At 43.9% G+C, this 72,089-nt stretch overlaps 2 protein-coding genes across 3 annotated transcripts; both read right to left on the bottom strand.

Annotated features, from left to right (window-relative positions):
* Positions 1-17,158: 17,158 nt before the first annotated feature.
* Positions 17,159-24,222, bottom strand: LOC309521632 (urotensin-2 receptor-like). 2 transcript variants are annotated; one of them, XM_082204354.1, is made up of 2 exons: positions 23,813-24,222; positions 17,159-19,212 (listed from the first exon to the last, which is right to left on the bottom strand). In XM_082204354.1, the coding sequence occupies exon 2, from the start codon at positions 19,042-19,044 to the stop codon at positions 17,932-17,934; it is 1,113 nt and encodes a 370-aa protein (XP_082060480.1). In that variant the 5' UTR covers positions 19,045-19,212; positions 23,813-24,222; the 3' UTR covers positions 17,159-17,931. The 2 variants fall into 2 exon arrangements, with proteins under 2 accessions (XP_082060480.1, XP_082060481.1); XM_082204355.1 differs by having other exon boundaries at positions 23,998-24,222.
* Positions 24,223-29,499: 5,277 nt separating this feature from the next.
* Positions 29,500-45,436, bottom strand: LOC309521467 (sulfhydryl oxidase 1-like). Its single transcript, XM_082204001.1, has 12 exons — positions 45,098-45,436; positions 43,415-43,515; positions 42,074-42,122; positions 40,955-41,060; positions 40,385-40,466; positions 39,322-39,467; positions 38,279-38,413; positions 37,369-37,498; positions 34,700-34,822; positions 33,278-33,422; positions 32,293-32,448; positions 29,500-30,908 (listed from the first exon to the last, which is right to left on the bottom strand). Exons 1-12 carry the CDS (start codon positions 45,360-45,362, stop codon positions 30,751-30,753), a joined length of 1,596 nt encoding a protein of 531 aa, XP_082060127.1. The 5' UTR covers positions 45,363-45,436; the 3' UTR covers positions 29,500-30,750.
* Between the last annotated feature and the right edge of the window lie 26,653 nt (positions 45,437-72,089).

Here is a 72,089-nt window from a genome sequence, read left to right as displayed (position 1 = left end):
TTTTTTGTCATCTTCACAATTTGTACTCCAGATTTCTGGGAGGCGGGTATCGTATTTCTTATGGAATGCTGAAAAATTCTCCTCAGGGTAGCAAGTATTTCAGCCAGTAATGTTCCAAGAAGGAATTTCCAAGTGGCTTCTAACCCATTATTTACTGTTCTGAGGTGGAGCTAAAAATGATACACTTGGTTGTCCAAGAAGAATGGTACTCATTTCTCCCCTTATTAAATTTAAGTGTGTATCTTCTTTAAACGACTCTTTGCCAGACCCAAAATCATTTGACACAAAACCTTATGGAGAGCCTTACTCATCAATGATAATTGATTTGGTGATGGTAATGTCTCCAGACTTCTTCTTTATAATCTACAGTTTAGTATTTGAACACCAAGGAGTCAGAGCTGGATCTTTTTTGATTGTTTGTTTCCAGACAAGTATCTGTTTATGTTTTTCACTTGCCTCTAAATTAACTTCTAGGTAGGTTATTTCATAGTAAAGTAGGGAAGTCATCTCTCTATCAGGAGATTATGCTCACTAGGTTACATTTTTTCATAAAATATGTGCAATTTCAAAACTTGTGAAGTGAAGGAACTACTTTCCTTTTGAAAATCTTGATAATGAATTCATGCAACAGAAACTATTACAATGAGATTGAAATCCTAAATACTGATAATTTAAATAAATGTGGTTTTTCTGAGAATAAATTGTTATTGAGGGTTTGTTTTTTAAAGCTTATACAGAGGCAACCCAACAGTCAAGGGCCAAATATATCCCTGTATTATTTCTCTTCAATAGACTGCAGGACCTCTTAAGAATGAAAGTGCCATGGTGTAATGTTTTGTTTTTATCATAGTTATCTTTTATGCAAGTGCCAAATCACTCTTTATTTGTAGGAACTTCTATACCGCTTGACATATAAGACACCAGAGCAGTGGACTTTTTAAGATGTGTAAGTGTATGCAAAATAAAATATAGAAAAATAGTGAAGCATCTTCAGTAGTATGGACAACATGGCTGGGTCACACTGCAGGGAAGGCCTAGGTGAATAAGATAGCATTAAGCATTTTTTGGTGTCTGAGCCTTGATGGCAACTACCCTCATGTTCAACAGTTGTCTCCTCCACAGACAAGATGGTCAATGTGATTCTCTGCTGCACTGGCAGGTGGTTAATTATCTGTAGGACAGTCTAGGAGAAGATCCAACTGGTGTAAAATAAGAGCAAATCCACAAGTAGATTTTGAAGGTGGGCAGTGAAGAGTTAACTGAATCTTCAGATCCTGGAGGCTAAGGATCTGGTCAAGAAAACATTGTTTCAAATGAGAGCTGGTTTAATTAACTCTTTTAATGAGCAACCAATTATTTAACTTCACCTTTACCTGAACAGCCTGAATATCAAGGTACTGATAAGATCACATTGTGAAAGAAGAGTTTCTAAAGAACGGCAAATAATGGCTTTATTTGATAGCAGTGCAGCTGCTTCTCTACAGAGGATTCAATTCCTCCTCCTTCCTCCACTGAATTTCTATCTTTAGCCAGGAACAGCTCATTCCAAGCATCTCGCAGTTCTCCTAGTTATAGACCTTCATTAGATGGTAAAATTTAAAAACGGGTCACAAGATCAATTTCCTCTAAATGCCAAGTTCTCTTCCAGAAAATGGCACACTTGTTTCATTTGTATTTTCAAGAATGCTAAATCAGTACCACAATAATTTAGCACGGATATATTCCTATGAAAGCATCGGTGGGCCTTGGCAGTTATCTCAGAGAGGCTCAGGAGTTTCTTCCTGGTTCCAGGGCATTTTTTTCCTAGGTCAGGACAACACGAAAATCTATTCTAAAAGTTCTCTTTTCTCCTAGGTCATTCTGACAAATCTCAAGAATTGTTACATGATGGATGAAATGGAAGATAATTTTGAGATAATAGTTTTCAGTGTTTTCCCCCTTCGTGAAGCTACTGTAGAAATGTATTCAGAGGCAATGTGTTGACAACATTTACCTTTCCCCACTTCTTGAGACTGATTCTTTGTTTTTAGTCTGGGCATATGCTCCATGCTCCTGCAAGTTGCTGGCAGGTCCGGAGGGGTGGTGGTGATCGCTCTGCTTGCCTGTGATGACCTTTCTTCTCCTCTTCCAGCTGATTCCTCCTGTTTAACTTTTCTGGCCTTTTTACCTGCCGACCCTCAAGCTATTCCTCATCCAGCCACACAAGTAAAAGGTTGCACTACAGAGCCTTTGACTGCCTTGCAAACGCAGCAGTTGCCTACAATAGCTCTGCTTCCTGCAGAGGGTTTCCAAATGTTTTCCTGGGGCAGTGCATAATCTGAGAAGGAGTGCCAAGAATTTGAGATGCCAATGAGGGAACACATAGATGTAGGGGAGCACATTTGCGCTCAGTGAAATTTCTTTGGGCTGGAGGCCGTTGTATTTGTCAGCTGTTCACTTTTCTGGTTGTCCAAGTACAGTGGTACCTCAGGTTAAGTACTTAATTTGTTCTGGAGGTCCGTTCTTAACCTGAAACTGTTCTTAACCTGAGGTACCACTTTAGCTAATGGGGCCTCCTGCTGCTACCACGCCATTGGAGCACAATTTCTGTTCTCATCCCGAAGCAAAGTTCTTAACCTGAAGCACTATTTCTGGGTTAGCGGAGTCTGTAGCCTGAAGCGTCTGTAACCTGAGGTACCACTGCATCTGCAAAGATTGAATTGTGGGAGTGAGCAAAAGACATCAATTTCAGCACTCTTTTAGGAGGTGTGTGTGTGTGTGGGGGGGAATTCACAATACCCACCATTATATAAACCAGTTGTATCTGCATCTTAAACTGCATGTATCTCTCCTTCCCAGTCCTGCAAAAAAGAAAAGAAAAGAAAAAGGGGGGCAGGAATTAGCTGAAGCCCACACCAGGCCATATCCAAGGGTACATGTGCTGCATTGAAGCAGCAAATGGACTATGTATCTACTAACTCTATCTGCCCAACAAAACCATTGAACAGCTAGAGTGCCTGGCAAATAGCAAATGCTAGAGCCTGTGGTGAAGTGGTTCCTTTCCCCAAGCTGCTTTCTCATATGCACTAAATTTGTTAAGGGGGTTGGGGGCTGTGCTTGCTAACCCCACCCCCAATATCTATGAGATTAGCATTTGGAAAGGGGAGCATATCCAGCTGTATATGTTGGCTCCCCATTGGGGGCAGGCCATCTGACATGATGTCACAAGCAAAGCCATAATAATGTATGGTCCTGCACTCCCCATATTTACCGTATGTGTAGAGGCAGATTATGGAAAGGATTGTAGAAGCAATTTATATGTCAATAATTTGGGGGGAAAGTTACTAGGGTACAAATACTTAACTGTATTAAGGCACTTAGTAAGCTGAGCAGAAGGATTCACTGTTTGTTCAGCTGAGGGTGCTTCAGGAAGATTCGCTCCTCACAAGATTCATTGCTGGAATAACAGGAATGCATTCAGAAAGTCCAAGAATGAATGACGTGAATATGCATAACTATTTGTTAAAACAGGCCCCATATCAATAAATCAAATGGTTTCTAAAGGCCACAGCTTTCCATGTTCTTGACTGGGCATTGTAGGGCATTACTGGGGATGAGGGAAGTGTATCAGCTGTGCAGCCTAGACCACCTGACCTAGACCAAGCTGGAAAGCTCAGTTGGTTAGAGCATGGTGCTGATGATAATGCCAAGGTTGCAGGTTTGATCCCCGAATGGGACAGCTGCATATTCCTGCACTGCAGGGGATTGGACTAGATGATCCTCAGGGTCCCTTCCAACTCTACAGTTCTATGATTCTCTCTCTGCCTCATCATTTCATGTAGGAGAAGAAGCCATAACACTTTCTGCTTTACTAAAAAGGGAGAAAGACACACAAATATGTTACCAAACCATTCAGAGACAAAAAATAATCAGTCTTCCAGATATAGTTGCAGAAAGAACTTTATTCTTACAAATACGTTTCTAAGAAAAAGTTTGGCTAAGTGCCTCTAGCTGTGAAAGAGATGGGATTAATGAGCACGACTTGGCTTCCCCATGCATCTCTAACGTTCCAGCTCCACATACAACCCTGTTATCTGGTAATTAGTTAATGGGAGCTTATGCTAAATGTCTTTGCCCATGCAGACAGACTTTCCCACCCACCATCAGTGGTATTTTATGTACTTTCTCCCCCAATAAGAAATGCACGGAAGACAACAAGAGCAATAAACTCTTTCTTTGCCATCTCCAATTCACTTTGGTCACATCCACACCATACATTTCAAGGACATGGCTACCCTCAAGGAATCCTGGGAACTGTAGTATACTTCTCACAGAGCTACAGTTCCCAAGATTCTTTGAGAGAAGTTACCATATTTTTCGCTCTATAACACGCACCTGACCATAACACGCACGTAGTTTTTAGAGGAGGAAAACAAGAAAAAAAATATTCTAAACAAAATAGTGGATATATGATTTTTGTGGTTCATGCTGTGGCCACAGACATGTGATCTGACAGTGAGTTTGGAGTAGCCCAATGCAAAAATCCTGAGGATCCATGTGGATCCATGCTTTGTAACCACGGAGGAGGGATGGAAGGGGAACCATGGATCCTCTGCTCACGACTGCAGCAGATCCCCCCGCCACCCGCAGGCATTCGCTCCATAACACGCATAGACATTTCCCCTTACTTTCTAGGAGGAAAAAAGTGAGTGTTATGGTGCAAAAAATACGGTATGTGCTTTAAGTGGATTGTTTGGTTGTGGCCTTTGTTTCTACATTGTCTGGTGTGGGCAGCTCTTAATTTTTCAGCTGAGGCTGCCTATACACCATACCTTTGAGGCTGCCTATACACCATACCACCCCCTGGGCACTGTAGTTTACCGTGTGACATCATGTACATGGTGCAGTGAGATGCCACACCACAGGAGGCCTGACAGGGCTTCCTGCAGCTGTGGGAAAGCCCAGCAAGGCCCACCACTGCAGCAGGTAGATCCATTGGTGCCCATCGTAGCCATGGGAAGGCCCAGCAGGTGCCACTACAGGCTTGCAATATTGGGGGCCCAGTCCCCTCCTTGAAAATTTGGGGGTCTCAGCCTCCCACCCCACAGGTGGGTGCCTCTGGTGTGAGCCTGAGTTGGCAGGTGTCATTTGTGTTTCACTTATGTCACACAGAACATAGGGAAAGACTTAGGCTGCAGTTTACACACCACTTCACACCTGAGTACCTGGATCAAAACTGATGTAATTCCTTGATGTCAAGGGACTACTGCACTGAATTTTGCATTACAAATTTGCTTGGAAGTAAATCCATTTTAAATCACTGGGGCTTAGTGCCAGGTAAATGTGTATAGGATTGGTGCATAAATCTCAAATCCAAGCATTCTAGACTGTGGGTAGTGTACGTACTATGTAAAAAACCATATTGGAGCAATGCTTGCTAGATACACAGAGGGAAGCGACGAGAAGAATGGGCAACTGTATTCAGCTGGGCTTTCTGCTTGAGTGCCAGTCTCCTCTCACTCTCACAGACAGGTATTTCAGCTTTGCTCTTGCTGGAGGCATAAGCCAAAGGGCACAAGGCTCTCAGTTGGAGGCCACCCAGGGAAAGATGATCTTCCTTTGCATTCCGGATGAGAGGTGGATGACGAGGATCATCTGAAGTGCTAAGGAGAAGTGTAGAACCATTGGCATGCTACAAGGACTGAACTCATGGTCATGGTGATATTGATGCTTGTTTTGTGTCTTCTGCCCTATCTGTGTGTTTTGTGGTTCCCCTACTGGTGTTGTTTATTTGACATGAGGTAGGGCTGCTCCGTACTATGTGTGGTATGATCCTGTGTACACAATAGTTGAGCTCTACCCAACAGTAAGTGCATACTCTTTCACACGAACACTTGTACCTATGTAGAGACAGCTTGTGCCTGCGTTCAGTGTAGTATGTGAAAAAGCCTGCTGGCATTCCTATATTGGTAATGTGACTCCATAATAATGGGATTTACTTCTAGGGTTCAACTACTTTCTTCTGCTTTCCATCTTTTAAAAGTTCAGCTATCTTCATCAGCTAATGGCAATGATGGCAACGTCCCAGAACAATCTAATGAGCACCTCACTTCATCTACTCCCAAAGCGGCAGAAAGTGGAAGAACCTGCGTTTACAAAAAAGGTTTGGAGTCCATCAAAGAGCACAAAGCATTTGGCCATCGTAATTTGCCTTCCCAAAATCTTCACTCTCCCTATAATGGATTTCTATGGTCACTGCTTCCTTGTAAATTAAAAACAGAGAACGATGTTTCAAATGCAGTCTTGCAGAAACGTTGCAGTGGCCAGCTCAGCAAGTGCAGAGAATAAAGACCTTTTAAATGCTTTCCAAATTCAGAGATTAATGGGTTGAGCAAATAGAACTGAGAAGCTTTCAGATCAGCTCCAGATCAGAAATTCAGGCTATTATATATAGTAAACATAAATGTGAGAGACAAGACTTACTTAATTCAGAGTCAATCTGCCAGCTTCAGCCTGGGCTTTGCTAAGGCTATAGCCAGCCTCATTGTGTGGTAGTTTGGCTAGCAGAGCTAGAGGAAGGAAGTACGGTAGTTGCTTTAATAATATGGTTTCACTCTTGATTTCGTTGGTTTATAAAATAAATAGTGACTGAGATGCAGCACACATGGACTTTGGGCCTAGAAAAGCACATTTCACACAGTTGTTTCTGAGAATGACTATTGCTTTTAAGTTGTTCAATGTAGGCTCTGCTTTCTCTGACCCTTAGTGAGACGGACACTGCTCTTACCGGTACATTAAATGGGGCTTCTCTCAAAAGCTGCAGAGGAGACACAGAATGCACAATGATCTACCTCTAATCAGCTTAAGGTTTCAGGACTGGAAACTGTCTTGGTCTGGTGCAGTCGGAAACATTGTTTTGCATTATCCTATGTACATAAGCATGGAATGTTGCAACATCTATTCTAGAGTTGTCAGCTGAAACCACAAAAACCATAGATGCAGGAAGAAAGAACTTGCCAAGAATTAATCACATCTCGCGAAGTCCTGTTCTGTGTTCTCCACTTCACTTCAGAAAAAGGAAGTAGCTGTCAAGTAACTTAGCCTGTGTGTATTTTTCTTTCACTGAAAAGAGCACGCTTATAAATATCCCTTCGGCACCTGAGAGTGATGCCAAAGATAACTGCATGCTCCTTTGCGCCTGACGCATGCAAGTGGAGTGTGCACCTCATCCATCTCTTATCGTCACAGCAACACAAGAGGCTGTTCCATATTCACAGAGTAATGAACATAATAAAACTTTTCAGGCCTTTGAGGCATTTTCTAGCATGCCATGGAGATGATGGAAAGGGACCAGGGATTTCCTTAATATAATAACATTCTTCAGCAAATGCCATCACTATAATGACCTTTGTGGTATCTCCTGGTCTGTGCTAGCCAGCTAAGTGTTACTTTCCTGAGTGAGGTCCATATACAATCCACATAAGCTGGAAAAAAAATCTTAGTCTTTAGCCCCAAACCCTTGCTGACTCTTGGACATCATTTCCTAGTCATTTGCTGTGTACAAATGCAAACTCTTAAAAATGCCCCCCAAAATCTTGTGTCTGCAGCACACATTCACACACATGCACACATGCAGCTCCTATTCATTTCAGTGGAGTTCCCTGGTGGAGTCTGACTCGCATTCATGGCAGAGATCAGGGTGGTTGGGATTCCATTTGGATGTTCTACTGTGGGTATCAAAATTACCCAAGCGAACCTTGTTTATGACTTGACCCCCTGTCGCTTGAAGATGGATGCTGGTAGAACCAGTTTCCAGGATGTTGGAGTGGTTATTGTAGCTGAAGGTAGGGATGGTGTCAGTGGGGCCCACAATGATGCATGCAAAGTCAGACTGGGTGAATGGCTTTTTCAGCATTCTGTCATTACAAAGCATGTAAATTCTGTTCCTGATCATATGGTGACAGTCCGTCCCATCAGTAGAAAATTTGGCATGGGAAAATTACTTTTCCGCTGGAGAAGCAACGGTTTCTCTGGAGACTTCTCATTTTGCTGTTGTGTTATTTTAAGATGCCAAAGAGCTCCAATGGGAAATGCCAGCAAATTGATCTCTGCTCCGTTTTGTTATTTGTTAATTTTAGTTCCAGGCAGGCTGTGTCCCTGATCCAAGCACTGGAGCATTAATCTAGCCTTATTAAGGTTTATTGTTGACCCTTGGGATCCTGCTCAGACCACACCTACTTTCTCCAGGCCACACCTCTTGTTGGCTTTGCATTGCAGCCTCTGTTAAGTGCTTTTTCCTGGCTGGAACTCTAGCTTCTCTGGACAGACAATAGAGAGGGGTATGTGGAATGGCAGTCCCTTCCAAATCTATACAGTAGCTCTTTGATTCTATGAAATTGTTGTGGAGCTCAGTGGTGACAAGTTCCTCCCCCCTCCCTATTATAGAGAAAAGAAAACTATCTACATTTGTTTTTGCAGATGACATTTTTTTGTATTCCCTTATACTCAGGTGGGTTTATGTAGTAGGCTGCTAGCAACTCTGTTTTGCAAAAAGAATTCACTGTATACTAATTATTCTAAAACTGAGGTGAGTGCTTTTGAATGCAACGAAGGAGGATTTTAATCATTCAGTGTTTTGGGAATAAATAAAAAATCACTGATATGATTTTACTCATCTAGTGTTTTGGGAATAAATATTCCCAAAACACTAGATGCATAAAATCATGTCAGAATCTTATTTGCCAGCTCAGGGAATTGTAAAAATTATTGCAGTGCTGCTAAACAGAAGGTTCAGTTGTCTGTATAGCATCCAGTCTGAGGTTCTGGAGCATCAGTGGATTGAAATATAAACTTAAATAAGATCTAAACTTTAACAATTTTTCACAAAATCTGAAAACAACATTAGGCACATCAGAACTCTGTTTCTAGAAATGATAATCCAATTAAACTTTTTAACGACTTGACTAAGAGCACAATCCAAAGCATATTTACTCAGGAGTAAGTTCCATTTTTCTCAAGAGAACATGACTCACTGATAAGGGTGCTTAGAACTGCAGCCTGCATTAACACCCCAGGTACCAGAAATATTGACTTAACAGAGCAATTTATTTTTCCAATAATGTTACTGTTAAACAATATTGTGGGGATATTGTTTTCATTTGTTACTATGCTATGTATTTTTGTGTTTTTATATTGTAAACCTTCCTGTGATCCTTGGATGAAGGGCGGTATAGAAATTTAATAAATAATAATAACATTTGCCCCCAGCAAAAACTAGAACATGGTGTCCCACACAGTACAGAAATAGCATTAAATGGAAACTTACAAACTCAACTAAATTCAACCCTGACTTACAGTGTGAAAACCCATGCAACATAACAGAGCAATGCTTGCAAGGGGTCAGGCCAATCCAAGCAGCAAAGCCATTGCTGCATCCAGAGCCCTGCCTGCTTCTGTTTGTCAGGGTGCAAGGTTGGGGTGTGGCTTTTTTGCTGTGCAAGCTCCTGGCTGGTGCAGCAGAAGGGCCTCAGATGGGTCCATCCTGGAACAGCTTTGGATCCAGCATGCCTAATTCCAACCACTATGCAGTAGTTGGTCAAAGGTATGCCTTCGTTTGCTAATATGAAGGAGTACAATACAAAAGGGAGCCAATTCTTTGCATTTTTGCAAGACATGTGAATTTCCTCCCACACTCTACAGCACTTACTGCTGTGAAAACTGTACACAGTACACAGAACAAATACAGTTGTGCCTCTCAGGTTGCCCTTTAGTTTTGTCACCGGCACTTATTTATTAGTGTTACTGTTTGGTAACCAGCTCATCATTCTATTTTAAAAAGATAGCTTTTAAATGAGCTCATGTTGAGGCATGGTAGATGGATGAGTATTTTACAAATAAGCATTTTAACTATTAACTGAAGTGCTAAAGGGTCGAGGGTTGCTGGCATAGAGAAGTGCAGCTGCTGCGACCTCTGCTGTAGCAGAAGCCCCAGCTCTGTCCACAGCAGCTATTAGAAAGCCCACCCCCACATAAGGCATTTAAAGGTTTTTTTTACACTGTTTTTAATATTGTGCAAAATTGCATTTTTATATTACTGTTGTGTTTTAATTGTTGTAACCTGCCGTGGGACATTAGGGTGAAGGGTGGCTATTATTACAGTTGTACCTTGGTTATTGAACACCTTGGTATTCAAACGCCGCAAACCCCAAAGTAAGTGCTCTGGTTTGTGAACGTTTTTTGGAAGCCGAACGTCCAACGTGGCTTCCGCTTGACTGCAAGAAGCTCCTGCAGCCAATCAGAAGCTGCACTTTGGTTTTCAAATGGTTTCAGGAGTCGAACGGACTTCCGAAATGGATTAAGTTCGAGAACCAAGGTATCACTGTATTATTATTATTATTAGGCAGAATGGGACACCTAGAGATTTACAATCCTAAGTCCCATGGTTCCCTGGAGGGGGCCAATCATCAGGAATCTGGGGTAATGAAAAGATCCCCAGAAGCCAGCAGAACTTCAGAGATAGGCGAGGAGAAAGTGGGCAGTGCGTGGTCAGCTGCTCTCGTAACGTTTACAGTATTTCTTCTAGTCTATGGACCTACTTTTACTTGGATGGTTCTTCTCTCCTTGTTGGCAGTGGGATAATTCGGAAATGCATTGTTCCAAATTCAACTAAGCGAAGCACTTGGTGAAAATACCTATTGACCAGTTTTAAGACTGAACGATTCTTCATTTGTTATCGTCTCTTGCCTGCAATCGCTGTAAGGGCTTAGACATCCTTTGCATTGCTATCTGTAGTTCTAATCATGGAGCAAAACAAATCCCTTACTCAAGAACAGAGTACCAGTGACTCAAAAGAAATCCTAGATGCAGCAATTAGGTTTGGAAAATACTGCCTGCTCTTGATTTATTGGTCTCAACAACTCTTTGGCACAGGAAGCTGTACAAAAAATATTTGAGGGCATAACAGTGTATTTTGGCATAAACAAAGCTCAGAAAATATGGGCTGAGATCACTTGAAGCTAAACTGTGGAAGTAATGTGATCAAGCCAGATGGCTGTCCACCCTTTTGGTCATTTTGAAGCCTGCACTCTCAGTGTATAAATGAGATAGGTGAGCTCCCCAGCCTGATTGAGACTACGCATTCTGTGCCTAGAAGTTGCTCCTTCTGTTAATTCCAAGTGTGTGGGTTCTGGTAGGGTTTATTATTATTATTATTATTATTATTATTATTATTATTATTATTATTATATTATTATTATTATTATTATTATTATACCCTTCTCATCTGGCTGGGTTTCCCCAGCTAATCTGGGCGGCTTCCAGCAAAACATTTAAAATGCATTACATCAGTCATTAAAAACTTCCCTAAACAGGGCTGCCTTCAGATGTCTTCTAAATGTCATATAGTTGTTTTAATAATAATAATAATAATAATAATAATAATAATAATAATAATAATAATAATTTTATTTATATCCTGCCCTCCCCAGCCGAAGCCGGGCTCAGGGCGGCTAACAACACTAAAATAGTACAACATTCTAAAAACATTATAAAAATTAATTAAAATCAAAATTGATGGCAACCATAAACTAAAGTTCTGTAAAGATTGCCAAAGGAGGGAGTCAGGCTGCGCCATGACCAAAGGTCTGGTGGAACAGCTCTGTCTTGCAGGCCCTGCGGAAAGATGTCAAGTCCTGCAGGGCCCTTGTCTCTTGTGACAGAGCGTTCCACCAGGTTGGAGCCGCAGCCGAAAAGGCCCTGGCTCTACTTGAGGCCAGCCTAACCTCTCTGTGGCCTGGGACCTTCAAGATGTTTTTATTTGAAGACCGTAAGTTCCTCTGTGGGGCATACCAGGAGAGGCGGTCCCGTAGGTACGAGGGTCCTAGGCCGTATAAGGCTTTGAAGGTTAAAACCAGCACCTTAAACCTGATCCTGTACTCCACCGGGAGCCAGTGCAGCTGGTATAGCACCGGATGAATGTGATCTCGCAGTGAAGACCCCGTAAGGAGTCTCGCCGTGGCATTCTGCACCCGCTGGAGTTTCTGGGTCAGTCTCAAGGGCAGCCCCACGTAGAGCGAGTTACAATAATCCAGTCTGGAGGTGACTGTTGCGTGGATCACAGTGGCTAGGTCAGGGCGAGAGAGGTAAGGAGCCAACTGCTTAGCTTGGCGGAGATGAAAAAATGCCGCCTTTGTTATAGCTGCAATCTGCGCCTCCATAGAGAGGGAGGTATCGAAGATTACACCCAAACTCTTAACGGATGGCGCTGGCACTAATTGCACCCCCGCAAGAGATGGGAGTTGCCCCCTCAATCCCATATCGTCCCGTCCCAGCCAGAGGACCTCTGACTTCGAAGGATTTAACTTCAACCGGCTCCCACGTAACCATCCAGCCACAGCTTCCAAGCATCTGATCAGTGTGTCTGGGGCCGAGTCAGGATGGCCATCCATCAACAGATAGAGTTGGGTGTCATCAGCATACTGATGGCAGCCCAGCCCAAAACTCCGGACAAGCTGGGTGACGGGGCGCATAAAGATGTTAAAAAGCATTGGGGAGAGTATCGCACCCTGGGGCACTCCACACACCAAGGAGTGGCACGATGACAATTCCCCCCGAAGCGCCACCCTCTGTCCCCGACCAGAGAGAAACGAGCGCAGCCATTGAAGGACTGTGCCCTGGATCCCCACGTCGGCAAGGCGGTGGTCCAGGAGTTCGTGATCGACCATGTCGAAGGCTGCTGACAGGTCTAGAAGAATCAGCAGCCCTGACCCGCCTCGATCCAGCTGCCTGCGGAGATCATCTGTTAGGGCGACCAGAGCCGTCTCGGTCCCATGACCAGCTCGGAAGCCGGACTGGAATGGATACAGAGCCATTGTTTCACCCAGAAACCTACCAAGCTGTTCAGCAACCGCTCTCAATCACCTTACCCAGGAATGGAAGATTCGAAACCGGGCGGTAATTGGATAGATCTAAGGGATCTAATGATGTTTTCTTTAAGAGCGGGCGCACCACTGCCTCCTTAAGTTCCCCTGGGAATGTCCTGGTGCCAAGGGACAAATTGATAATATCCCCCAGGGGGGCCCGCACCTCGTCTGGACACGCTCTAATCAGCCAAGACGGGCACGGGTCGAGAGGACAAGTGGTGGGCTTTCCAGCTCGGAGGAGTCTGTCCACATCGGTTGGGGATATCTGGTCAAAGTGGTCCAATATTGGACCCGAGGACAGTGGAGGGGCCTCCAGTTCCTTTATTGTATCCAAATTGGCAGGGAGGTCATGGCGGAGAAACAGGACCTTCTCCGCAAAAAAGCTCGCAAATGCCTCACAGCTGTGTGTCAAATTGTTTTTTTAAATTTGGCTGTCCTTCAAGGGACGTTAAAGACCGAATTATACTAAATAACTGTGCTGGGCGAGAGCTAGCGGATGCAATGGAGGCCGAGAAGTAGGACCTCTTAGCGGCCTTCACTGCCATCTCGTAGGTTTTCATAAAAACCCTATAAGATGTTCTTGAAGCTCCGTCACGGGCACCCCGCCATACTCGCTCTAGCCGTCTGAGGTCCCGCTTCATTTTCCGGAGCTCCTCGGTAAACCAGGGAGCCCGGTTTCTGCGGGGTCGCAGAGGGCGCTTAGGTGCGATCTCATTGATGGCTGCCAGGAGCTGGGTATTCCAGCCTTTAACAAGCTCAGTCAATGAGTCGCCAGGGGGAGAAAGGTCCCGCAAGGCTTGACGGAATCTATCAGGGTCCATCAGCCTCTGCGGGCGAGCCCAAATTGGCTCGCCACCTAAGCAGGGTGGAGGTGGAACGTCAATCCTGGCTTTCAGAGCGTAGTGATCAGACCATGGCACCTTCATCGAAGGAAACATGATCACATCTATACCGACGCCAAAGATCAAATCCAGCATGTGGCCTGCTTGATGTGTGGGGCCCGAAACAAACTGGGAGAGCCCTAGTGTCGCCATGGAAGACACCAGGTCCAGAGCCTGTGAGGAGGGAGTGGCATCAGCATGGATGTTGAAGTCCCCCAATACCAATAGGTTAGGGAACTCCAAGGCCCAGCCGGCCACCGCCTCCAGCAGGCCTGACAGGGTGGCTGCTGGTGTGCCAGGTGGCCGGTACACCAGCCAGACAGCCAAGCTCACCTTGGAGCCCCACACTAGGCCAACACATTCAATGCCGGGGATCGATGGTGATGGTAGAGCCCTGAAAGAACAATCTTCCCGGATTAATAATGCCACCCCTCCCCCCCGGCCCACAGTCCGCAACTGGTGGAGGATGGAGAAACCCGGGGGCGCCATCTCTCGTAAGGTAACAGTTTCCCCTTCGCGCACCCAGGTCTCCATCACACAAGCCAGGTCGACCCCCTGCGAGGTGAAGAAATCTTGCAGGGTGGCAGGTTTGTTGCCTATAGACCTGGCATTGCACAACACCAGTGACGGAGGTGAGTAATCCTTGCACACCCTACCCTTGTCTCTCGGGATGGGGCGCAGATTGGAAGGGGTACAAGCATATCCGTATCTCGATCCCCTTCGCCTATGACATCTGCCCCCACCGCCATACCTCCCTCGCCCCTCCACGGTAGGAATATCCTTGACATCTGATGGGAGGGCATTCCACGGGGGGGGGGAGCCACTACTGAGAAGGCCCCCTTCCTGGTTCTCTGTAACTTCGCTTCTCGCAGTGAGGGAACCGCCAGAAGGCCCTCGGTCCTGGACCTCAGTGTCCAGGTTAAACGATGGTGGAGACGCTCCTTCAGGTATACTGGGCTGAGATCGTTTAGGGCTTCAAGGTCAGCACCAACACTTCGAATTGTGCTCAGAAACATACTGGGAACCAATATAGGTCTTTCAAGACCGGTGTTATGTGGTCTTGGCGGGAAACGTAACCTGTGGGAAACATATTCTTTGAATACTTAAGGAGAGTTTCTTATTGTTTCAATATTCAAGGCCTAAAACATAGAGCTTCAGCTTAGTAAACCCAGTACTATGGGGTTTGCAATGTTAAGCAATATGCATCGAGGAACTCATGCTATGCTGTTAAAGAGCATGTAGCATCTAGACATATTGTTTGAAAATTCTTTTGGATCTCTTTTCTCATTTACTTAAAAAAAGACCCTACACTGTAAGAAGTGCAGTCCTTCATTCTTGGTATTCTTAACTTGACCTTCAATTCTGTTCCTTGGCATTCCTCCACAGGACTATGGACAAGGATGTGAGAATCAAGTGTCTGATCACAGAGGAAAGAGGTGTGCATTGAAACCAGTGTGACAGTGGCTCCCAAACCTTTTACCCCATGAGCCACTTGAAAATTGCTGAGGGTCTTGGCAGACAACTTAATGACCTTTCTGCCCGTTTCAGGATTTGTAGCGCAGTGTGTTAGATGCTACATGAATAGTATCTCCACTGCTTCTTCCCCCTGCCCCCTCCTTGGATTGCATTTTATGGTATTGCAATCTGAATTCCTCAGAATTGGCCCTTCTGAATGAAGCTCATGGACCCCATTTTTTAATCCTCTGTTATAAGGAGTTATTGTAATAGGGAGGTTGTGATGCTTCTCCAAGTTAGTGTTTTCACTAAAACCTTGCTGCATTTGTTGACTTTGAAACATGCTGGGAATGTTCCCCCTGCGGCTCATCATCCAAAGCAGTCTTATTCATGGGGGGGGGGGGGCGGCGGGCGGGTATCTTTTGCAAGAGATAATTTGTGTGGAGAGGAAGTCAAGAAGGAAATGGTGAACGACACTGCAATTCTGCACCTAAGGGGCCACTCAGAAGAAGTAAGCCCTATTGAGTTTGGTGGGACTTATCCCAAGGAAGTGTATATAGGGTTGCTGTCTAACACTCTTATTCCTGGTTAGACACACATAGACACACATACATTCACCTGCACACACTGTGTGAATACAACGGAGCACCCTTCTTCCTGTCCCGCAAAGAACTGAAAAGCAGAGGTGACATGCTGACATTCCTGCCTTTTATATTCTGGGGGGAAGCATGAGAAGGTAAAGGCACAGTCTTAGATGTTTGAATGTAGATTCATTTTACCAGAAATAACCAACTGATAAGGTGCAATAATTATTTTGCAATGCCTTTATCCAAGCTATTCATCTCCGCAGCCAAGGAGGCAGCCATCTCTTTTGTCAGGCTCCAGTGACTGTGCAGTGAACATTTCACCGACTGGGGCTGCAGTTCATATTTTCAGTTCTTTAAAGTGAGTTATGGTGAAGAAACCATTTTCAGCTCATACATTCTCCACCCCCCTGAGCTAAAAGAGAAATACCAGGAGTGTGGGGGGCAGGGAGGCAGTGGCAGCAGTGTAGTTTGTGACTGACAGCTGTAGCTTCAGGCCAGAAAATTATTTTACCAGGTTTCTGCCATTCTTTAACTTCAAGTATGGCTTTGTGTGACTGATTAACCATGTTTACATGGATACTTAGTGCTGACAGCTTCTACTCAGCTGATCTTGAGATACAGAGAGGAATGATCTGGTGTAACTCTTAAATAATCTGTTCTGACCAATAAACATCTGTATCAAGCATATCATAGAATCACAGAATTGTAGAGTTGGAAGGTACCCCAAGGGTCATCTAGTTCAACCCACTGCAATGCATGTGGTCCCCCATCCAGTTTGAAACCCTACCCAACCCTGCTTAGCTTTGCAAATTTGCTAGCAAAGCTGCACCTGAATTGTTGCCCCTGCCTCAACAAAACTGCATTTGTTTGGCATGTTTTGGTTTGACCCTGGGTAGCTCTAAGTCATGCCTCTCATAATGTCATCATGTCATGTTAGATTTGATATGATAAGAGAGATGTGGTTGGTTGAAAAAGGCTTTAATGAGGAAGAATTGTGCCAGCCAGCTATTTATTTACTTGAATTTCTTTCCCGCCTTTCTCCCATCATGGAATTCAAGGCAGTGTATGTGTGGTTTTTCGGCAATTTCCCATCCAGGCATTGGGCAGACTTAGACGTGCCTAGCTTCAGCAAGCTGCTGTCCTCGTGTGCCTAGCTACGGAAGCTGAGGAACCTCCTTGGGTGTCTGGGTGAGGTAGTAGCAGGGCAGCTAAACAGAGTAAGAAAAGTATCATGCACCCAAACCTGAAACTAGCCTCAATGTACTCAATACCATTTTCCCCAAACTCAACTGCTATATTGGTTCTCAACCGCAACAAGACACACATGATCACAAACTGAAGTCTTAGTTCTTTATTGATTTCACTTATTTCCCCAAACAACTGCTTGGGTGATATACTTCAAAACAACAGTAATAATAAAAAAAAACTTTTGACAAACATTGGTTCAATAATTTAAGTTGAAACATCATGGGATAGTTGGGGTGTATTATATGTTTTTTGTGATTGAGTGAGTTCACCCAAAGTTACATCTAAGGCAAAAAGCAGTGGATTGGGAACTCTAGGAGACACAAGAGGTAACTCCTAGGGGCTAAGGTCCCATAGGCTCCTCCAATAAAATATTTGAGCCCCTCCCCCAAGTTGATGGGCATTGCCATTCAAATGGTGCACACACACTGTGTCTTGTGATTGATTGTGAGGGGCAGGGCTTACCTGGGCCCCTCCAATATTTTTTTGAAGTTGGCACCCCTGCTAGAAGATCATACTCTTAAGTCAGGACATGTCTATTTTATGATACCCATTTGATACTTTGCATTGCATCCAACGGAGCACTAAGTGAATCTTCTGTCAGCACAAGGATTTTTGTGAGTGTTTTCCTCCTCCCCATGCACACCCCCTAGATCTGTTCTAGGGTTTCCACCAAGCCTCTGGGGGAGGAGAGGGGGGAAAGACCTACTGTGCAAGCAGTGATGCTTGTGCTGATGGAACATTTTAGTTGAATGCCACCTTTGGTGGTTCCCTGCTTCTCTGCTTTTGCCATTTGACAACACAGCAGCCTCTCAGTCCAGGCTCCCATGAGGCTAGCCAGTGCTTGGAGGTGTCCCCCCCCCTTCAGGGACTGCTGTTTCCCCCAGGAATGGGAGGGAGCACAAAGGTCTCTGTGTAGTGCTGGCTGCTTGTGGACCACGATCTCCCAGAGATCCTCTGGAACCTGCTTCTCCTCTGGAAGTAGCCGCCGCTGCTGCTGTTAAAGGATCGCTGCCTGTTCCTCAAGTACTCTTTGTAGTTTTTGGTCAGCAAGGTGTAGAGGAAAGGGTTGATGCAGCTGTTGCTGTAAGTCAGGCACGTGGTCAGGTAGTTGATGTTCCTGGTGGCGTTATGAGACACTGGGAGGGGGTCGATGTATTGGGAGAGGAGGTGCCATATCCAGAAAGGCAGGAAGCAGGCCCAGAAGACCAGCACGATAGTGAAGATCAAGTACAGCACTTTTTGGTTGGGCAGCCTCTTGGTCTCTTTCAGAGAAGTCGTTTGGGACACCCAGTAAGTCCTTGCCAGCCGGATGTAAAGGTACCCGATAACAACCCCGGGACCCACAATGCTGGTACAGAAGAGGATGGTGATGTAGATCTTGTAGGACAATTTGCTCCAGGTAGGGAGGCAGATGTTCTTGTCCTCTCTTACAAGCTGGATCATGATGAGCATCGGGAGGGTGAGGAGCAGAGACACAACCCAGATGATGACGGCAATGGCTTTCCGGTAGCTCTTGGACCTTTTCACAGTGTCCAGGGGCTTCAGCACTGCCAGGTATCTCTCTGTGCTCATCACCATCAAGGTGAAAATGCTGGTGTGCATGGTGAGGAAATCCAAGCTGAAAAGGATCCGGCACCCAGCTTCTCCAAAGTACCATCCCCTGGTGAAATATGTCCCGACAATGAAAGGGATGGTGAGAAGGTAGAGTAGGTCTGCTAGGGCAAGGTTGATGATGTAGATGTACATAGAGGCAGAGTATCTCAGATAGTGGCACATCACCACCAAGGTGTAGATGTTGCCTGTCACTCCAATAACGCACATGATGGAGAGGATAGTCCCGATGGTGCAGGTGGCTATGAAGTCCTCTGTGGAGGCCCCATCCCAGGTTGTATTGTAGGAAATGTTGGGGTTGCTTCTGAGTAGGTTGCCCTTATCTGTGCCCACCCTCACTGTTGAGGAGACTGTGTCTTCCATCCTCTTAAATGATCTAACTCAGCAGCCCATGAACAGTGGAAAGTGAGTTCTTCTCAACTGGGTATTCCGGACACCATAAGGAGGGCAGAGCAGGCTTCATTTTTCAGCTGTTATCGCTTGTGCCGAAGGAGAGGCAGCTTCCCCAAAGTTTACACCAAGTGGTTTATTCTAAAGAAAGGACATGAAGAAACAGTGTTAGGGTAGGCAGAATCACAGAACGGGAGGGCTGCAAAGGTGGAAGTTTCAACTACAGTCTAGATTGTGAGTCTGGATAAGCGACAGGGTTGCAAACTGGCAGGCAACCTGAGTTTCATTAGCTAGTTAGGAATTTGGCCTCTTCTCATTCTGATTTTCTGAACAGCTAGTCCAACTCTCTGCATTCGCAGAATGAGAGATTTGCTACCTTAAATACCTTAGATGCCTTAGGTGCCACCACCAGATTACAGACATGTGCACTGTCCAAGGTGCCAAAGGTGCCCTATAGCAGGGGTGGCTCCCCCTGAGCAAATTTTTTGGTCCTCCAAGACCCAAGCAACTTTTATGGTGATGGCAAGAGGGAAAACATTATAATAAACATGGCTCACTGTTCTCTCCTGGAGCACCCTCTGCTCATCAGACCCTCATCAATTGTATTTATATGTTGTGATCTTTGGATGAAGAGTAGTATACAAATTTTAATAATAATAGTAATGCTATTACTAATAATGGGACGCGGGTGGTGCTGTGGTCTAAACCACAGAGCCTGGGGCTTGCCGATCAAAAGGTTGGCGGTTCGAATCCCTGCGACGGGGTGAGCTCTCATTGCTCGGTCCCTGCTCCTGCCCACCTAGCAGTTCGGAAGCATGTCAAAGTGCAAGTAGATAAATAGGTACCGCTCTGGCGGGAAGGTAAACTGCGTTTCCGTGCACTGCTCTGGTTCGCCATAAGCAGCTTAGTCATGCTGGCCACATGACCCAGAAGCGGTACTGCCTCAGCCAGTAAAGCGAGATGAGCGCCACAACCCCAGAGTTGTCCACGACTGGACTTAATGGTCAGGGGTCCGTTTACCTTTACCTTACTACTAATAATGTCCCCATCAGCTGAGAGGAGGGGGCTTATTGTCTTCTTCCCAGACGACAAATGATTGATCTGATGAGCTGGTAGGGGATGATTTGCCTCCCCATTAGAGTGCTGTGCTAGACAGAGAGATTTAAATCTCTCCACTCACCCCAGGATTATTATTATTTTTTCCTCCTTAGCCCAGCACTGCAATGGGGATGGAAACCAACCCACTGGTCATCAGGCCAGTCATTTGATGAGGTGGGTGAGAACCCTTTCTTCTGTTAATCTGCACAGATCAGCTGAGGAGGGGGAACGTGTGTGTGTGTGTGTCTTTTGTCAAATGGGTATACATGTGCACATGCAAGAATGTGGGATAGTCACACCTACTGCTGGCATTCAGACTCCAGAGTGTTGGCCAAGGATGAATGCAACTCTTGCAAAAAACCAGCAACAACATAAGGCAACCACCCTGGCTCTATAGATGAAGAATACATTTTACTAAATTGAACCCCAACAGCCTTTGGTAAACTGTTCACATTCTTTAATAATGAACCACCAGTAATGAATTGTATTTCTATGTGGCTAAAGAAATGGCCACAGGATTCAGCCTCCATTTTCAATGAGCCCAGGCTGACTTCCAGGCTTGTCATCAGTTTGGGATGAGGTGGCAATTGCAGGCATGCTGCTACTCAGTAGTTCGTCTTGGCATAACATTCTCATGTTGAACCATCATTTTTAAGACAGACACATTTTCGAAACCTATGTGTACTGATTTGTTTTCTATCTTTTTTTAAAAAAATAGGAGACATTGGTTGGGACCCAGTCAAGAGTTTCTGATGCTTTGGCTGGTAATGGCGCACTGGCAGAAGTGTGCAACTGGGGTTCTCACTGCCAGTTTCCTACAACTCAACCTCCACAGTCTTCTCTTAAAGCCCTCTCAGCAAGAGTCCCTCATCTCACCTTGTGGCAAAGAATTTCACCAATTTGTTGCACACTGTATGAAGTTGATTTGTGGGATTGGCTACTGCCACAAAGTTGGGTGATGGTTTCAGAAGGGTGTCAAAGTGACAAACACTAGAAAAAGAGGTCTTGTCAGCCTCAAGAATCAGACGGGCTGCTCAGAAGAACAGCAGGGGAGGGCGATTGCCATGTGGCCATCAGGTTTGGCATGGTGGGGAGCAGGATGTTAGATGAGAATATACCAGTGATCTTGTCCAGTGAAAGTGATTTCCATGTTCACCCCGAACAGCAGGGGTCTTCTGTGGGCACATTTGGAATTTTGAGATGGTGTAAGGTGGACTCACAAAATGAATGCTGCAGGACATGGTATAGCACAAAAATGGATGCCATGTGGGGCAGGATGCAACATCAGATGGCTGCTGTGGGTGGCATTAATGGCTGTCACACCTGAAAGAGCAGGAAAATAAAAAATGCCATTGGCATGCCCTCCCTCATCACCTGCCCCCTATCTATAGGCAGCACGGAAAGGCACCTATACCATCTGCCACCACTCACAGAGAGAAGCTCTTTGCACCTTGCTTCTTTTCAGAAGAGATGAGCTGTTTGGTGCCCAACCCTGGCAACCTATGAAATGTGAGCGTGTTTAAGGGTGGAGGGCTGTTTGATGTAGGAGATGCTCAGCCAGTGCAAACAGGCAATGAGCAGGAAGAGGAAAGAGGCTGCTATGCATTGTGGATTTCTGAAGGCATATTTATTGAGCCCTTTCACATAGGAATTACCAGAAGAAACATACCATGTACAATTGACACCAAGTCATTTCTGCAACTGCATAGTTGGATTTTTGTGGGGAGCCACTGCGACCACAGCAATTTAGCACAGAGAGAACACGTCACCAGTGCAAACCATGTTTCCCACCATGATCTTGTACATCGGGGGGGGGGGAACCTGTGGCCCACCAGATGTTGTTCGATTCCAACTCCCATGATCCCTGACCACTGGCCATCAGTGGAGTCCAACCACATCTGGAGAGACACAGGTTCCCCATCCTGGTTGTACATAAAGGGGACAAGGTTGCTTGGAGAAAGAAAGGATTTTAAAATTGTGTGACCTCACCTTAAGTTCACATTTAGGTCCAGTTCACATAAATGTAGGCAATAATAAGTGATTTTTTAAATGGTCTGTAGTGCCCGATGTTTGTTTTTGCATTTCTTAACAATGTTTCCTGAGAAGGCTGAAAGCGGGTCACAAAAATATAGACTAATGCATGAAGTTTTGACAGACCTCCAAGACAAATTCACTCCTCCCCACACTCTCTACTGATTTGCGGCGGGGGGGGCACCATTAATATATTTTGTTAATATTTCTGAGGAACAAATGATAACAAAGTCCTTTCAGGCTTTTGCCATGAAGGAAAATATCTGTGCTGGAGACAGCAGATGTTGAAAGTGTCACCAGCCTGGCTTGAGCACAGATCTGCTGCCCAGCACCCAGCACAATTCCTTATGTTACAAAGCCATGTCACACAGCAGGGGGCATTTTTGTCCAGACTCGGTAAAGGGTAACATTTTAAACTGAGGCTTGGTTCTTAACAGATGTGGAAGGAGGGATTCAAATTATCTTGGGACCACACACTCCTAAAGTTCCTCTAGCCTTAAGACAAGCAGTTCAGTCTTCATCAAAGAACAGGTCTGTGAGGCACTTCAGGCAAATTAGATCAATGCATTCATAGACAAAAAGACTGAGACGGCCCGTTTGCTTTTATGCATATAGTGCTACTCCAAGGATTCAGGCAGCCTAGTCCTATGCCTTTTACCTGTAATATAGCCCCACTTTGTATTCAACTTGCAGCTTTGACAAAATGCAAATAGCATTGGTTGGTGAGCTATTATCAGTATCATAGCAGGTATGGAAGGGGGATGTAACTGTTTCCTCCCCTGCTGCAGTACTGAGGAAAATCCTTCTTCTGAAACTGGTATTTGTTTTGATGGTGAAATATCCCATTGGAGTCAAATTCCGCTTACACACACACACACACACACACACACACACACACGCTGCACATTCAATAATAACACTTCTAATTTGACCCAAGATATCAGCCCTAGTTTAGAAGTGGCACAAAGATGCTACTTCTAAAGTACCGTATTTTTTGCTCTATAAGACTCACTTTTTCCCTCCTAAAAAGTAAGGGGAAATGTGTGTGCGTCTTATGGAGCGAATGCAGGCTGTGCAGCTATCCCAGAAGCCAGAACAGCAAGAGGGATTGCTGTTTCCCCTGCACAGCGATCCCTCTTGCTGTTTTGGCTTCTGAGATTCAGAATATTTTTTTCCCTTGTTTTCCTCCTCCAAAAACTAGGTGCATCTTGTGGTCTGGTGCATCTCATAGAGCGAAAAATACGGTACATCTTGATGTGTGCTCAGTTTGGAAACAGGCTAAAAACACCCAGATGACAACGTACCTTCCTAACAATGAGAAAACACAAAAGATGCTCCTGAGCTGAGGGTAAGAAGAAGAAAAAAAGACACAATTTTCATCAGCATGTCAAAAATGAGGTGCAGGCACACACAAGCACATACATACCATGTTTGCATTTTGATATCAACTGCCAATGCATAATGCAGCCGTCGGAGGCATTAAGAAATAAGAACTATCCTTCCTGACCTTCAGCTACATCTTACATCTCAGGTGACCAGCACACACATTTCAAGGAGTTGCCCCAGAAAGATACATAAATCCCATCCAGAAATGGAAATTCCAGATCCAAACCTGACTTCTGTGAAATTCCAGCTGATGAAGTTTCTTCTTGCGTGAGTGGAGTAAATAAATAATGGGTAGCTTGGTGAAAATGTCTCCAGAGGATCTTCCTAGACACGAGGAAACGGTGCAAAGCCCAGTGCTCAGAGCATCTGGGATGACTGTGTGAAAGAGAGCGAGAGAGCGAGAAACCTCACTAAGTATGTTTGAAATGTGTGCCCTCCCAATCCTTGCATTCACTTATGCCTGCTATTTATGCTGCTACCCGTGACGCTCAACATTGTTGGACTGCAACTGCAGCAGGCGAGCTAGCCGGAATCCTCTCTCATTTTTTTTTTTTAAAGAAGCAGCATTTCAAAAACCAAAGCTGGTTGCTAGCCCAAGAGACAGCAAGCCATGCATTGCACATCAGGACTGTTTCTTCCTGACTGAAAGGGCTACTTATATACTCCTTGAAACATTCTTAGCCTTTCCCCAAACAGATCTCTGTGTAGGGAGGGGAGGGGAGGGGATCCAATATTCTTTGCAGAAGCTTGGGAATAAAAAAACACAGGTCTGGAGTTTGTGTAAGAAAGGGTTAAATCCTTCTGGGGAAGGTGCCAGCGGGAGACTTGGCATTGAGATTTAATTCCAAAAGGGAGCTGTGAATTTGTTTGGGTTGGAGGATTTATTGACAGCTGATCTACTACTCGGGTATCATAAGTGACACCTTTAAGACATGCTGTCCTGATGATAATAAACAGCTGTCCAACTTGTTTAGGGCTCTCTGCTAATTTCTCTTTCGACTTGGGATGACTGTGGCAAACTAAAGGGAAAAAGATGAGCGGACTGATTTGAAAACGAAAACTTTTTAGGACTGGGAGAAGCTGCTTAATGAAGATGAAAGAAAAAGGAGCTGAACGCAGGTAGGGGCTTTAGATGCCGGGCCAAATCACTTGTTCCCATTCCTCTCCTTCAAGAAGCATTTATTGTTGACAAAATCATTCTCTGTTGGACCCTTTCCTGGAAGGTGGAAGGTGGAACCTCTCCTTATACTGCCTTATTTTAAATTATTAAGCTTTGGAGCCTCTCAGAGTGCAGAGCCCAAATTTTCACAATAGTGCACTTTTCTGTAAAACTTATTTTTTGGACTGATTAATAATGATCATGTTCAGATGTGGAGGTGTGTTATACTGGTGTGAGGATACACATGGCATGACATAACAGTGACCGATATAAGAATAAATAAAAAAATTCCTTCCTGTAGCACCTTAAAGACCAACTAAGTTAGTTCTTGGTATAAGCTTTCGTGTGCATGCACACTTCTTCAGATACACAGTGTGCATGCACACGAAAGCTTATACCAAGAACTAACTTAGTTGGTCTTTAAGGTGCTACAGGAAGGAATTTTTTTATTTGGACTATGGCAGACCAACACGGCTACCCATCTGTAACCGATATAAGAATGGTGCTCTTTTTTCACAAAGCATCAAATTTATACTATATTATTGACTAATGCAAAATGATAATTTTCAAATATTGCGGAATGTGTGGTATTGCAAATCTGTACATACAGATATGCAGCCAATTTAAATAATTCTTTTCTTTGAGAATGGTATAGCAAACAGTGAGTAATATACAACACAAGATATGAAGGCAATTCATAAAACCCTTCGGAACACCAGGATAGCTGTGAAAAACCCTACAGTTGTACTTTATAGAAATGTTCAACAATATACACATCTGCACAAATATTTGAAATTGTATGTCTCTTAGCTACATTTAATATTTCACACGTTTGTAGAAATGAAGTGGCACTTTGGGCACATGTTAAAAAGCTACAAGGGAGCAGTTCATGGCAAGTGTGGGGAGCATCTGCGAGGGTTGTTGACAGGGGCTTGTATAGTCCATCATCTTTCTGAATCCAGCCCCAGCTTGCTCTGAAAGAAAGGGCAGGCTTGGACTCCATAGCTCTTGGGCAAAGTCAGTTGGTTCGGCTAAGAAATTGGTTGATTTGTGGGTTAGCACAACAAACTGTTGAGCCAGTCTCTTGGTTGCATCCATTGTTGCCTCACTTCAGTCTTATTGTTAACACATCTTCATAATCCAGGGCTGCCATATTTCAAACAGTGAAAATCTGGACAGAATAGTTGTTGAGCTTTTTGGGCAAAATCGCTAAAAAAAGAATGCTGTTTTTGAGCTATTTTTATGGAAAAACGGCAAAAGTGACATTGCCGACACTGCCAAGTCATAATCTAAATTATCAACCTATGTGCGTCAGTATTAATACAGTGTGGTGTGAAACAGAGTGGTAACTTAATGCTTTGTGCTTTATATTGTATATAGTAAATAAGCCCTGTTAAAGTGCAACTTGGTATTTCCTTTATTGCCCACCTGAGTCCCCAAAAGAGCCCCATGGCAAGACCATCCCTGAAATTGGAGTTGCCTCAATGAGCCCTGACTCTTTCTTCCATGTTCTGCTCAGTTCCTAGGTTCTCTTTTTCCTTTTCATCTCACTGCCTCCAATTGGGAACACTGCACAGGTCTTCTACTCACTCATTTTGATCTGGTCTGTTGGTCTTCAGTGCTTAAGGCCTTTTCATTTTAACTTACCCTTGAATCTGTTGGGTACATTAATTAGAGAACTATATGTGAGCGGGGGTGGGGGGGATTTAAACTTCAGCACAGCCATTAATTTATAGAGCAGCCTGAAGACATCTGTAAGAGGGAGTGTTAGCACTGGCTTATGACTATTGATGTGCCACAAGCATTTAGTTCTTAGGAGAAGTACTGAATATTATTATGCAAGTGTTATAATTTGTGGCAGGGGGAGGAAAGCTGACAGAAAGTACATTTAAAAGCACCAGGCATCACCAGCAGAGGCTGATCTTTTCAAATATATACATACCTTTTAAAGCCAAATAGCGTTAACTGCATTCTGAGTGGGTAACTGAGATGTAATAAGAATACGGGCTTAAACTGGTGGGAGGAAGAGCTAGTTTAAATATGGGAAATAGTTTGCTAACAAATCTGGACTAGAAGAAGTATTTTATGGTTTATTTTGTGTGGCTTTCTAACATTTGTTACAGGCAGCAAAGCCAAAAAATAAAACATTAATTAGCAACAAAATATCAGTAGTAGAGGCACTTTCACCAGTATAGCCATCCAACAGGGATAGCTTTGGGATAGATAGCCTTGAATTTGTGCAATGGTCATAGACTGGCCTTTTAATCTCCCTCATCCCTCTTGCTACAGCATCATCATTTTGCCTTGGCCATGTCATTCTGCTTCCTCAACACCCTTTTCCTTCCTGTACATGCTTGGATCTTGATTAACACTGGGCACGGTTGTCATGATGGTGCAAGAGCTGCTCGCTCATTAATGTGTGAGATTTACCTGGAAAGAGATATAATCCCTTGCCTGCTTAGCTCTGATCCGAAGCTTAAGCCAGCATTTGCAAACCACTCATAGATTGTTTCACTGTGCTTCAGTAGAACCAAATTATGCCATGCTAATAAGTCTTTTCATCAAAGCTCTCCTGTAGTCTTTGCAGCAGAAGCAAACTTGTCATTGCTGCTGTTGGCATTTGGAAGATGGTTGTAGACAGATTTTCTCAGGGACAGATTTTCTCAGGGATTTTCTCAGGGACCAGGTGGCTTCTGGTGTCAGTCAAACTAAATTAGGACTCTGCATTGTTTTCCTCATTCACATGCCAAGGGGAAGGGGGAAGGTATGCGATAACATGATTGCTACACTGCCCTCTTTTGAGCTGAAGGCATCTCACCTGCTCGTATGTTTTGTATGTAATAAACTGTGGAGTGTTGCCAAAAAGACCTAAAAAGACCTCCAAGCACCTTCCTTGCCTAACCACTACAAACCATTCTCAGACCTGTTAGGATTTCTGAGTCCTTAGCACATAGCAGAGATTTTTTTTTTTAGTATTAGGAGGGGTAAAAAGTGTTTCTGTGTCCACATGTGTGTTTCAAACTACACTGGTACCTCTGGTTAAGTACTTAATTCATTCCAGAGGTCCATTCTTAACCTGAAACTGTTCTTAACCTGAAGCACTACTTTAGCTAATGGGGCCTCTTGCTGCTGCCACACCGCCAGAGCCCGATTTCTGTTCTTATCCTGAAGCAAAGTTCTTAACATGAAGCACTATTTCTAGGTTAGCGGAGTGTGTAACCTGAAGCGTCTGTAACCTGAAGCATATGTAACCTGAGGTACCACTGTATATGAAACTGATATTGTGAAATAGAAGATCGGTTTTATGTGTTAGCAGAAATTGCAGTGGTTGATTCTAGTTACTTGGTTTCCTTCCTTGCTGGCTTAAAAATCACCCTACAGCTCCATTCCCATTGTTTCAAAGTAATATAGCAACAAGGGAAGATGCCTTATTCAAAGTTGGGCAATTGGTCAATCTCGCTACACAGGCTGCTGGTGGTTTTCTCCAGGATTTCACACAGCGTTACCTCTCAGTCCTACCTAGAGATGCCAGGGGATTGAACCACGCAGATGTTCTACCACTAAGCTATGGCAGGAACCCCTTTGCAGAAGATACGGTGGCAAGACAACCAGAAGATGGCAGCTTCAATGATGCAGAAAGGCATCAGCTTCACTGCCAGTTTCAGATGTATCTGCAGCACTTTGGCCAGCCTACATTGGACAGGCTGATGCTTCAATTGCATAGCAACCATGAATCAGTTCTAAAACAACAACAACAACATGGGGAGGACAGTACCAAAACCACAGGCATTTGAGGAACTGGGTTCTCCGTTAAGAGTGAGTGAAGGATAACAGTGCTGCAGAGACAGGACAGCAGGGAAGCAGACTTTTGAAAAGCCCCCTTTCTCAGGATATAGTGATCTATACGTTGTCTCAACCTTCTCTTCATGGCAAAATGCTAGAAGGCACCTAAGGTTGTATCCAACTTTGGTCCTATTCAGATTAAACTCAATAGAAATTAACGGCTAACTTAATGGATAGGCTTTCGTTGGATATAAAACCTGTTAGCCCCAAATGGCCAGTTGTCCATTGTAGTTGTTTCAATGACTGAAAGCCCAATTTATGAAAATTTGCCATCATGGATTAAAAGGCCACCATGGATTTAAAACACCCTCCCCAATCAATATACTTAATTTTTTTGTTTATTGTGCTATTGATTATGCAATACAGCACTACTATGGAAACAAGAATTTGGAGAGGGAATTCTTTCTTGAAGCAGTGAGTATTTTTGCACAGAATATTTTTACACTATCCTGACCAGAGCTTGTAGTAGAAATATCATCATTAAAGAGGCTTTTTTTTTGTCTCCAAGCAGAGTGTCTTTCTGATTTGTCCCGTGCCAAAGGATACAAACTTTCCTGCTTATTAACAATGCTCCCCTAATGCTGAGATTTACTTGTAAAGGGGAACGCAGAGTCTGTCTACTTTTCAAATATTTGACATCATGCCTTCTTTTCAGATCTCAAGAGTCTAATATCCCAGTCACACAAACACATCCCCCCCCCTATTTACATCAACTATCAGGATCCTTCTTGAGCTCTTTTAGTCTTTAACCCCCCCCCCCGCCCCCAAAAGCCTCTTGAATCCTTGGATAATGGGAACTGAACAATTCATTGGAGAGTGTGTGCTGACTGCCCTTGGCAGACAAGGGTCATTGGTTGGCTGTGAATACAAAATCCTTGTTTCAGATTTAAAAGCACAAAGGATACTGCAGATGTGTTGATGCTCTTTTTAATGAATTCTATTGTCAAGTGCCTTTTCAGTAAGTTATAGAAAAATAGCCAAGGAAGAAAAAATGTTGCGTGTGTGGGTCTGTAAAATAATACTTAATTTTTATAGGGCTGGTCATGATCTTTTCAGAGGGGGGAAAAACAAACTAACAGAGCCAAGAAAGTGACAGGATGCAACTCTTTTAAAAAACAACTTTTCCCCAATTACAGTGTTCTCTGTCCAATGATTATTTCAAAAATACCATTTTGCTCCTGCTCCCAAATTGGCCACAATAACATACATACAAAAACTACATATACAAAAACCAGGCAGAGGGCCTTCTTGGTAGTGGCACCTACCCTGTAGAATAGCCCCCCATCAGATGCCAAGGAAACAAACAACTATCTGACTTTTAGAAGACACCTGAAAGCAGCCTTGTTTAAGAAAGGTTTTAATGTTTGATATTTTATTGTGTTTTTAATATTCTGTTGGGAGCTGCACAGAGTGGCTGGGGAAACCCACTCAGATGGGCAGCATACAAATAAAAAAAATACTATTACTGTTGTTGTTGTTGTTGTTGTTGTTATATTTTGCCCTCTGATTCTTGGAGGAGAACTATAAAATGTCTCCATATGTGATCAGAATGCTTCCAGCTAACTGCTCCCAAGGAGAGACTATAAAATTTAAGAACTCTCTCTAGCCTGTGGTGTCAGCATAACTAAAAAGGCTGTTTCCTTGATCACCAGAACCTAATGGATCTCAGATGACAGAGATGCCCATCAATTAATGTCAGAATATTTTATTCACCACCGGGCAGGTTCATGTGGAAGTAAGTGGCCAACTTCTCACTTGACAATTTATACTTTTGTATAGATATGCAAAGGCTAAGCACACACATGCTTACATGTTGTGAAGGTCTGTCCTAGATGGACACAGGGAGGTCACAACCTGAGGCTACTGAACTGCTTATGCAAATATTGCAGCATGCAGTTTAGTTGCTCACCAGCCACACAAGGTAGCTGCACACAAACTCAAAAGCCTCAGCAGCTCTTGATGATCTTCTGTGAAGGTTTGCTTATTTTTGCTACCTTGCTCAGGTAAAAGCAGCAGTCTAAAAGTGCAGTAGTCGGTGCCTTCTATCATTTAGGGAATCAAGCAATATGTATCCTGTTTCTTTGGGTGGTTTATGTGTGAGTAAATTTGTTTATGTGTGGTTTTGGTTTGAAGGTAGCATTGAGGTGTTGGTTTGGGAAGCCCTAGGAAATGTTGTCCATTGAGAAATATTTCTTGAGGAAGTTCAAAACAGCTGCTTTTTTCCACATAGTTTTCTCATTCACGCTTTCACTGCATGATGGACACAAGTCTTGGGGAGGCCACAGGGTCCTGGGAATTTCGTCGTCCTTGCTTTCAGCACCTATGCAATGTAAAGCAAAAGTGAAGTTCAATATATTACCACCACAAAGCACAAAAGGACATTCTTCTGTAGTCGAAACTGGTTGAAACTGAATTGTCTTCCACACCAGCTGCCATTTGTAAAACTATGTTTGGCATGTCTAAAGTCTGGCCTGGGGGCGTAATCTGCTCCGTCATCAAATCTTGCCCTCTTTGAAAAAAGTTTGGACACCCCTGTACTATGTGGATGAGTGGCATTCTTCAAATGAAAGAGTTTGCTTTCCTTAAAAATAAGGGGGGATGGGGAACCTGTGACCCTCCACATGTTGTTGGATTCCACTTCCCATCAGCCCTGGTGTGCACAGACAATAGCCAGGGATGATGCAAGTTCTAGTCCACATCTGATGGGCCACAGGTCAGAGACATAGTTTACAAAGTTTGAAGAAATCTGATTTTGAAGAGAGAGAGAATGATGTAAATAGAATGATAGCTGCCAACACTCAGATTTTAACTGGTTTGCAATGCAGTTCTGTACAGTTTGTACAAAACTCTAGTCTAGTCTGGTACAAAACTCTAGACTGTAAAAACAAGGCAAAAATTAAACCTATTAAATTGTGAGAGAAATTTAAGTAGGGTATTCTTGGATAACCCTTCTATCTAAAGAACATATACATAACAAGTTGTTGCAAACATAAAGGACATCAATGATATGCAAAAGTACCTGAATAAATTACAGGAGAGATAAAGGAAAATCTGAAAGAGTTGCTATAGGAGAAGACAGGAAACCAGGAAGAATAGACATAGTCAAAGACTTTTGCTGCAAACATACACATTTTTCAGTCAGATTTTGTAACTGTTTCAAACAGAGAGTCAATAATGATTAATTATCAAAATGACGCTGTTGTTAAGATGTGTTCTAAGATATTAAATGTTCTTAACTATGGAAAGTTTATGTTTCTATGAAGAGCTGCATTGGTGCAGGTTCATATTTTCAGCAATTCTTTATACGTCTCCTTTCTAGTTTATCTTTCCAAGATCTCAGTTTCTCCAGAGGCTACAGATGCTGACAGCAGCAATAAAACCTGTGACTCAAGATCTTGCCCTTCTTTTACTTTCTCCCTCCTTTATTCAAGGACATGATTAACTTAGGTCCATTAATTTCAATGGGTCTACTCTGAGTAGAATTAACATTGGCTACAACCTCTAGAGACTATTTTTTTTGTTATTAAATAAGTCCAGTATGTAATTATATTAAAAACAAAGCAACAGAGGCAGATGGAGGCAACTAAAACAGATAAACAAAGGAGAATGTTGTAAACAGTCACTAAAAAGAAAACCCCAAAGCCTGAGTTCAACAGGTATATCAACTGCTGCTGAAATGAAAACAACAGAGGTGCCTGGCATACCTGTAAAGGTTGACCACAGCTGAAAAATAGCCTCCTCTTGGTCCTTCACTTCGGTGATGAATTCTGCTGGCAAACTTGCAAAGCGCTTTGCAGCCGGTGAGTAAAAATAGAAGTTCGTCATGAATTCTCTTGCTGCAGGAAAGACTTCTGATGATGCTAAGGGAAGGCAGAACAGAGAGAAAGGGCAAGGATGTTCACCATGAGAATCACAGATCAGTAAGGTGGTGGTGGAGGAAATTGGCTTGACCACACATACAAAACATCTCAGGCCTCACAAGGTGAATTCAGAAACAGGCTCTTTTCTTTCCTCAAGGACAAATACTTTGCAGCCACCACAGATAACAAGAGCAACAAGGTGTGTGGCAAGTGCTTTTCCACCTCTACTCTTGAACAGCAATGGTTGTACTTCATTTCTGTATCCATTCACTTCTGCATTGTCCACACCACACTGCCAAACACTATTTTTTGTAGCTAAGGGAAGCACAAGGGAAATGATTGCAGAACCTTTTCCCTGCCTGCCATTCTGGACAATATTTCTGTTAGGCTGAAGGGAAAAGAGGCAGAGCCATGCACCTGGCCTCCCTTCAGCCATGAGCTTACCTGGAGGGACAACAGGAGCCTGGTGCAGTAGGAGTGCAGCAGCAGAAGCCCATTGGACGCTCCCTCTGCTGTGCCCACACCACACTGACCTCTCTGCCACCTCCTTCCTCCCCCTCTGGGTAAGCAATAATACGGCTGAGGGGAGGCTATGTGTCTGGCAGATCCCCTTCCCCCCTTGTTGTAATGGCACAGTACCAGCAGCCCCTTTTCAAGATAAGAAGAGGGCTTTCCTCTTCCCCAATTTTGGTAGAGGGTTGGTGGGCCACTAGGCGTGGCTCTGTGAGTCTGATCTGGTTTGCCACTCTCTGCTGCCATAGCTCAAACAGTACCTGGAGGTTAGCTAGAGCTTCAATATGAATAACCAAACAGAAGGAACTTTGCTTACAGTTTGCCCCATCGCTTTTCAGTGCTTCCTGCACTGCCAGCAGGTGGAAGATAATCCGGAGAGAGCATAAATAACTTTCGAACCCGGGTATGTTTCCTTGACATCCCACACAGTCTGGAGTCTCTGGAAAGCTGGCATTCAGACCCTGAAAAGCATGAGGAAGCTCTTTTAATGTAATAGTATAGTGGAGGGTGAGCTTTGTCATTACTCCTCATCTTCCCTCTGTGTGTGTGTGTGTGTGTGTGTGTGTGTGTGTGTGTCACTTGGCACATTGTTTTTTTCTTGTTTTATTGAGTCAAGAAATCTGATACAAAAAAGGGAAATATCCTGAAGAGAACAGAAAGAAGAGGGAAAGAATATGCATATCATTAGCCCTTTCTTCTGCCTTCCAATATATTGTGTCGACTGAGCAGTTCTTGTTGAAGCATCAAAACAAAAAGGAAAGAAATTATAAATGCCACTGTTGATCACTTATGGTAACTTGTGGTTCATGGGCATAATGCTGTGTGTGTGTGTGTTCTTTAAAGTGAAAAAACTCATTTATAATATTTGTAGCTAAATTGTATCTATATTCCTTATTTTTAATTTACAAGGTGACCTGTGGGAGGGGAAAGGACTATGTACACAACCAAAAGCAACAACTCAATTACAGGAGTAGGTATGAGAAAGTAGCTATTTTCACTGCCTTATTTTGTATTATTGTTCTTTTTCTTGTCATTTCCACATTTTTGCAGCTGTCGAAGACGTGATGGGGCGGGGCACAGAATGCATATCATTCTAATTCAGATAAAATCTCCTAGTTTCTCTATTTCTCTCATTCATCAAATTTTGTGTGTAATTATTTTAGCCTCTGCAATTTCCCACACATCCCACAGGATATAATTTCCATCCTTTATATTTGGACACCACAACAATTTTCTCTGGTTTTTATTTTTGTTTGTGTCTATAAGTAAGATGAATTAAAAAAAAATAAGAAGATTGAACAGCTCTCCACATTCTAAACTAGAATAAGCTAAGTCTATGAAGATATTCTTTGGGTACAATCTTTGTTTCTCTCAGTCCAGGCAGTGATGGTCCCAGTGATGGTCAGGACCTGACACACATGAACGTGAAGCCAATGTGGTGCCTTCAACTACAACTCCCATCATCCCTAACAATTGACTATGCTGGCTGAGATGGGAGATGTGTCCAAAACAGGCTTCTGCTGCCATTGAACATTCCCCATAGAACCCCTGTACCTTGCAGAGGACATTCCACAGCAAATATATAGAAGTTTCTTGGCACATGGTGGTGTGGGGAAAGTTCTCTGAAGATAAACGTTTAAAAGCTACTCAGTTAGAAATTCTGGAAAATGGGGATTGGGGGAAGAGATGCCATAGACACAACTTGGCTGGAAAGAATCTCCTTGTTTAGTTCATGTACCTCTTTTGCAGCCTTTAGAGCTTCTATCCATTCATCCCGCGAAATATTTATCGACAAGTTGGACTCCTGCCACACTTCCAGTTTGTGAAGGTAGTTGTGGACCGTAGAGCGCTCAGGAAAATACTGAAACAAAGCAATAGGAAACAAAATTAACAAGAGGAGCCCAGTAAACTTCTACCTGTGATGGAACTGAATGAAAAGTGGTGTTGTAGCTCTGTAGGCTATTCGCTGGGCTATGTACATACTGCAGGGTTATGTAAAAACAAAATACTGGGTTGTACACCACCAAGTCATCCCCAAAGAGCAAGGATGTCAACCTGCATAATTCGACTTCCTCTCTTTGCCCCCTGCCCCTACAATGTGCTCTCGGGGTTCTACCAACCCACTTGGGCAGACTGGGGAGGGGCATGAGAGAGCAAATTGGAAGTTCCAGTGCATTTGCACTCAAGGGAGAATTTGGCTGGACACAGAGTTCAGGTACTTGAGAATCTTAGTTTTTCTTTCTTTCCAAACCCCAAACTTCCTTTGTACCCAGGTAGGTGTATGTACTAGGAGCTCAAAGGCACAATTTAACTTTAAATGAATGTCAGCTTGACACACTGTATAAACCAGGAATCCTGTTCCCGCTACAAAGGAGCCAAGGTTAAGCAATCAGCCGTCTTGAGCTGCTATTATCAGAAAGCTGATTAAGTCCTTGGATTTAACTATTCCACCAATACCACCTTTTGGAATCTACCTTCCAGGTAGAAAGACAAGGCACTGGTACCTGAGGTAACCCAGGAGGATACAGTGGTCCGTGGTGCTGAAAGTGTCATGCCCCCACCATTATTTATTAAATAAATAAATGTTGCTGGGGATTGAACCTTTGCATGCAAAGCAGATGCTCTAGCACTAAGCTATGGCCCTTCCTCACTCCTGTTAAGACTCTCCTGGCACCAAAAGTTGGATATCTCCAACACGAGGTCCAAGAGCACCTCTGTCTGCTCAGGCAAAGCAAGGTAGACAATACAACCAGAGATTCATTCAGTCCTCTCTTCCATGCTTTACCCAAAGACTGGGTTCATACATTGCAAGGAGTTATTCTCACCAACCCTGTTGGGTTTTTTTTAATCAGGCACCTTGCCATGCAACCCACACACCAGAAGCATAGCATCAACCATATGTTTAATTCATCACATTAAGCAAAGAAGAATTATGTTAGAGCAGTAGGGACCCTTTCTTTCCCTCCAGGTGTCTCTGGCTCCTGTTTCTTGCAAGTGAGCAGCTGCAGTAATTCAAGCAGTTGCTCAGTAGCTTGGATGCTCAAAGCCTCTAAGTAGATCAATCAATCTGAAACATGGCTTGCCATCACAGCATGAGGATACAATACAGAATGTTAAAACCACTCCAGTGTCACGATGCAACTTTCTCTTCAATAGTTCAGCAGACAGACACCTCCACCTGAGCTATTCTTCCTCTGTTGTCTCTCCTTCTCTCTGCAGGTTAATTTGCTCAGATTTGCAAGCTCAGCATGCTCAAGATGGATTAGGAGCTCACGGAGCCTTCTCTGAAGAGCAGCAATCCATTTCTTAGCCTAGTGATTTTTTTCCCCCAGGCAACTCAGTCAATAGCTCTGTGATCTCAGCCCACAACCAGGAACAGGCTCACAATCCCTTCTAAAGTTCCCAACAACTCTTCCCTTTAATCAAACCACGTTGTTTCAGAGGAGGTAGTTTAAGGCCTCCCCTCTAGAATGCTGACTCACATTTCAAACAGTCTAAGCAGCATACCAAGCAGGAAACTGTTCTCTAGTCTAGCCCAAACTTCCATAGTTCTTTTGTATTCTCTTCCTAGTATTAATTTTTTTCTGTGGGGGGGGGGAGGAGGAACCCCACTGCTAGATTGTATGCAGGAACCATTCTACTATTTACACTATGTCTTCCTTCAAAGCCTTACGTTGGTGTCCAACTTCAGGTACAAACTCTCAAAAATGGATTTTTTTTTCCAAGTAGGAAGCTCTGAGTCTGAGATGGAACTCTGATAGATTTATGACGTTTATATTCTGCATGTGGTTGCTGACAGGCAGACAGAGACAGACAGAGAGAGAGAGAGAGAGAGAGAGAGAGAGAGAGAGAGAGAGAGAGAGAAGGGAAGAAAGAGGGAAAGGTAACTGGAGAAACAACAGGTTGACCAGGGGATGGGCTGAGTGGGACAACAGATGGAGAGGAAACGGGGAAACTGGCTTGTTTTAATTGTGTGCAGAGCAACCCTAGGAAAAGTTTGCTTGCTGATACCATCCACTGCAGAGTTTCAAACATAAAAGCCACTTCCCCTCTCAAACAAATCTGCCTTTAGCTAAGGGAATATCACAAGGCTAGGCCAAATTTATGCAGGAATGCAAAAGAACACTCTTAAACAGTTAAGTTTTAAACTTGACCATGTCTAAAAGCCACCACCAGCCTACTTCAGAAACTGTTTTCCTCCTCAAAACATAGCTTAAAAATAAAATAAAATGTGACAAGCATAGTTTTTATTTACTGCCCCAAAGGACCAAGTAATCGCTCACAGAGAACTTTTGAAAATGAGAGAGCCCAAAAGAAAATTAAAATATCTCGCAAAACGTTCAAAAACGGAGTCGCTACTATACCAACAACAGAGAAGCCTGGATATACCGTGTGTAGAAAACTTACCTTGGCCAGTATATGCACATACTGCTTCAATGCAGAGAGCCTCTCTTCAGTGAAGTTGGCTAAACTTACTTCAATTCTGTGCAGGCTGCAAAGCACAGCATACTCCAGGTCAGCCATGCACAGCTGTGTCCTGTGACAGATAAGAGGGCGGAAAGATAACCTCATCATTGAAGCAGCCATATCATCTATATCACAAGAGGGCAGACTTCAGGGGTCATCTGCGTTTTTACCAGAGATGAACCAATTGGAGCCTAGTGCAAAAGACACCCTAAGGAATTTTTAGGCCTGGAATTTGGTTTTTTGAGCACCAGAGCCAGAGGCGTACCTAGGGGTTGACTAGGTTGGCCCCTGCTAAGGGCACAGGCCTAGGGAGATGCAAAAATTGCACCTCTCCACTCTGTCTTGGCTCCTTTGGCAAGGTCACAAGTGACAGGGGATGGGGCGCCAAGGGCACAAGGGAGCCTAGGTATGCCTCTGACCAGAGAAGAATGGAGTTAACAGCCCTTCCATAGAACATTCCATTCCTAGTTTCCTTAAGCTTTTTTCTATTTCCATAGCATCATTTATGGTAAAGAGAACATTTTGGTTTTGCTGCTGGGAGTCAGAAGTCCTTGCCCATCTATTGGAAGTTACCTAGAAATCTATTCCACTCCTGATCTACCCTGCAGGAATCAGGAACTGGTTCAGAACCAAATCAGGGCCCACTTTGGCACCACCTGGACCACAACTCAGGTTGCTGCTCAGGGACTAACAGAGTCATCTTCAGTAGAAGGCCGCCTTCCCTTCTGCTCCCAAAGCTGTGCCTGATCAGCTACTGAATGTTCACCAAGTGTCAAGGATGACCAGTGTTACATAAATGCAGTGAGAACAGAAGAAAGTGGAGGCTACTAAAATGGCTCTTGCTTCTTACCTGTCTGCTACCTCCCAGGAGTCAGGGGTAGCCTTTGTTTCTGCTATTGGTGGCTTAGAAGTGTCAATGATTTCTCTCTGGACCCCAGGTAGTGTCCGCAGGAAGTCTGTATAGAAGGATCTTGAATTGTTTGCCCTGTGATGGAAGTAAAATATGAGAGGAGGCTCTGCTCTAAGACGGTGGGCAATTCTGACCTTCTGATGCAGGAGGTCTCGCTTCGCTACAACGCCATGGGCCATGCTGGCTGAGGCTGATGGGGGTTGGACTCCAGTCGCAACTGCAAGTCACCATGTGGGCCATCCTTGTCCTAACCCATTTCATGCAGCCCCTTCAGTTCAGCTGTCATAAAACCTGTTCAACCCCCATTTTAGGTATGCAAGAGAGAAACAGTGCAGGGCACCCCATTGTGTAGCATCAACATGCACCTATGCACACAGTTGCACTGCCAAAAAAGATTTTGTGTTAAAGAAGTCCAAATCTGCTCCCAGAATGAGATATACCACCCATTATCTAAAAACCGAATTGCTGAATTGTGCAGAATTATAGGGCTAGAGCAGATCCTGTCAGGTTGCAATTTGACATGCAATTCAGCATATGCAGTATGATATGGACCATGTATTTCCCCAGCAAAAATTCCTGATGCACCTCATTGATTTTAGTGGCTGAACTTTAGTGGCCACTGAATTCCTTCAGATGATGGAATTTAGGATCTTTTAGTTTAGAACTCAAGACACACAGGCCCCTTCTGCACTATGCATTTAAAACAGCATTATACCATTTAAAACTGCCATGGCTTCCCCCCGAAAGAATCCTGGGAGCTGTAGTTTGTGAATGGTGCAGAGAGTCATTGGAGACCCCCTATTCCCTTCACAAATCAACAATTCCCAGAGTTCGCAGGCTGTGTAATAGGAAGACATAAGTAATTGCTCAATGGGGGTTTGAAGGAATGTAGCTTATAAATCATATACACAAGCACCATGAACACTGTTATGCAAAAGCAGCTCATATATGTATGTTGATTATGGATACCAGCAGCAACTCACAGGGGAATGGGTGTGCAAGGGCCTTTGCTTGAATACAGGAAGCCAGAAGGGAAGGTGGTGACCTTGCATCTAGTCACTAGCTCCGCATTGCTCTTCAAGACTCTCCTCACAACAATGTTTTCATACTGGGCCATGTCCAATATGACCTAAGATCAGAAGTGCACATTGCATTACGAATGGAGTTGCTCTTTTAGATTCACAAGCAAACCATCTACCTTTCTTCCTCTTAATGCTTGTCTACCAAGTGATCAGATCATCTCTGCTGCATCTCAACAGAGTTTTAGTACCTACTCCCTTGAAGATGGTGCCGCTCTGGGTAACGCGCATGCCTCAGATGGTTCCTTTACAAACAGCTGAGGGTGTGGAAGGGCAGAAACAGCAGAAGACAGTGTCTATGCCCTTTTCTCCCAGAGAAAGCCCAAGATGGACCAGTTAACCTTTCCTCACACAAAACTATAAAAAGTATTAACTGCTTACACTGTGTAGATGTTTAGGCAAGAACTTTACTCTACAGCCGCCCATTTTGTGTGTGGGTGTGCTACCCAAGTGGTCTGCAAGTTTCTTAACTTCTCATTGAAACTGAAGGCATTTTAATCCTACAACAATCCTACAATTAATGTGAGTAAAAGCTACTTGTCTCTAGCTGGTGACTTATTTACAGAGTTATGCAACATGCAAATCTAACATATTTACAAGCCTAGTATCAGGCTTGTATCCGGGGTACACAGACTTCAGGCATAAGGGGGTTTACTTTGTTTTTCACCAAACTCTTGAGATCCACCAACTGAAGATAAATTTCTGGACTCATAATTCTTTTATTTTGAGGATCAGAACTTTAAAAACCTCATGGTCATAATTCCATAATTCATTCCCAGTTACCCTAATCTTTCTTCATCCAGCAGTATAATTTGGGGTCATCTTGTTGCTGATATTGTTAAACTGCCCATAATCCAAAATCCAAAAACTTTGCCATAATCCAAAAGCTTTGCTGATCTACTGTGAATCACACAGATCTAGATCTGCTCTGTCCAACCCTGTTTTTAATCAACCAATTAAAAAGCACCTCTCTGCCCAAAAAGGAGTCCTCCCCCTCGAATATCAGGGCCACCTTGCTTCCCTGAATGGAGTCAACAAATTCTGTGGTACTGTAAAATAGCAAAGAGAATAGCATGTTAAACAAAATTTGGACAAAGTCCCACATCAACATTCTTTTCATGCAAATACTGGTCCTCCCAATAGCTCAACAGTTATTCCTGGGCATAAATCATGCACTGATCCCTTGATGTAACTGGATTTGGCATATTGACATGTGACACTGTGGGAGATTAGAAAATTAAAATGTCTTTTTAAAATTTATATATAAAGGCATTTATATACTGCCAACCTGTGTAAAATATCAAGGCAATGTACCAAATATTCAATAAAACATAACACATCACCAATGATTGGCTAATCAAGAAATGTAAACAACTGTCTGCATAAAAGATCTGCCAAGCCTGAAAGTCAATAGTAAATATGCTTGCCCAATTTCTGCTGGAAGAGTATTCCATAGCATGGGACTGATGACACTAAATACCTGACTTCTTAACATATTTTGTGAAGAAATTGATTGAAAGATGCCTAAAATATTTACCTGAGCGGAGCCAACAGTGGGGCGTCAGGGGACCACCAACTAGTTAGATGATTCTCTGCAAAGGTGATTATGGCTTCCCTTAGGCTCTGAGGGTCATCCTTAATTTCTATGAGGGGAGGAAAAGGCTGATCATAACTCTGAGGACAGTCATTGTGCATTCTCCAACCCAAACACCACTCACAAACAGATGCCACATGCCAGCAAAGGCTGCTTGCAAGCCAAATCCAATTTCTAACACATTTTGAATGTGAGCTTCCCTTTGTCCTTTAAACTTTATTTATAAATATTTATATCCTAATCTTCATCTCAAAATCTCAGGGCAAGGAACGTTTTTTAAACAAACCCATTAAACAATAAAATCACTATTCACACCAAGTAAAAAAACAAACCCTGAACAGCAGCATCTTTAAAAAATCCCAAGCTGAACACTAAGAATTTCTAAAAGCTTGAGTACACAGCCATGTTTTAAGGTTGCTTTGGAACAGAAACTCTGAGAAAAATAGTGCTGGTTTTTTTTAAAAAAACAAACAAACACAAACCATCCCTAAAATATAGTCTGGAAACCACTCTGACCTTATCTTCTCTATGGGTATTGGGTTGTAGGCTGTGTGTGCCTATTTTGGTTCTAAAACACATATCAGGAAGTCAAGTTCATCTTGCCTTCGGGACCAGAACATATATTCCTGTGACTCATCTTAACATATATAAATATTTGTGCAGTGTGCATGAATTTCCAATTTGCTAATATATTCCCATACAGGAGTGTGAACTCCAAGCTGCTGATTGTCAGAAGAGTGGCAGGCTATTCTTTTAATTGCTCACTAAATGTGAAACCTCACAAAAAGAGAAAAAGTGGGTAAGGCCAAAGAGATTGTGTCTGTCCTAGCTATTTGCACTGATAACCACCCTCCACCTTGGACAACCATGGCTCTGTAAGGCTTCCATGTGATCATGTGTTTCATCTGGGTGGAGAATGGGGAGGAGGGAGCAAGAAGCTCAGTTCTCCCTCCAGCTAGTCGCAGCCTAGCTAATTCACCTCTGACCCTCACCTCAGCAGTGAGAGCTCTAGATTCAAATAAATAATTATGTGAGGTTTAGAATCAATTTCAGGACACATACCTTCAAGCTTTATGCCATCGCCAGCATATGTAGAGGATGGCTTTAAAAACTGGAAGGAAACAAACCAGGGAGTTAGGTTTTGCTTTGGGCGTCATATGTTCAAGTCTGCTACAGTACGTAGGGTAGGCACCATACTGCCTAAGCACAAGGCTGCAAGTTGGGGACTGCACCCATCTGTTTAGAGGTTCTGGCAAGGAGGATGAAGTCCTTTTTGGACACTTTGGTGCTCCTGGATTCTTCTGGTGGTGACTAACTGGATTGCTCTGGCGGCCTCATCTCCTTCCTCTCTTTCTTTTCTTATATTGCTTTCTATTTGTTATTGCTGCATATTGCAATATGTACATAGCAGTTGTGAATGTTGCACATCCATAAGGAATGTACAGGGTCAGGGTCAGGGAATGGTAGCGTCAAGGACCCTAGGAAGCCAAGAAGAGCAGCGACACCACTTCCTCCTTGATCGTCTGCTGCCTGCTCTCTCTTCCATATGGAAAGCGTAGGGACAGTGGGACCCAGTGCTACTGCTGCCAGTAAATAAGTTAGACCTCTGGTCTTCAGAGTGCAGCAGAAGGTTATCTACAATAAATGAATGACCCAGGAAGGTGTGGGTGTATAAATGAATACATTTGCCTTTTGCAAAATGTTATGGGAAAACAAGAAAATCAATCAAAAGGCATCCTCACAGTGTTGGCATAACTTCACCATAGGCTGAAACAGAGCTAACATTATGAAAATCACAAAGTGATTAACTTTTGTTACAATTTAAGACTATTGCTCATTATCTTTATAAGGATTTCAACAGCTTTTGAAGGAAATACAGAGATATGAAAAAGGAGAAAGCCAGTAGGAACACTGGAATTGTAATTATGGTGTTGTATACTACATTTGTGGGACGCGGGTGGCGCTGTGGGTTAAACCACGGAGCCTAGGGCTTGCCAATCAGAAGGTCAGCGGTTCAAATCCCCATGACGGGGTGAGCTCCCATTCCTCGATCCCTGCTCCTGCCAACCTAGCAGTTTGAAAGCATGTCAAAGTGCAAGTAAATAAATAGGTACAGCTCCGGCAGGAAGGTAAACGGCATTTCCGTGTGCTGCTCTGGTTCGCCAGAAGCGGCTTAGTCATGCTGGCCACATGACCCGGAAGCTGTACGCCGGCTCCCTTGGCCAATAAAGCGAGATGAGTCCCGCAACCCCAGAGTCGGCCACAACTGGACCTAATGGTCAGGGGTCCCTTTACCTTTATACTACACTTAAAAAAGAAGAACGCCTGCCCCCCCTCAAAACAAAACAAAAATCAGGTGGATCTCATCAAACTACACCCTCCAAATTTTCACATTACCATTACCTTCACAGTTGGGTATGCGGTGACTTCAAAGTCTGAACACATTTTCTCATTGCACATCTTGCCACAATCTATCACACCCAGCTTCAAAGTAGGTCTCCAATCTGAAAAGGCAGATAAAGCCATATGGGATGGGGAAAAGATTTAATAGGGGATGGCTGCTTAATCTATCATAGAACGCAAAGTTAACAGCACTCAATGAACGCATCAGCTTTTAAAGATAGCACACACAAACACCACAGTCAAAGAAAGGAGATTGGAAAGAGTGAGTGTTCCAAAGAACAAGGGGATGAAAGGGCCAGAGGGTGGAATGTGAAAGAGAAAGAATATAGAAACATAAGAATCTGCCTTCTACTCAGTCAAACCGTTGGGCCACCTAGCTCAGTATCGCCTACTCAGACTGGTAGCAGCTATCCAGGATTTCAGACTGGGGTCTCTCCCTTGATACCTGGAGTTTCTGGGGATTGAACTAGACCCTTCTGCATGCCAAGGCCTCAGCTGCTGAGCTACAGTTCTTCCCCTAAAAAAGAAGGCCTTGGAGACAGGACGAGTAAAGAAGGGGTGCATGCACCTGCAGAGATGAAGGCTGGCATCTACATCAAGGGTGCTGCCAATTTGAATAAAAAATGGGGGGAGGGGAGATAAGCCCCACTCAGCGTATCAAACCTAAGACATGGTGCACACATACCATTTGAATGACCATCAACTTGGGGTTGTGGCACCCTCAAATATTTTATTTGGGGTGGCAAAGACCCCTCGGCCCCTAGGAATTGTCTCCAATGTCTTACAAGGTGATGTACAGTGCAAAATAAGAGGCATTAGCTGGGGTAAAGGGACCCCTGACCATTAGGTCCAGTCGTGGCTGACTCTGGGGTCGCGGCGCTCATCTCACTTTATTGGCCGAGGGAGCCGGCATACAGCTTCTGGGTCATGTGGCCAGCATGACTAAGCCGCTTCTGGCGAACCAGAGCAGTGCATGGAAACGCCGTTTACCTTCCCGCCAGAGCGGTACCTATTTATCTACTTGCACTTTGACGTGCTTTCGAATTGCTAGGTTGGCAGGAGCAGGGACCGAGCAACGGGAGCTCACCCCATCACGGGGATTCGAACCGCCGACCTTCTGATCAGCAAGTCTTAGGCTCTGTGGTTTAACCCACAGCGCCACCCGCATCCCATTAGCTGGGGTATCTAACCTTTTTTGCCTCAAGGGCCACACCGACCCATGTTCTATGGGGCAGGGGGTTGTCAAAGTGGGCATGGCCACTGTCTGCTGGCATTCAGAGACCACCTACTCAAGTGGAAGAAGCAAGAGATAGGGTGGTTCAAGCGGGAAAAAGAATGGGAGCGCCACGGAGCTTAAACTCAAGGCAGAGAGCCGGCTGGTGTCTCGAGGGTAGAGCAGAGAAGGGGGAATGCACGGGCTCCTGTCCCTTAAGATGCAGCAGTAGCCGCTCTCTCTGAGCATGACATGGGCTTTCTCTAAATAAGTTGGAGGGGCCGCCTCGACGCCCTGATAATTCTGCCTTGAACAGCGCGCAATGCGACTGTTCAAGGGAAAGAAAATCTCTGAGCATGCACAGAGGGTCCTTCCGTCACATTCACCAGCCACCAACGCCAAATCTGACGGTGAAGGGGTGTGCGAGAGACAGGTATCCCCGGCAGCACAATTAGCCCGGCTTGTCCTACCCTTTATATCCTGGGCGAGCGCTCGCCACGTGGGGGCGAAGGCGGCGGAGGCGGCAGACCAGCGCGCGTAAAACTGGACAACCCAGGCGCTGCGAGAAAAGAAGAGGCTTTGCAGCGTGTCCGGCTGCAGCTCCACCACGGGGTCGTGGGGTCCGTAGCGAGAGACGCCGCAGGCCTGCGACGGCGGGGAGAAGAGGCAGGCGGCCGCCAGGAGGACCAGGCAAGCGGGCAGCCCTGGCCCGACTCGGGGGAGACGCCTCGGCATGACGAGCAGCAAGATCTGGGTCGTTGGGAAGGAGAGAGACGCGCACACTGCTGGGTGTGCAGCGGGGGAGAGCGAGGTGCTTTTAATGGAATCCACCAGGCCCGCCCCCCAGACACCCCCCCCTCCATCATGCCCACCCTCCAGACTTTGGAGGGCGCACGATGGGGTGGATCCTCTGCGACTCCATCCAGTCCCGGAATTGGAGGTCTTCTGTGCCAGTGTCCCCGACGTTGTTTGCCCAGGGCGTCGAAAGCAAACTCGGCGCGACGCCGCTTCCCGCTCAAAGGGAGGGAGAGGAGGAGAAAATAAGTAAAGTTGTTCTATTACCTTATTGGAGACAAAGGGCAAGAAGCATGGACGTAGCTGGGGGGGGCAGGGAGGGACAGCTGCTCCCCCATCAATAAAAATACATAGCAAACTGAGGTTCTGCCCCTCTAATAAAAGGCTTCCCCCCTCCCCAACAAAAATCCTGGCTATGCCCATGGCAAGAAGTATGCAATTCTGTTGGCCTAAGCAACACAAGAGACACAGGTGCATGCTGTTCAACAGTTAGGACACTGCAGTAAACAGAATGCGCAACATAATGAAGGAGCTTCCAGGATACAACACCTGTATTGTGGGAAACAGCATGTAAAGAGAAAAGAAAAATGCCCAGGATATGGACAGCATATGGACATCGTGTGGCAAGCTGTGCATTTGTAGCAACCCTATAACACATTCATTACCCACTATAACACATTCATTACTATAACACATTCATTACCCACTACCAGTCATTGATGATGTGACCTATTCTGAACCAATGTTCTCTCATGGTTTCCCATAAAAAAGAATGGATTCTGGCACATGCAACTTGACACAGAGTCAAGGTATCTGACCGCTTTTGCAACTCCTGTTGGCAGATAACGTTGGCTTCAGTCCAGCCCCTGAAGTATTTCAGCACTGATTGATTGAATCAGGAGCTAGAGATCAGGACAGTCAGAGAGAGTTAGGAGTTAAAGAAAGCTTGTTGAATTACAGTGGTACCTCGGGTTAAGAACTTAATTCATTCTGGAGGTCTGTTCTTAACCTGAAACTGTTCTTAACCTGAGGTACCACTTTAGCTAATGGGGCCTCCTGCTGCCGCCGTGCCGCCAGAGCACGATTTCTGTTCTCATCCTGAAGCAAAGTTCTTAACCTGAAGTACTATTTCTGGGTTAGTGGAGTCTGTAACCTGAAGTGTCTGTAACCTGAAGCATCTGTAACCCGAGGTACCACTGTATAGTTCTTTGTTTTACTACACACCTGCCCAGTCCTTAATGAAAACCACCACAAGAAACATTGCCCACTTGTTGATTCCCATAAGCATTCAGATGAATACTGCCTCCAACACTAGGTACAACATAGCTATCATGGCAAGCAACCACTGATTGCCTTGTCCGCTACATTGACTCTTATTCCTCCCCATAGGTATCGGCCTCATATTGTAATATTTCAGATTCATGAGAACTTTCATCTTCTGAAGGATCTGGGGGTTGGGTTAAATCAGCATCCCTCTGAATCTGAAACCTCTCTCACACACAAAGCCTTCCTTTTTCTTCCAAATCTGTGACTGGTGTGGAAACAGAGCAACTGAGCATCTGAACTGCAGCAGAGCAACTTAACATCTTGGGAGATTGTATGGGTATGGCATCACTGGGGACCTCAGTGGGGCAGCTTTGGGGCTGTCCTGCTGCATGCCTGCTTGTGGTGCTGACAAGGGAGAGTTGCTCCATCAGCCTGCATGTTGCTTTTATTTTATCAGATTCCCATTACAAATGACGGCTTTCAACAATACAGTGGTACCTTGGGTTACATACACTTCAGGTTACAGACTCTGCTAACCCAGAAATAATACTTCGGGTTAAGAACTTTGCTTCAGGATGAGAACAGAAATTGTGCTCCAGCGGCACGGTGGCAGCAAGAGGCCCCATTAGCTAAAGTGGTGTTTCAGGTTAACAACAGTTTCAGGTTAAGAACGAACCTCCAGAACGAATTAAGTACTTAACCTGAGGTAACACTGTATAGTAATTCCTATTCCTCCATCCTTGCTTAATAAAAACTTTATAAGCAGTGCATTAAATGTTATGCCTAATAATCACTTATCATAATATAAAACAGAATGGGATACTAATAAAACACATGTGCAATGTATTTTCCTGAAACTGGACAGGAAGTTGAAATTACATTTATTTCTGGGAAATCATGGGTGCTTGATCTTTGTCACCAATGGGCAAGGTACAGCAGACCAGGGTGAACCAGGTTATGTGGTTGGCACAAGGCAGAAGTTAGGACAGAAGAGGAAGGATCAACCCAGAACTGATGTCCAACCAACAGATACAGGAATGGAAAGCTCTTGTTATTCAAACAAGACTTCACTGGAAGAGGAAGCCCTCTGAAAGTCCTTTCTGTCCCAGAGAATCCAATAGCCAGCCTAGATGGACAGAGCCAAGTCACATCCTAAGGCTACTGAACTGCTTGTGCAAATATTGCAACATGCAATTTAGTTGCTCACCAGGTACACAGGGTAGCTGCACGCAAACTCAAAAGCCTTCCAGTTCAAGCCCCAGCAGCTCTTGACAATCTTTCGTAAAGATTTGCTCATTTGTGCTGCCTTGCTCAGGTAAATGCAGCAGTCAGAAAATCTTTGCCCCCCCCCCAAAAAATGTTGTTTGTTGTTTACTGTTTCACTGGATAACATGGATGAGGAGGTCACAGTTATACACCTGATTGACAGCAGCAAAAGAGCACACCGTGGCTTAGCTGAAATGTCAGCAGCAATTCCAGTCCTTTAAAAAATGGTTTGTTCATTCTTATCTTTCATACCAATGAATTTTAATTTTGCTGTAAATGAAGATCCTGCACTATTGTCCCAAAGTTCACTAGGGTTACAAGTAAGCAGGAGATTAATCATAATCAAACCTTTTATTGGCATCACATACAAACATCCAATACAGAATGACCACTTCCCCAGTGGCACAAAACATTTGCTAAAAGAAAGGAGGCAGAGCAGTCTATCGTCAAATCTCTTGGTCTCCAGGGAGATCAGACGTCTGCAGTGTATTTCGACGACAAAAAACCAAATAGGGATATTTAGCCACTAACTTGGTGAGATCCTGAGCATTCCCCAGTAATAGAAAATGTATGACCTCCAACTCTGGTTTCCATTTGGGGAAACAGAGTTGATCTAGAAATTGCTGGCGGAGATCAGCATATGGTTTACAATGAAGAACCATCTGTGTAAGGGTTTCCACCAGGTGGTCTTCACATGGGCAAGTTCTTTCTCCTTCCACCCTGCCTGAGAACCTTCCCCAAAGGAGGTTTGATGGATTTGAATGAAACCTGGCCAGTGAAAATGCCCTTCTTTCTTGAGGGTTAAGTGGAAATTCAAGGTAATTGTGGTTAGTTTCATGTGCCCAAGAAAGTTGAAAATAAAGAGGGGAACATGTTTTCTCTGCTGCTACTGTTAGTTCTTGGCGTTCAATATCCCACAACCTAGTTTTTATTATAGCCTTGGCAGATGGTAGGGACATTGATCACAAAAGTTCCACTGACAGTCTGAGTTGCTGTACCTTCTTGTTAAACTGTTGTAGCCCTGGGGGAAAGAAAGGGGTCTAACTAAACTTTGCTGAGGAGAGGATCTTTATCTGATGTAAGGCAGATGTTTAGCCAGCATAGACAAAATCTCGCCCAGGTGACAGTCTCTACCTTGTGTTGATCTCCCTCTAGACACAAGGCTGCATAGGGTACACAGTGTGGGACAGTAAAAATCTTGAAGAGGAAAGCTGTCTGCACTCATTCTACCAACTGGGTAAACCCTGGAATACCATAGAGCAACTGAGCTATAATTTTGGCATTGAAGACCTTAAGGGCAGAAGGGATATGCGAATTATCTCTTATTATGAAAAAATTATGGCCTGCATAGACATCTTACTAGCATTCACCACAGTTGCACAGTACATGGACCAGAGAAGCCTATGATGGAATGTAATTCCCAGATAGTTGAATTTGAATGCCAAGCAGGAGATTGTGTTGGGTGTTGACTTATAACAGTAGTGCTTTACTTCCCTATGTAGAAAGAGCCCTTGAAATTTAATGGGGTTCCATATGAAAGGCTAAACCAGGGATGGGGAATGCTATGTACTGAAGTTCTCATCCTGGGCCAGCAGGGGGATACTGTAGATAGTTTTTACTCAGGTCCACATATGCAAATAAGGGATCGAAAGTGACATTCAGTGATTGGATAGTTACAGAAAGTTGTTACAGTTACGTTGTACTGGAGCTCTATATAAGCAGCCTGGCTGAACCCTTCAGTTCAGTTTTTTTCTGATCTGTGAATAAACAAGAGCTGTTTGGAGAATCGCTGTGTCGTCTGATATGTTCACCCACAACTTAACAGGGAACCTATAGAACACTCTCAGTTTCTATACTTAAAACAAATTACTCAAACCATCTGAGGACACCCATTTTTCTTTGGGTGGGGGGGGGAGAGGGCAAAACCTCTTCTTCACCTTCATCTTTGGATAGATAACATTTTGTTGCTCCCATAAAGTACTCCTGTTTTTGCACCTTAGAGCTATATTGTATCCCACATGCTCCTTTCCTACAGCCAATGCAAAACAGCTGGTTTGAGGTATTGCTTAACATATTAGAAGTGGATATCAAGATAGACATTTTCTGCTCGCACAGGTAGCTGAGCCCTGCTTTTACTTTGCTTGTACCTATTTAGTTACCAAAGTATTTATATGCCACTATATCATAAAAAATCAAAGCACTTTACATCAACCACATAATAGAATAGAATAGAATAGAATAGAATAGAATAGAATAGAATAGAATAGAATAGAAACATACAATAGAATCCAGGTGAAAATTTAAGAGATCATCAATGAACTGCTACAGAAATAAGTTTTCTTAATTGCCTGCATAAGCTTGGCAGCACAGAAATGTTTTCAGATGGCCCTGAAGGATTAAAATAGAAAGCACTGGCTGGATTCCACTGGCAAAGCATTCCACAGAACAAGATGTATATAAAACAATAACACATCTTTGCAGTGCATTGTCCCTTCCTCTGCTTTAGTATGTGACAAACCCAATTGCCGGTGGAAGAAAAGTGGAGACCCACGAGGAGAGTAACTGCAATGCAGCTTCATAAGCCCAGAAAGGGGGAAATTGTTTAATGAGCCATGAGTACAGATGCTCCGCTGCATCAAAGAAGCATTGATTTGATGTGTACTTCCAGCATAAATATAGCAGCAAAGAAATGGAAAATGCACTATCATATCAGAAGCATAGAGAACCCTTCTGAGGAAAGGGCCAGAGAGAGAGAGAACTGTGGCTCAGAGGTGGAGGACTTGCTTTGACTGATCAAGTCTCCTTTATGCTTTGCGTGTTACTGCTCCCAGGTTCAATGCTTGGCATCTTCAGGTAGGGCTGGGAAAGATTTCTGTAGCTCATTACAGGATAAACAATACAGTGGTACCTCGGGTTAAGAACTTAATTCGTTCTGGAGGTCTGTTCTTAACCTGAAACTGTTCTTAACCTGAAGCACCACTTTAGCTAATGGGGCCTCCTACTGCTGCCACACTGCCGGAGCACAATTTCTGTTCTCATCCTGAAGCAAAGTTCTTAACCCAAGGTAATATTTATGGGTTAGCGGAGTCTGTAACCTGAAGCGTATGTAACCTGACGCATATGTAACCCGAGGTACCACTGTACTGAACTATTTCTTTATTTAACAAAATGTATATACCCCATACTGTAGCAGTAAATTCAGAAGGACCAGTTTCCCTCCTTGATAGTCACAGGCACATTCCCTGACATCTGTGCTCCCTTTGAAGATTATACAATAATTTTTATAAATTTACAATAATAATAGCAATTAGGTATGTGTTTCACTGATCAATGCACTGATCTCTCTGTGTTACCTTTCAGCTAGATCTACAATTTTCTGAGCATGTAAATGGGCAAGTGATTTGGAGTGCTGCAATATCTTCTTTCAGAGTAACTTAAGATGTGTTTTGCTTAAGTCCCCATTGTATGTCACAGAACTTGCACACCATTCACTTGAAACCGAGGCACCTTGTGTGTTCTTCTCGCATGCCTTCTCCAGGGTGACCCTAGAAGCCGATCTTCAGTGGCTGATTTGACTCCTTTCACTCTGATTGGCTCCCATCTGAACATAGGGAGAGAAGATTTCTTCTCAGTTGCTAAAAAGTTCCCCTTTCATGCTGATTGGGTAGCTGTAGGATGCTGGAGATCAGTGGTACCAACTTACATAATAAAAAGGGGGAAGAGTAAGCCGTGTCCTGCATAATCGATCACATGACACGGTGCATGGACACCATTTGAATGGCAATGACCATCAACTTTTTTGGGGAGCACCTCAAATATTTCATTGGGGGGCGAAAACCCCTTGGCCCCTAGGAGTTGGCTCCTATGCTAGAGAGGGACAATATGGCAGAAGTAGTAAGAGGTCTTTGACTGTCTGCGACCACAAACCAATGAACCACTTCCTCTCAGTGGTTTATAACTAGATGGAAAAATGATTTTACTTGGGATAAGGCAGCTTCCTGGGTCCCAGATAAAGAACTGGATACAGTGGTACCTCAGGTTAAGTACTTAATTCATTCCGGAGGTCCGTTCTTAACCTGAAACTGTTCTTAACCTGAAGCACCACTTTAGCTAATGGGGCCTCCTGCTGCCACCGCGCCGCCGGAGCACGATTTCTGTTCTCATCCTGAAGCAAAGTTCTTAACCTGAAGCACGATTTCTGGGTTAGCAGAGTCTGTAACCTGAAACGTATGTAACCTGAAGCGTATGTAACCTGAGGTACCATTGTATAGGAAAACATGCAGGTTTGTGTATTCATTTAACTGATCTTACATGTTTGTTGTTAAATACATTTCATTATCTGTTTTTTCTACATTACATTGGACAGGCATCCTCCTTGAATCGGTGACATATCTTTTGATAGCTATAATGTGAGGAAGAAACTGAAGTGAGGGGAAAGGTGTAAACAAACTATCTGGCTGCAAACAGAATAGATGGGATGAATTGTGCCAGCACATGACCTATGAGCAAAATGGTTCTGCTGTCCATGTGGTATTCTCCCTCCATGTCAAAGTACATCTTGGAGTCTTCCAAAACTTCCAAAACTGGACTGATCTTTCAGCACACCAGATTGGGCTACAGATGTGCAAGAGTTTTGCCAGACATTGTCATCTGGGCAATTAATATCCATAGAAGGCTCGGTCTCATTATCTGTTGATGTTCCATCACAGTACTGTAGTCAGGTTGCCAACCTGAGCTTTAGGACTGCAACTCTCATCAGCCCTGGACAGCATATTTATAACTAGCAAAAACACTATAAACCATAAGTACCTGGTGACCTCTTTCCAAAGGAAACTAAGTCTGGGTAAGTAGCCCTGGAACTTCTCACCACTCAGAGAACTGGGGTGAATATAATTATAATACTTCTTGGCTTGGAGTTGACATTGTCCCATTGATGGAAGGCACCCTTCATCCCAGGGTCACTCCAGTAAACAGTGCTGTTAACAACAATGGCATAACATTGCTATACTAGCTAATTTTGTGCTCTACCATAAGGGTTTGGTTTGCATTCTTACTGCTATTCATCTAAATTACTTGGGAACAGGCACGCTGTTAGTCCTTCAGTTCCTTTCCTTTGCATTTCTTCCTTGTCTATTCCCAGCATTTATATTTATCAGGTTTTCCTTCTGTAGAGAATTAATGAAGGGAAAGGCTTCTCCAAGAAGCGTGCAGCAAAATTTAGCCAAAGGAAAGCACTTTTCATTAGGTGAGTTGAGCATATGCTTACATCTCTGCCAATGAGATCATGGGACAAGCAGCACAATCCTGTATATGTCTACTCAAAAGTAAGCCCCATTGAGCTCAAGACCAATCATATTTGCATTTCCTTGGGAGTAAGTTCCATTTAACTCAATGGGATTTACTTCTGTGTAGACATTCATGCCTAAGATTGCTTTGAACAGCATCATGGGCCTTGTTTTCTAAGGCTTGGAAGAGGCTCGGTTTCTTAATTGCACTTTATTGAAGGCTATTGATAATGGTTATGCCAATTATTCAACATTAAGATCTGAAAAAGATCAAAGACTGAAATAGAGAGGTACAAAATTGGCAAGCTGTTCTGTGAGAATAATGTATTGTCTCTGTTTTTGTTTTTGTTTTTTTTTAAAAAAACAGGTAGCAGAAAATAGCTTCCCCACACTGTAAAAATGATCAAAGCCAAAATGGAATTTCTTGTAATTTGATGAGATTTTGCTTTCCATCACAGCACCAGATTATTCCCATATGTACCCAATTGGACAGGCTCCTTTCAATTTCTTCTCAACACTGCGTACAGATGCAGTAAGCTGAAATTCTGCTCTAAAGGAATTCACGGTGGTTTTATTTATTTCTGAAGGTTTCAGCTGCCAAGTTAATGAAGAGCAAATGATTCAGGGGCTGGTTTTGGATCATGGCGCCATTTAAAATTTCTAAAAGTTCTTTTGCATCCCAAGTCTTGCCCCCCAAATTGCAGCATTAATGCTCAGACAAAACACATATAACCATGGATATGAGTCCTGGATAACAGAGAATTGCTATTTTAATTGACAAAAAAAGTCTAAAGAAAGATAGAAAGAAAAGGGCAAGTTTTTGAAAGCATTCTCAAAACAAACAAACAAAAACCTTTTCTGTCTGGCAAACCTGTAAACTCCCAGATATAAAATGACAGGAATTCATCCAATGGGATTAAATGCAATCTCACTCCCAAAAGCAACTGTAGATAATTTTCTCATTATAAAACATGATGGAACAAAGGTATATCATTTTAAGATGGACATTTCAGGAAGACACTTTTAAGATTCAATCAACTGGTCATGCATACTTGTTGTTAAATACATTTCATTATCTGACACAACCTATGAAAGTTCATGTTCTTACAAGAAAACGGTACTCCCGCCTGAGCCCTTTGCACATTTACTCAGAAGGAAGTCACACTGTGTTCAGTGGTGCGCACTCCCACATAAGTGTGTGCAGGATTGCAAATTTAGTTTTTAAGCTGCTGCAAAGACCAACTATTTTATAGTTCTAATAGAGATCCCCAGGCCATCAGGGCTGAACTAGGAATGCAAAAAGGCATCATTTTCTGCTCCACCTCGTACCCACCACATGCAGTGTTGTTTCTGTGCTGCTGCAGTTCGGTTTCTATGGTAAGAATGTTACACGACTCACAAAGTTAATAATGTGATTGGTTATGTTACTGTTACACAATTCCATACAATTTATTACAATGGGGGTGGATGGCATATCATCAATTATTGGGGGCTGGAAGAATGATGACAGTGAATACCGATCCCATTCATCCGCTTGATTTCCATTCCTGTTTACCAGTGAACACCAAACTGATGCAATTTCTGGTCCTGTTTCCCATTTTGACAGAATTCTCTAACAGCTCTACTCTTAAATTCAACTTAACTCCTCTGTGGATTATAGTCTTACATTTGAGAAGGTTTTATATCATGCCAGTGATTTAGAGTTTTGTCCCTCTAGGACAGGGGTAGTCAACCTTTTTATACCTACTGCCCACTAATGCATCTTTCTTGATGGTAAAATTTCCTTACTGCCCACCACTGCTAAATGGAAGGAGGATTCAGCTTGTGCCCTAGAACCCCCTACCGCCCACCTAGAATCCTCAAATGCCCACTAGTGAGCAGTAGGGACCAGGTTGACAACCTCTGCTCTAGGGTAATGTTAATTATCTGTTGTGTTCTTTTCTTGGCTTAAGAATGGTCTATCCATGGGTTTCTTTAACAATATCAGTGGTGGTCAAAATGCATGCCATGCCTGCCAGTGTTCAAGTTTGTCTATTGATCAGCTGATAAAAGGGCAGAAAGGGCAGGCTGGAAACTTCCTGGCTTCACAGGCTGCACTTGGAGCCAATTTATTTTACCAGTGGCCGGATATAAATTCAGAATGAACTTCTGGTGGAAAGCTAACATTATATTAATAATAGAGGGGTGTGTACAATAAAACTCCAGGGCTTATTGTTCATATATGTGAAAAGGCCCTTTTACTTCAGCTTTTCCAACATCGCCCAGGAACTCTGGCTTTCAAGAAGTGTGGTGTTAATGATGATCCTGGACATTAATTTCTTTTAATGAACAGACATTAGGTGACTGCTAAGCACAAAGAGGTACTTGCAAGTCTGGAAAGTTTCTGGCAAAGAACAAATGGTGAGAATTATCAGCTTGCTAATTTGGATTCCGAAACAGAAAGACTTTCAATGAAAAACAGACATCCTATGGATTCCTAAATGGCATAAAATGAACTAGAATATTAAATAAATTTGAATGGTAAAGCATTAAAGCTAATAACAAGAGAATACAGTAATAACAAGTACAGTACTTCATTATGAGACTGCTTAGCCAATTCATAATGCTTAGCAGGTTGACCATTATACCAGTGCAAGCCAGAATGCACAAAAAGTACACATTTCCTACAAAGAAACAAAACTTTTGATTCTTGAGCAACAACCTCAGAAGAGAAAAAAGGTTAGTGTCACTGGCTTTGGCCGCAATAAAACTTGAACTTGATTCTTGAGCATACAGTGTACCTGAAGGAGCGTCTCCACCTCCATCATTCTGCCCGGACACTTAGGTCCAGCGCCGAGGGCCTTCTGGCGGTTCCCTCGCTGCGAGAAGCCAAGTTACAGGGAACCAGGCAGAGGGCCTTCTCGGTAGTGGCATCCGCCCTGTGGAATGCCCTTCCACCAAATGTCAAAGAGAAAAATAACTACCAAACTTTTAGAAGAGATCTGAAGGCAGCCCTGTTTAGGGAAGCTTTTAATGTTTAATAGGTTATTGTATTTTAGTGTTTTGCTTGAAGCCACCCAGAGTGGCTGGGGAAACCCAGCCAGATGGGCAGGGTATAATAATAAATTATTATTATGAAACTGCCTTGGTCGCAGTTATTATGCGACCAAGTTATTATTATTATGAAACTGCGCTGGTTGATGATCTCCGGCGGGCTAGGGACAAAGGTGAGAGCTGTTTCCTAGTTCTGCTGGATCTCTCAGTGGCCTTTGACACCATCGACCATAACATCCTTCTGGACCGTCTAGAGGGGCTGGGAGCTGGGGGCACTGTCATACAGTGGTTCCGCTCCTTCCTCCTGGGCCGTGTCCAGAAAGTGGTGGTAGAGGATGAGTGTTCAGACCCCTGGGCTCTCACTTGTGGGGTGCCTCAGGGTTCTGTCCTCTCCCCCAATCTTTTTAATATCTATATGAAGCCGCTGGGAGAGATCATCAGGGGGTTTGGACTGGGTGTTCATCAGTATGCAAATGACACCCAGCTCTACCTCTCCTTTAAATCAGAACCAGTGAAGGCGGTGAAGGTCCTGTGTGAGTGCCTGGAGGCGGTTGGAGGATGGATGGCGGCTAACAGATTGAGGTTGAATCCTGACAAGACAGAAGTACTGTTTTTGGGGGACAGGGAGCGGGTTGGTGTGGGGGATTCCCTGGTCTTGAATGGGGTAACTGTGCACCTGAAGGACCAGGTGCGCAGCCTGGGAGTCATTTTGGACTCACAGCTGTCCATGGAGGCGCAGGTTAACTCTGTGTCCAGGGCAGCTGTCTATCAGCTCCACCTGGTACGCAGGCTAAGACCCTACCTGCCCGCGAACTGTCTCGCCAGAGTGGTGCATGCTCTAGTTATCTCACGCTTGGACTACTGCAACACGCTCTACGTGGGGCTACCTTTGAAGGTGACCCGGAAACTGCAATTAATCCAGAATGCGGCAGCTAGACTGGTGACTGGGAGTGGCCGCTGGGACCACATAACACCGGTTCTGAGAGATCTGCATTGGCTCCCAGTACGTTTCCGAGCACGATTCAAAGTGTTGGTGCTGACCTTTAAAGCCCTAAACGGCTTCAGTCCTGTATACCTGAAGGAGCATCTCCACCCCTATCATTCAGCCCGGACACTGAGATCCAGCGCCGAGGGCCTTCTGGTGGTTCCCTCATTGCGAGAAGTGAGGCTACAGGGAACCAGACAGAGGGCCTTCTCGGTAGTGGTGCCCGCCCTGTGGAACGGCCTCCCATCAGATGTCAAAGAGATAAATAATTACCCGACATTCAGAAGACATCTTAAGGCAGCCCTGTTCAGGGAAGTTTTTAATATGTAACGCTGTACTGTTTTTAACACTGATTGGGAGCTGCCCAGAGTGGCTGGGGAAACTCAGCCAGATGGGCGGGGTAAATAATAAATTATTATTATTATTATTATTATTATTATTATTATTATTATTATTCAAAGTAGTGGGTTCCCCTCAAACCCACCCCTTGAGGTTTCTCAGAAGACCAGGCCACTCTTGCTCCAGAGTAGACCTGGTGAACACATTGGTCTTGGAACTCAGGAATCCAGTTCATCACAGGACTCTCCAAAGGGCTTCTCTCAACTTCTTGCTTTTAAGTCTCAGTCCCTTTCTTCTACTTGGCCTGTACCTGCGTACCATCAGCACAGGAAGCACTACCACTCCTTCATTTACCCTAGCAACCTTTCCCTTGGTTCCCTAGGAATTAAGGTTGCTACCATCCTACTTGGCCTGCCATTGGCAGCACTGAGGCAGAGGGAGCCGCCCTCTTCTGTGCCCATCCGTTTTCCTATAAGCATCTATACTTTGAGAGGGTTGGGGTTTTTTGCAGCTGTCTCCTCCCCTCTTCTGTCTCTTTCAAACCCACACCGTTTCTGTTTCATCTCTGTACACTGAGAGAGGAGGGTTGCCATTCATCCAGAACTTGGTCGCTAGAGAAGCGTTCTGCAAATACAGAGGCACGAGCTGATTACAGATGCCTCCTCATAATGAGGCTGCACCTCAACAACAGAACATATCCTTTGCTTACAGATATTTCCTCGTTCAATCCCTGGCATTTTCAATTAAAAACAATCCCTCCCTAGGGAGTTGCCACAAGCCAGAGAAGACTCTGCACTCAGTAAACAATACTGGGCTGGACAGACGGATACTCACTTCATATTTTTACACTTGGAGCTTTTTATGTGGAGCTCACTTATTTAGTTGTTCCTGGTTAAAGTTAAAGTTTTATCAGAGCTTAATAAAACAAGGGAACGTGGTTCTTTATCTTTCCACACACTAAATGATTAAGTGCTACGCAGAATTTCTGTCAAGGATGCTAAGCTGTCACTGATATTCTCTTGTAAGGCCAAGCACAAGAAAACAATCTGTTCCCATCTTTATATGCTGTTCAGTACTTATATGCTTAGCTTTCCATTAATTATTATTTGATTGAGATAAGTAATCCTTACACTGAACCTTAAATCCTCTAGTGGTTACAATTAGCTCCACTTTGCTGGATCATGAAGCATTCTCTGATTTAGCCAGTTGTGAGCCCCGAAGGTCAACGACAATTATATTTAATACTGAAAATAAATAGGAAAAGATGCAAGAATGCTAGCACAGAGACACTGTAATGGCCTGGGGATTCAGAGACATACAGGGAGACATCACAAAGATGATAAGATACAGGGGAAAGCTTTCAAAATAATGCGGTTTTCATCTTGCCTTTATCTGTTACTAGAGAAACAAAATAAAAGCAGAACTAGTGAAACATATACTGATTTTGAGGATAACAGGCGTCCTGGCATGGGTGATTTTGTGGATAGTAACATTATATTGTTTAGTTACTAAGTGGCTCTGGACTTACAGCCCATCAGGACTGCTGTTTTATTGTGGTTGTCATTGCTGCATTAATAGTGCATTTGAAGTTATACTGGAGCCTCTACACATCGTCCTTCCTTATCAGTTGTCCTGCAATGTGTCCCCAATGTTCCTGCATCTACGCTTTAACTATGCCCATTCTATTGTCTGCATTCCCACCATCCCCAATCCCCCCTTTCATCCCATGGGCTAAACCATGCTTGCTTGTGGGGGGTAACCCACAGGAATGGCCACATCCAGCAACAACTAGAAGTATATAGGGGTGGCGGAACAGCACACATTTAACCTGCTCCCACCCCACCAGCAAAAGTACTTGTGCTATACCACAATTCTTCCATTTTCACACTTTGTTTTCAAGTTCAGCCTCTGCTTGCTCATTTTCATTTTCATTTACACACACACAAACAATCCACAGGGATGATATTTTCTGGCACCATCGGAAAGCACAAGGCCGTGGCTATGTCACAAAGAAGCAGGTGCATTTTGACACATTGCTAAGGCCCTCAAACTACAGTATAGTGCATTAAAAGAGAGAGTGTAACAGGCACAGCAACATTTGTTTCTGGAAACTATGGAAAACTCAACAATTACAGTCAAAACACTATAAGTGCTTTGAAAGGTTTGCAGATTCAAGAGGTGTTGAAAGCACCTGTGTATGACCATCCCGATAGCATCATGAGCACAACTCATGATGAATGCACGATAAAAAGATATCTGGAGGGAGCCTTAGTTGTATCTGCATGGAGCTCAAAGTTACATGTTGCTGTTCTGTTCTTGATGGAAAAAGGTACATTTTGGCTGGAATTGCTGACTGATGTTCTTCTTAAGCCTCCCATGATAAACAAGTTATATTTGCTGCTAAAAGAAACCTGTTTTGCCCATGAAATGAAAGCTAATAATGGCTAGTCTCATTTCTTGGGTGTGTGGGCGGGCGGGTGGGTGTATAAGAGAGCGATAGAGGGTGCACAATACATTTGACCATGTTGTCCCAAGAATCTGGGGTGCTGATTGTATTCCTCTGAATTATTTCATGATTAGCTTGCAGCCCCTGTGATTCTGTAGCTCCAGGCAACTGTATGTATACTGCCTGCTGGGTTGGGCTAGCCCTGACTTTCACAAATGAGTGTAATGCCATTAATCCAGGCAGAGAAATTTGCAAGAGGAGAATTTTCCTGTGAAGGCTAACTCCCTTCCCATGGGCTCCCAGTGTCCATCCTGTCTTTAGAGGCAACTCATTCTGCATACACATCCAATACATGGAATGGCTAAGTCTGCTTTGACATTTTAAGGACCAAGCAATGTGTGCTCTGATGGTTCTGTTTTCTACAATCAGAGAAGCGGTCATAGTTGGCTAAACAGGTACATTTTGTTTTTGTTTTAATGAGGGCAGAGCCCATTAAAATGAGCTTTATCTGCTTAATTACTTTAGGATTCAAGGAAGCCTTAATTGGTTTTTTGTTTTTTTTAATGGCTTCAGGCAGGCAATTATTATTGTTTCGGTGAACATTCTACTTTTTCTTGCATAAAGCTCATATGTATGCAAAAAGGAAGGAAGGAAGGAAAAAAATAAGAGATTAGTGGGGACCATCTTCTAAAAATAAGTGCTGGAGTTCAGGTCTGGCCAGGTGCCATATATTCTAACCCAAACATCCTTGTCCCCTACTCCCAGATGTGTGGAATATGACTGCGGTTATTCAGTAGTAAGGGAAATACACTCTGAAAATGCTCAGACACTTCTTAAAGTTATTTCTTAAAGTAAGACTTAAACTAGCGCCTATCAAGGCCACCTCTGTACATTTTTTCCCCTTAGAAAGCCCCCAAGCTATTTGCTTTTAAAGTAGAATAATACTGTACAATTTGCAAACAGTGAAGGGACACTTTGCATCCTGCGTAGATCTGGCAAGAATAAAAGAACCAAACTTTTATCTAAGCTTCACAGCAGACAATGGTCTAAGAAGCACATTTCATCATTCCTGTCTCGACAGTTTTCCCCAAGCACTACGCACTGAATGTGTTAGATTTAAATCTACCCCATTGTAAGGGACAGGCCATAAATGCTGTATAGAGCACGTGTTTGGCATGCAGGAAGTCCCAGGTTCAACCCTTGGCATTTCCAGGTCAGGCTAGGAGAGACCTCTGCTTGAGACCCCGGAGAGCTGCTTGTGGTCAGTGTAGATAACACAGAGCTCAATGGTCTGACATAAAAGGCAACTTCCTGTGCTTCCACTACTGGGAACTTGTAGTTTTGGACCAGACCTGCTGCTCCCATGCTTGGAATACACTGACTTGAAAGGCTGTATTAAAGCAGGGGTCAGCAAAGTTTTTGTGGCTTGGGCCGGTTCACGATCCTGCAGACGCTGCGGTGGGCCGGAGTGTGCGCGTGCACACGCACATATGCATGCGCAAATGCTATTTCTGGTGTTCCTTCCAGCATGGAGGAGGTGATTTTCTTTTCTTTTTTTATTTTATTTGCATTAGCCAACGGCCATAGCAACATAAAACAAGCAATATATACAATTAAAAAACAACAACAATGGATAAAAAGGACCATCAAGTGACCAAGACCATCGTTCAAATAGTGGCCCTGAATCTCATTGGACCCTCGATAAACCTAGCTACCTTTGCTGTTGTCTGATCATTCTGATCTGACAACAGGAAGAACAATGTGGCCTCAGATGGGCGGCCTGGGATGGTAAGTAGGAGTGGGGTGATGATCTCATTCCTCAGGTTTTTATAAAGGGGGCAAGACAGGAGAACATGAGCCACTGTTTCCAGATTGCCATCTCCACAGGGGCAGAGTCGCTTCTCAGTTGGAATCCTTCGGTATCTGCCCTCAAGTACGGCAGAGGGCATCACATCCAGTCTGGCCAATGTGAAGGCACGTCTGTATTTTGGGATGGTTAATTTATACAAATATGGTGCCAGGGAGTCAAACTGAGAGGGGGGGAATGGAGGAGGTGTATGCAGCGTCCCATTGGTTGCAGGAGCTTCCAGTATATTTCTGGCCATCTTCCTGCAGCCAATGGGAAGCTGGTCAGTGTCACAGAAGGCAGTCCCTGCTCTGCTTCATGCCGGTTTAGCTGACCAAGATGGCGGCGGGGGTCCCCGAGTGGGCAGCGGGGTTCCATGGGCCAGTTAAATGACCCCCATGGGCTGCTTGTGGCCCATGGGCCTTAGGTAGCCGACCCCTGCATTAAAGGGCTGTGCTGTCCACCCCTCACCCAAGCCAATGCACTTAAGAGTTCTGCTTACCAATAAGCTTTAGCAAGCTGAGTTCACTGCTGCTGTTTTAAAGAGAGAAGAGCAAATAGAAGCAGGAGCTGGTGTGGAGGAGGAAATACTCTAAAATATATTTCTAGCCAGCTCCCCATCTGAGAGTCAAAGATGCACATACATACAAATAAACAAGCAAAACACACCAAAACATGCTCATTATTTTTGCTGTGCAAATCACTCCAATGAGAGACAGGATGCAACTCTTTTGGCGCTTCATTTCCTGCCAGCTTTTGCACAGGGTTATCGCTTTTACAGTGGGATATGACCTGGATTTAAGGACGCGGGTGGCGCTGTGGGCTAAAGCCTCAGCGCCTAGGGCTTGCCGATCGAAAGGTCGGCGGTTCGAATCCCCGCGGCGGGGTGCGCTCCCGCTGCTCGGTCCCAGCGCCTGCCAACCTAGCAGTTCGAAAGCACCCCCGGGGGCAAGTAGATAAATAGGTACCGCTTACCAGCGGGAAGGTAAACGGCGTTCCGTGTGCGGCTCTGGCTCGCCAGAGCAGCGTTGTCACGCTGGCCACGTGACCCGGAAGTGTCTCCGGACAGCGCTGGCCCCCGGCCAATAGATGTGAGATGGGCGCACAAACCCCAGAGTCTGGCAAGACTGGCCCGTTCGGGCAGGGGTACCTTTACCTTTACTATGACCTGGATTTAAGGCCAGGTTGACAATGATTCCCCACAATAATCCTTATTTTTAAAGGGGTAGTGCTGTCTACTGCAAAGGACATGGAGAAGAAAAAGATGCACAGCGGTAAACAGTTCGCTCACTTGTGAATGCATGTGTATTTTACTCCTCACGGAGTTGCAATTCCCAACAATGCTTCACAAACTACATTGCCCAGAATTCTCTGAGAGGAAGAGTGTGCTTCAAATGTACTTTAAAGGTATAGGGTGTACACAGCTATAGTGAGCCACATTTGCCATTTTATTGCCTATTCACCGATTTTGGAGAGATCTTTCTGAAGCTCTCTGCAATCCTTTTTTGTTTTTACCGCCCAGAATAATCTGGCACTGACAGCAGATTTTGTTCCCTCAAGGCTCACTTGTGATTGTAGTAATTTATGAGCAAGTAAAATTTAATCCTGATAATTTAACTCATTAGTTTAATGTTTTTCCAATGCTCTCCCAGAAGAGGGTTTTCTTAGCGTCCAGGTCACTGAATCTTTGTGGTTGATACTCATCGAGGTAACTCAGGTCGCCAGGGTGGTCACCAATATTGCTGGGTGCTTACACTAACACTATTGCTGAACAGATGTCACTGTTTCCCTGTGATAGTTCCTAATAGCAATGTTTAATATAAAAACAATGTTTAATATGAATTATTTAGTCGTATACAGATTCAGGTGTGCTATTTGTGAATGGTTCGAATCTTCATTTGTAGTGTAAAATGTGCTTCCAATTCTGTGCAGCAATGGGGTCATCTAGTGGATGTTTTGGGTAAGCGATTGTCATTACATTTCCATTTTTCTCCCTCTCTTTTACAGTTGCATTTTTCTGGCTGTCTTCCAAGGTGGAAATCCTGCTGTCATGAATTTCCTTTCAAGAAGAGCTGCTGCTAATATTCAGCCCTGGTGGGTGGCAAGAAAGTTTGCATCATAGGCTCCAGCAACTGCTGCATGGGCAGGGCTTGGGGCTGCTGCTAACTGGCTGCAGTTCAGTTTGGACATAACTATAAATTAAAAGCAATGCATAGTTATTTTCAGTTTACTTATGCAGACCATAGCCCACCTACACAAGTTTCACGATCCCCCTGTGGTTCTGGACATGCAGGCAGGGAAACACCAAGAGAGAAGATTAAATGTATTTGGTGGCTTTTATTATGTTTGTTTGTATATTTGTAATGTGTATGTATAAATGTTTAATTATTTTAATAAAAAAATTATATTAAAAATATTTTTTAAAGTAAAAGAAATGAAAATGGTTTCTTCTAAAACTGTTTACACTTGCATTTTTTTAACCATTTTACAGGGGTTTTTTAGGAGGTGGCGCATAACTTGTATATAAACTAAAAGTTAAGTGGTAACCTTTTCATAAGTGCAGACTGTGACCGACTAGGATTCAGGCTCCACACATGAGTCATGGGCATGTTATGTTTGGATAAGCACAGGTGAGGCAATTCATTGACTTTTGCAGTGGGACCAGATACACTAATAAAGGAAACTAATCCTGAGGTTTAGGCTGTAAGTCCTGCCTGTGGCAATACAAAAGGAGGTTGTCACTCTTGTTAACTGGAAATGTAGAAGGCAAACTTTCACATACCTACTGCCTACCGCTATGGCTTTTACATACCTATTGCCTACTGCAAGTAGCATAGCCTGTCAAAATGGATGGTCAGTCAATGGCCCTGCAAAACTGCTGCAGATCTGTGGCAAAATCTTGAGAGTCTCTGTCCTATTTGCACAAGTGGAAGCTGTGGAGAGAAACTGGGATGGTATGCAACAATATTATATATCATTGATTAACAATATCTATAACAATATATATCAATCATTGATTAACAGAGGCAAAAAAAGAAAAGAAAAGAAAAGGGTATAGAACTTGTGTTCTTGAAAGAGCATGGCAAGCAATAGAGAAAGGATGGGCATCCCTAACATGTATTCCAACAGCCCTTGGACATTACTTCTTCCAGTGTGTCCCAACTGCATTTTCCTGCCCAAACCTGCAGAGAGATTGGACTGCTATGCCTTGGCCCACTTCACCTGAAAAGTGTCTCCACCCACATCCTTCAGCCTGGACACTGAGGTCCAGCACCAAGGGCCTTCTGGCGGTTCCCTCACTGCAAGAAGTGAGGTTACAGGAACCAGGCAGAGGGCCTTCTCGGTTGTGGCACCTGACCTGTGGAACGCCCTCCCATCAGATGTCAGGGAAATAAACAACTATCTGACTTTTAGAAGACATCTGAAGGCAGCCCTTTAGGGAACTTTTAATGTCTGATGTTTTATTGCTTTTTAATTATTATTATCATTAATTCTGTTGGGAGCCGCCCAGAGTGACTGGGGAAACCTAGCCAGATGGGTATAAATTATTATTATTATTATTATTATTATTATTATTACCCTGCCCTCCCCAGCGAAGGCCAGGCTCAGGGTGGCTAACAATAATAAAAACAAGTTGAATGAATACAACTTAAAAACAAGATTAAAATGCAACATTAAAATATTGAAACATTAAAATGCAGCCTCATCACAGGAAGAGAAAGGAAAAAGAAAAAGAAAAAGAAAAAGAAAATGAAAATGAAAATGAAAATGAAAATGAAAATGAAAATGAAAATGAAAATGAAAATGAAAATGAAAATGAAAATTATTATTATTATTATTATTATTATTATTATTATTATTATTATTATTATATTTCCCTCTAGTCAGATTTCCTGAGACAGGAGAAAAAACACAAAAAACAGAAAACAAAGGTGACAGGAAGTTGTTTTTCCTTCAGTGTGCTTCACAGCTCTTTCTGCGCAACTGTTCGCATCAGTGTGGCTTCAATTTGTTTCTGTTCACATACACACCAGGCAGCCTTGACAGGGCATCAATGTCTTTGCGCTATTCAAAAGTGTTCACATCTTGGCTAGAGAGGACTTAGGATTGCTTCAGGACTGCAGTCAGAGTGAATCTGGTTTGAGAAACAACAATTCCAATAGTAGTATTTCACAACAAACTACAGGATACGCCTGCATTTTGGCTGTTTGAACAAGGATTAAAAACCGAGAAGTGGAAATGCAGTGAGTGCATGGTAAACGAGAATGTGGACACAGGCTAAGGTGGGAGAAGGCTTATAGCTGGATTAAAAAAAGTACGCCCACATGCAAGTAACCCATCATGCTAGCAGAATCTTGTGCAAGGGTTATGGCTGGCATAACAGGGCTTTCCCAACTCTCCTCCTCCTCCATTACCCCTTGCTCCCTTCAAATCCGCTTAGAGGAGTCAGGAGAAGGCTCCATAACATCACTGGCAAGCAGAAACATGAAGATGGAATGATCAAAAGGGTGTCTTTAATAGAAATTGACAACTGACAATCTAGAAAGTGTAGCAAAGCCACTTCCGGCCTGCCCAGGAGGTGGGGTTGCGGGCTTCACACCCACCCCCCACGTGAGCGGGGGCTGGTCAGCCCCCGCGAGAGCAGGGGAATCCCGGCCGTGTCTGCCCTATTTAGGGCCGGCGCAGAGGGGGCTCACCCTCTTTTCGCCAGCTAGCCCCCACATTTTTCCGCCCTCCCTCCCTTTAGGTAGGCTCTAGGTAGGTCTCTGACTTTGCTATGGACTTCGGTCTGTCGCCGCATGGGGCATGGTAGGAATTTTTCCCAATTGGCAATTTACAGCCATCTGTTTTTTCGCCTACCTCGTAGCAACTCGTCACAACTCTTCGGCATTGGTGGTAGGAATTGGTAAGAAGGGGTTAAGAGGATGTTGGGGGGGAGGAACGCCATCACCTCCCCCCAGTGAGTGAAGGGTGGTCCGTTAAAGGACTGGGGGGGGGGCTTGGCCCTGTCTGAAGTCTATGGAGGTGTGGGACAAAGGGGGGGGGGTTAAACTGCCCCGACCTGCTGCTGCTGTTAACACTCCCTCAGGATTACAGACTCTCCTAAACTATTTCTCAGTTTGTTTGTTTTTGAAATGCTAAGGCTCTTTTACATATTTAACAATCTTAAGCTCCCCTTCAGTGTTGTGTTGGGAAAGAAACATTAGGGGGAAGCAGGCCTCTCAAACACAACTGTCCTTTATTGCTACATAAGAAAGTGGAAAAATAAACTAACTTTGGAGCTTTGCAGCAAGCTAAACAAAAGGAGGCAGCAACTAAAACCATCCCAATGAAAAAGAAATGCAAGAAAGCAAAGTGGCTGTCCAACGAGGCCTTACAAATAGCGGGGGAGAGAAGGCAAGCAAAATGCGAGGGAGATAATGAAAGATACAAGAAATTGAATGCAGATTTCCAAAGAATAGCAAGGAGAGACAAGAAGGCCTTCTTAAACGAGCAATGCAAAGAAATAGAGGAAAGCAACAGAATGGGAAGAACCAGAGATCTGTTCAAGGAAATCGGAAATATGAAAGGAACATTTCGCACAAAGATTACCATAATAAAGGACAAAAGTGGTAAAGACCTAACTGAAGCAGAAGACATCAAGAAGAGGTGGCAAGAATACACAGAGGAATTATACCAGAAAGATATGGATGTCTCGTACACCCCAGGTAGTGTGGTTGCTGACCTTGAGCCAGACATCCTGGAGAGTGAAGTCAAATGGGCCTTAGAAAGCACTGCAAATAACAAGGCCAGTGGAAGTGATGGTATTCCAGCTGAACTGTTTAAAATTTTAAAAGATGATGCTGTTAAGGTGCTACACTCAATATGCCAGCAAGTTTGGAAAACTCAGCAGTGGCCAGAGGATTGGAGAAGATCAGTCTACATCCCAATCCCAAAGAAAGGCAGTGCCAAAGAATGCTCCAACTACCGCACAATTGCACTCATTTCACACGCTAGCAAGGTTATGCTTAAAATTCTACAAGGAAGGCTCAAGCAGTATGTGGACCGAGAACTCCCAGAAGTGCAAGCTGGATTTAGAAGAGGCAGAGGAACCAGAGACCAAATTGCAAACATGCGCTGGATTATGGAGAAAGCTAGAGAGTTCCAGAAAGACATCTACTTCTGCTTCATTGACTATGCAAAAGCCTTTGACTGTGTTGACCACAGCAAACTATGGCAAGTTCTTAAAGAAATGGGAGTGCCTGATCACCTCATCTGTCTCCTGAGAAATCTCTATGTGGGACAAGAAGCTACAGTTAGAACTGGATATGGAACAACTGATTGGTTCCAAATTGGGAAAGGAGTACGGCAAGGCTGTATATTGTCTCCCTGCTTATTTAACTTATATGCAGAATTCATCATGCGAAAGGCTGGGCTGGATGAATCCCAAGCCGGAATTAAGATTGCCGGAAGAAATATCAACAACCTCAGATATGCAGATGACACAACCTTGATGGCAGAAAGTGAAGAGGAATTAAAGAACCTTTTAATGAGGGTGAAAGAGGAGAGCGCAAAATATGGTCTGAAGCTCAACATCAAAAAAACGAAGATCATGGCCACTGGGCCCCTCACCTCCTGGCAAATAGAAGGGGAAGAAATGGAGGCAGTGAGAGATTTTACTTTCTTGGGCTCCATGATCAGTGCAGATGGTGACAGCAGTCACGAAATTAAAAGACGCCTGCTCCTTGGGAGAAAGGCGATGGCAAACCTAGACAACATCTTAAAAAGCAGAGACATCACCTTGCCAACAAAGGTCCGTATAGTAAAAGCCATGGTTTTCCCAGTAGTGATGTATGGAAGTGAGAGCTGGACCATAAAGAAGGCTGATCGCCGAAGAATTGATGCTTTTGAATTATGGTGCTGGAGGAGACTCTTGAGAGTCCCATGGACTGCAAGAAGATCAAACCTCTCCATTCTGAAGGAAATCAGCCCTGAGCGCTCACTGGAAGGACAGATCGTGAAGCTGAGGCTCCAATACTTTGGCCACCTCATGAGAAGAGAAGACTCCCTGGAAAAGACCCTGATGTTGGGAAAGATGGAGGGCACAAGGAGAAGGGAACGACAGAGAATGAGATGGTTGGATGGTGTTCTTGAAGCTACCAGCATGAGTTTGATCAAACTGCGGGAGGCAGTGGAGGACAGAAGTGCCTGGCGTGCTCTGGTCCATGGGGTCACGAAGAGTCGGACACGACTAAATGACTAAACAACAACAACAAACAAAAGGAACTCAGGAGGTTCAAAAAGTATTACATTGAAACAAAGAACCCCCTGGCATACATAACATTCAGCGCTTAACCAAGTACTTCCTTTGTTTTGGGGGAGGCGCCTTGCCATTTACACCAGAAAAACCTCTTTAACACTGAATTAGAACAAATGGTAATTCAGGTTTTCCGCATATTGCTGTTTGCTCCAAGACAGTGGTATAAAGTGGATTTTTGTGGGCAAAGCATCCACCAGGGCAAAAAAGTAATAAATAAATAAAAAGCCATTGGATATGAAGCTTTAAAGAGCAGCCCTGTGCCTTGAAACTCAGCACAAAAGAAGTCTGGATGAGCCCCCAGTATGTGTGGATTAATATAACTTTCTGTTCGCTTTGCAATGGAGTTTCATGGCGTGCAGTCCCCCAGTTTATTTAAAAAGTGTAGAAGCTGGGCAGTGATCAAGAACTTCTGTGCCCAGGGCCAGATTTAGGTTTGATGAGGTCCTAAGCTACTGAAGGTAATGGGGCCCTTTCTATGTCCAGCTGTCCTTTGTCAACAACAAATTGTTGCTGTTTTTTGTGTGTGTTGAATATATGCTATATGGTGATTTATGGACCTAATAGGTATCTAAAGCCATTTGCGCATAACGAAATATGTATTTTTTCAAAGTACAGCAATTGTTGAACTGAAATCCGGAATGGGTTAAGTTTGAGAACCAAGGCACCACTGTATATAGAAATGAGCAAACCAGTTATATTTTAGGGAGCAGGCTAGCAGACGGGGCTCATTACTTACATCATAGGAGCCTACACAACAAGAAACACTGTTCTTGTATGTAGGTTTTATTTTATTTGTTTTTTATCTTATATTTTGGAAATGTACATCCAGGTTTTTTCCTTTAATTTTTTTTTAGAGAGAGTGGGGCCCTAAGCTATTGGTTGTTTATCTTATACGTAAATCCAGCACTGCCACAGGATGAGAGTGGTAAAGTTCAAGTACTGTTCATAATAAACAGAACCTGAGCTCTAGTTTCCTTATTGCCTTGTTTATAATGCAAAAGGGCAATCTGTTAGTTTAAGGGTTTTAAATTCAGAAAGTAAAGGTGAAAATACACATTAGCAGGTTAATGTGCAGCGAGGTCATTTTCAAGTCACATTAGCATATCGGCTTAACTGCTGTTTTCAAATGGGATGGCAGCTGGTTTGAGAAGAAAGCACATCAGACGAGTATTTCTACAGGTTACACATGGATTGGGGCTAGCATCATGTGCAAATGGCTTCAAACACCATTGGTGGGAGCCCACTGGAGCCAGAGTAAATGGTTACGTGTACACAGCCATAGTTAATCCTGAAGCAGGGCTTCACATTGAGGATATCGCTACAAACATTTTTAGTAGCACCTGCTGAACGTTCCTCCACTCCAGTTTCACACAACCTTGCATTGCGTGGCGAGTTCCCGCCCCCCCCCAAGGATAAATAAAGACACGAGACACCATAATTTAAGGTTAAATGGGCGAATTAGGCCACAACTTTATTGACTTCAGGAATGAGAGGCATTGGCTTAGGCATTGGTCCTATCGACTATCCGGCTCCAGCCCATTTGCTGGAGACACGGGAAGGGTTAACACCATAGAGGGGGAGTCTCCTGCTGAGGCACGTCAACTAGGAGCTCCCCCAGGTCACCGCTCGGGGGCGTGCCTTTGGCCCACACCTCCATAGGCTTCGGACAGGGCCACGCCCCCCGGAGTCCTTTATCGAACCACCCTTCATTCACTGGGGGGAGGTGATGATGTCCCCCCCCCCACATCCACTTAAACCCTTCTTACCAATGCCTAACCTCCACACGAGCAATTGCTCGCCGCCAATACTCTCATGCCTGAAACCAATCCCTTATCCCCTTTGCTATATCCATCAGCCAAATATCATTTCCCGCATCCGAAAGATGCACACCATCAAGCCAAATATCATTTTCCGCATCCGAAAGTAGCCAGCAAGAGAGGACGAGCCCGGCCACGCCGTCCCTAAATAGGGCTGGCCCCGCCTCCCCAGCCACCCAATTGGCTGGCTGGGGGGAACGACGCAGCCGGGATTCCCCTGCTCTCGCGGGGGCTAAAACCGGCCCCCGCTCACGTGGGGTGGGCATGAAGCCCGCAACCCCACCTCCTACTCAGGTTCGGAAGTGGATTTTTTATGTGCTTCTCTCTCACAGACACATCCCATGCTCTTATTCTCCGATCGTATTTGATGCAATTCATATTTATTTTGTATGTAGTCAAGTATAAAAAAGCAGCATATAAAGGAGCCCTTAGAGCCATTTCTGAAAACACTTCTGTCTACTTGTCTGTAGGGCAAGTAAAAATTATGTTTTTCAGTAAGGATTTTTTACATGGGAAAAATACACAGTAGACCTATGGAAATTAATGCATATATTTCTATCTACATAAAGAAGTAATGTTGTCATTGGTGCCACATCCGCCGAGACCATATAACACCGGTCTTGAAAGACCTACATTGGATCCCAGTACGTTTCCGAGCACAATTCAAAGTGTTGGTGCTGACCTTTAAAGCCCTAAACGGCCTCAGTCCAGTATACCTGAAGGAGTGTCTCCACCCCCATTGTTCTGCCCGGACACTGAGGTCCAGCACCGAGGGCCTTCTGGCGGTTCCCTCACTGCGAGAAGCCAAGTTACAGGGAACCAGGCAGAGGGCCTTCTCGGTAGTGGCGCCCGCCCTATGGAATGCCCTCCCACCAGATATCAAAGAGAACAACAACTACCAGACTTTTAGAAGACATCTGAAGGCAGCCCTGTTTAGGGAAGCTTTTAATGTTTGATGTATTACAGTATTTTAATATTTTTTTGGAAGCCGCCCAGAGTGGCTGAGGAAGCCCAGCCAGATGGGCGGGGTATAAATAATAAATTATTATTATTATTATTATTATTATTATTATTATTATTATTA

The sequence above is a fragment of the Podarcis vaucheri genome (assembly GCF_965113315.1).
Source record: "Podarcis vaucheri genome assembly, chromosome: 2".
In the NCBI taxonomy this organism is placed as follows: domain Eukaryota; kingdom Metazoa; phylum Chordata; class Lepidosauria; order Squamata; family Lacertidae; genus Podarcis; species Podarcis vaucheri.
The sequence above is the reverse complement of the archived record's forward strand: the minus strand, read 5'-3'. Positions and strand labels throughout refer to the sequence as shown.

What these genes read in the sequence shown, in the direction of transcription:
- LOC309521467 (XM_082204001.1), bottom strand. Translation starts at nt 45,362, where the DNA reads ATGCCGAGGCGTCTCCCCCGAGTCGGGCCAGGGCTGCCCGCTTGCCTG. An exon ending in TCCTGGGAGGTAGCAGACAG is followed by an intron (nt 37,499 to 38,278) that starts GTAAGAAGCAAG and finishes TATCTGTCACAG; the next exon opens with GACACAGCTGTGCATGGCTG. An exon ending in GCTGTGGTCAACCTTTACAG is followed by an intron (nt 30,909 to 32,292) that starts GTATGCCAGGCA and finishes TACATTGCATAG; the next exon opens with GTGCTGAAAGCAAGGACGAC.
- LOC309521632 (XM_082204354.1), bottom strand. Translation starts at nt 19,044, where the DNA reads ATGGAAGACACAGTCTCCTCAACAGTGAGGGTGGGCACAGATAAGGGC.